A 72,089-nucleotide genomic window follows, 5' to 3' on the forward strand; every position below is an offset into this window, starting at 1 on the left:
TATATAAATATTTGTAATTGATATATATTTGTGAAATATGTGTGTGTACATATATGTGTATTAAAAAATTAAAAAAAAAAATAACCAGGGACGGGGCAGGGCAGGGATACCCGCCCCTTCCCTAACCAGGGACACCATTACAATCTCCAATTTGACCTCTATCTTTGGTCAAACCAGGGATTCCTCGCTCCGGTCAGGGCAGGGACCCGATTCCGCGAAGATTTTTGCCAACACTACCAAAATGTTGTCCATGTGTCTCAAAATTATGCATTATTAGTGTCCATGTAATCCACCTCCAACCTACCAAATTGTCTATAAATAATGGCATTTGATGAATTTTGGAATACAGGACAAATTTCATAAAAATTAGAGAAAGTGGAGAATTTAGATAAACTCGTTATTTATATTTTGTTAATTTATTTTATTTTGTTTATTTATATATTATGTTTTGTTTATTTTAATATTTATTTATTTTATTATTATATTATATTTATATTTATATTAATATTATATTTTATCAATATCCGTATTCCCGTTGTACTCCTCAAATTCACGATAAAATTTACTTTTTTGTTTCTATATTTCTTTTATATTTATTTCTTTTTTATTATAGAAAATATTGATTTTTCTATGTTTATATGTTGATTTAATTTTGAATTTTAAAGTTTTCCAATATTTAGATTTATATATTTTTAAATTTTTAATTTTCAAGTTCTCTATATGTATATTTAAATATTTGTTGAATTTTGAATTTTACATTTTGCAATTTTATATATTATTTTAGTTATAATATTTTATTTTTAATACATTTCAAATTAGTGAGAATTTTAACCTATATCAATTTTGTTCACTAAGACATTCATTTGACATCAATTTAATATTTTACAATCAAAACATTTACATAATAAAATAATTCGAGTTGAATTTGAGTCGACGTCATTTAAGACAAAGATTGAGTGAATTAATATTTTATATCAAATTTAAACAACATTTGAAAGATAGAAACAATAAATGTATTATTATCGTTAATTTTGCACTAAAATTTATTTGTATTCGATTATATAAATCTTTTATAATTATATTTTATTTTAATGCATGTTATGTTTTTTTATATAAAATAAGAAAAAAAATAAAGATAAAAAAAATAAAGAAACAAGATATAATTATCAAACAAGATTTTTCTTTTCTATTTCTATTTTCCAAAAGATACAAAAACATAAATATTTATCGAACACCTTTCTATTTTTAGCTTTTAGAAAACAAAATATAGAAACGTTAGGGCGTAATTTTCCCCCCCAAAAAAATATTTTTCTTCCTTCATGCACGCAACTGAATATAAATTTCATTTGTAAATAAAGCAGAGGAACGCCGTTGTATGATAACATCTGAGGGGAGTAAGGAATTTATTAGTCACATATCGTACAAAAAAATCTGGTGCATAAATTCTTAGTTACATCCCACTAGGTAAAAGGTTGAAGGAGATGAATGATGTGCAGCAGTAGAACAGACTTTTAAGCCAATTATATAAAAACCTCTAAATCCCTGAAACAATGAAGCTCATCGAATTCGACATTCCCGCCATGCTATGAGCTCGTGATCATCTGTTCTTAATGCCAATGCAAGCATGGCAATGATGAGAATGTCATTTTCTAAATTGGATTCACCAACAAAAACCATGTCTACTTATAAATAAGAATGAACCAGTGGCCCAAAAATCGAGAACGCAACACTGTTATGAATGTTCTGTTTTCATAATCAGATCAGTTGCTAAGTTTATGGAAATACCAGTAGGCGACGATGATGCAGGTCGGTCTATAACAATGCCCAACTTCTCCATTTTGGCATGTTCATGGAGAGATTGAATTCTGATCTTTTGCCTTTGCCAATTTTGCTTGTATGAGCTTGTCTAAGATGGGAGGTTCCAAAGGAATGGAGTCGAGACAACGCTCTGATGCTGCGACTATCACCTGCACAAGAACAGATTTGTAGGTGGTTATTTCTTGCTGCCACGTTTGGAAATGAAACTACTGAATCTCAAAAGTGACTGAAAATAGTAATGAAGTGCAAATCAAAGAAGTTAACTAAGGAAACAATTTCAAGAGTAGAATGTTGTCTAGGAAAGTTTTGAGTTACCTCATCAAGCAAAAAGTCGATAGCTGCTTCATCGTCTGCAATTTCCTTCAAAGGAGTCCTCAGAAACTGCATATCTAACTGAATTTGCTGGAACCCACTTCGGTTAAAAGTCTGGAATCTGACAAATTCTTGCAAAGTTTTAAGGGAAAGTTTCACTAAAGTTGTTACAACGGATCCCTGCAATTACATGAACACTCTAAGCTGTCTGATTTTGGATTCAGGTATTGCCAGAAAGGATTTAGTATGGTACCTGAGTAAACTCTACTCTAGTAAAAATCTCTATCTTTTGCTTAAATAACTTTGCTAGATGGGTTTCCAATAGCTGGCTCCGAGCCCTTTGCGTATTTGACCTATTCAACTTCTCCTCTCGGAGTGGATTACTCCGTGATGAAGTCGTGCTTCCATTGCTGTCAGTCCGACGATGCTTACGAGTCCCTTGTGGTAAAATCTGTTTAACTTCACTTCCAACGGCCTCCAACTGATCCGAAAGAGGCCAGAGAAACACACTCATAATTTCCCAAATAAACAAACTGATCGATAAATTGTAGGCTTCCAAAATCATTCATTCATTTATTCAAAATATAACAGCATCACAATAACGTGAATATTATACCATTGACAATCATCATGGTAAAGCAATAGCACTTACCTCTTGAAGGAATAAATCAACAAACATGTGAACTTCTCTGGGCTCCTTGTGCTGTGGAGAAGATAATAAAAAAGAGAGAGAATTGAATAATAATAGTAGTAGTACTGTAAAATATATCCTTGTCCCATGGACGGAATTACTAAAACTCACCTTAACCCAATTTGGCGTTCTAAACCTCTTAGTTGAAAGAATTGATATCCTCTGACTTCGCATGTTTATATACTGAGATGACAAAAATAAGTTATTGTGATCCACAAAGTGAATACATTTAACAGAATGTGGCAATTACAATTGTTTTACTAAATTGCAGCTAAACACATTCCAATAAGATTCTTTTAGACAAAAACTATATACGTTCAATATATGGAAAGTTTGTGGGAGGTTTTCATACGAATGGCCCAAATTTTGAGCCCATTGCTACAACAAAGTGCAAATAGTGCTATTAAGATATTCTCTCTGTTCGAAGAAAAAACAATTAGCAACACGCTTTAAGAAGATGAAAATGAAATAGTAACCTGGACATTATATAATAAGTTCTTCCAAATTGTTATTTTTTACTAATACTGTTACTACAATAATCATCCAAATTGCTACGTTATATAAATAACGCAATGCAAGCTTAAAATATTTCTGAACACCATAATAGGAATAAAAGAAATTTGAGCCATACAAGGTGTAGAAACTTTTCACCAGCAGCTCGAAACATTCGGCAAATTTCTGCAGGTACAAAGGCAGGACCGTATTCATAACCCCTAATACCACCACCAGAAAAAGAAGCTGCTATTTCCTGAAATGAAGACGATATGAATATGAAAATATTCATGTGAATCCAAGAAATGGACAGGTACAAAAACACCTCAATGAGATGCATAAAGTCTCATTCTTTAGTGAGGTTAAAGACCATATTGCCTAATTGGGAATAGAATTCGATCAGGCTACTTCAAATTGCTAGAGAATGAATTTAAAAAATTTCAATGATCCCTTGCCTCTGTGATTCTAGGGATGGCAGTTTGTTCAATAAAAACTGAAATTTGAGCAAGCACCAAGACAAGCCCAGCAATAACTTTTTCAGCTTGGGTTGCCTCAGTCAAAACTTGACTTTGACTGTAAGAATTATTTTTTCCTGAAAGCAACATGAACCGGTCAACAAGTGCCCTGAAGAAGTCCTGAAATCCTTCTTGAACCCAATCAACAATTGAGTCCCTCTGGTTAATGATTAACCCTGACTTATCTTCAAGAAGCTGGCGGAAGTCCTGCAAAAAAAATAAATAAATAAACCACGCGCTGGAGAGAGATGAATCAAGAGGATGGAAAAATAATCTTCACAATTTGCTTAGCTTAAAACGTTTCCAATTACTGACAAGAGGAGTCCCCCAAGGGAAAAATAAACAATTATACAAGTAAATGAATAATAAATAGTTCAGAACTGTCGATGCAATTACTAGCTCAATAAAAAGATACCAAATTAAATTCAATAAATTCAAAGGCCTTCACATTTAATAGGATGTAGTATGGTTTTCACATAATGCCAACAAAATTCATACTAGTACTTGAAAATTGATAAGTAAGATCATAGATAATTTCTTCAAGAAAAGAGAATAAATGTGACAGGACCCACCGACCCAAGGCTTTCACACAATGCCAACAAAATTCATATTAGTGTTTCAAAAGTGATAAATAAGATCATTGGTAGTTTCTACAAGAGAATCAAAGTTCAAAGATCATCAGGGACTCTTCAAGTAAAGAGAATCAGAATTCAAACAGTTTTCATATATTACTAGTAAAACATCCATGCTGCCCTGAAGCACTGCCTTCTTGGTGGCCTCCAGTGCAAGCTGCAAGGAATACTCTTGAGCGCCCTCTTTTTTCCTAGTATGAACCTGTGTGAGTGCATCTGTCAATCCAAATAGAATTTAATTCAAACTTTTAGAGCTCAAAGGACAGTTCTGCTTCCTGAAAAAATCTTGAAGATTGTATGTCATTTGCCTGCGCATGATCTCAAGTAAGTCAAACAACCAACAACCTTCAACCACTTCCACAACAATGTCCACATTTATACAAATTACAAGCACCAGACCTTAACTTCTCGCTTAACTTTTATGTTTTTTTTTTCTCATATGTTGCCTAATGGTTATGGGGGAGATAATAGTGGGAGTAGAAGACCTGAGATGTCTTGCAGGAGACGAGAGAATTTGCATTTGACGTACTGTTTGACAGCAACCTGGGCAGCCTGAATGTTACAAATGAAAAGTCGAAAGTTCAATCTCAAACACTCTTTCTTCCCTTATTCAGACATCTATCGTAGTGAAAAAGAAAAATGCAAACATATTTGACAGGGAAAGGCTAAGAAAATTAGAGGAGGGAAACCCGGATCAAAATAGTGCACAGATCAAAATTAGTGCAAATGCAAACATTATGCAAAATAAGACCTTCAAGGAATAATCAGGCAGACCAGCATCATTCAATACTTCTCCAAGTAAAAGCACATCTGTCCATATAATTCCTGCAATTAAAAACAATTTCAGAATTTCTGGCTAGAAACTTTCAACAAAATTTTCATATAATTTCTTCTCCAATGTGTAATCCCAGCTAAATACAACAAATGTCTGAAGTCGGTAGCTTTTCTGCAACACAAAGATGCAGGTGAAAACTTTTCTTCTGAAGACAGTCCCATTATACAATGCAAATTCTCTAAATGAGAAGATTGCCACGCAAAATGGACAGATATTTTGAAAACCAAATGAAACTAGCAACCTAAGATACTGTAATGAATATCAACAAAAGTAAAAAAAATAACAGAAAAAGGCTTGTGCAATAAATACACACGAATGCAATTTGTCAAAAACTTGAATAAAATTTCAGGAAAGAAAATAAATTCAATAAATATATACAAATGAAGAAGTTGGAAACTAACAATTTCAAAAGATATAGGATAGCTGTCTACCGCTAACTCATACAACTTACCAAAAACAAGGAGAAGATCTGCAGCACAAATCTGTTTCTTGATAAATTGTTCAGTGGCATCAAAATGCCTATAGACGAAAAAAATGAAAAATCCTTCATGACCAAAAGGATCCGTGAAGCCAAACTTCCAGCTGAGCTAAGTATCAACCAATAAAAATAGAACTTGTATGTAAACATCTAAAAGAACAAACAACATGGAAAGATCAAGTACTTGGTAACCAAATCCTGAGCAAGTTTTATCAGTTGCCTATCCGAATCTGCAAATATTACACGATAAGCTCGGACTGCCTCCGCAAACTCCCGAACAGATGCCTAATGAAGAAAAAGGAAGAGAAATGTCATAATTAGTATTAGTTGACTACATCCAAGAGAGATTGCACCTTTTTCAAGTTTTAGAAAGAAAGATTCCAACGCATGAAACTCATGTTGTTACTTGCCATAAATTTCAACTTTTCAAAAAATAATAATAATAATTTATAATATTTATTTATTATGATGCAGAAACATTCAATAATCAGAAATGAAAGCAAAAGAAGGGAGGACAAGATATTCTCCATGTCAACAAATTGGCCGAGCTACAAAATATAGATATTTATCGAGTTGAATAGAATATAAATTTCACTAATTTGGTTTCTGAAAGCTTCATTCAGCGGTTCTTCAATTCAGCCTGTCAAAGGATGGCTCCAAACAAAAAAAAATTAAATATACTACAGTTACCTGCCACAGCCAGAAGTTAGCTTACCTCGTGTGAAGCACCGTAAACCAACTCAGAAGTACTTCCATCTTTTGAAGAGCCATTTACTAATGCACTACTCAAATCTTCAGCATTAACCTGAAGATCCAATGTTGATTGTTCCAACTTTTCGAGCAACTTTGCCTTTAAGCTGTCCACCTGTCAATATATTGGCAAACTTTTATCTTATTGCATATTTAGAAAATTGTTGATTATACTTGAGCAATCAGAAGTAATAAATTTTCTACATCCTATACATGCTTCAGTCGCCACAAGTGCTACAGAATGCCCATTGGCCATAATAGGTGTTAAAGAACAAGATATCCGCTTTTGATATTTCAACATACATCCTTGCAAAAAATTTCATTCATTAATTATTGTATGTTGTGTACAATTTTGTTCTCTTATAAGGGTAATGATTCTGCAGCTAAATAAAAGTACAAACCGGGAAATCTAGCTGCTTAAGAAGGACTGCAGCCTCTGCTCTCGTCTGTATGGATTCAGAATCTGAGAATAGCTTTTCCTGACAACACATTAATGCATTAATGTAGACTATTATAACAGTTAAATAACACTTTCAAAACATTCAGCAAAATTATAATATCACCATACTACTTTTTTATGGAAAACAATAGAAGTATGGAATTAATCGCAAAATTGTAAGGAAAAAAAAACCAATGGGCCAGGGATGAGAAGGCCTTCTCCCAAAGAGGAAACTAGTGGAGCAGAACCTTACAATCTTGAAGGATTAAAGCTAGGCTACAGTAACAAACGAGTTTCTCATGTCTAAGGCACCCTCTAATGTAAGTTGTACATAATTACAGAAACTATCAAAAGAATTGGTTTTATTTATTTATTTTCTCTTTTGGGTAAGAAAAAAAAATCATTGAGAGAGAATAAAAGGAATATAAGGAAAAAAAAAACCCGACCAAACAGAAAGAGTAGGAAGGAGTCCAAAAATAACTACAAAAAGGGGTAAGGGCACCCATTACTGAACTTTTTTTTTTAGCTTTTTTCAAGGGTGTTAATGCTTCTAAAAGACAAGCTCCAAATAGACACTTTAACTTTCTTTGGAACACTAAACCTCCCGATCAAAATAATCATAGGGGTTTGTATTTGTGGGTCGTTTCAGACAACTTTAAGAAACCTGTTTTAGTGGAGAAAGTTCCCGATGAGTCAAGGACCCAAACATCCCTGTCCAACCCCACATTATGATAAAGTAAGAACATAATGATCGGCAAGAGTGATGCTCAAATTCTGGATATAATATATTGGATGTGATTCCTACCTTTTAAAAAAATAGTAACATCATAGGACAGGCCAACTAAAAAATGTGTCATTCCACACGTCAAGAGAATCCCAAGTCCAATTGCCTAGTTAGGTTTCATTTTGGGATGTCAAGGGGCAGCACTATATTTCATTTCTCATCAGGAACTTTCACCACTAAAACAGCTTCAATGGTTTGCAACCAAAACCAATCCAATCCGAAGCTCTAGGTTTATAACTATTTTAGAAATTGAGTTACTGTTTAAAAACTTTCATTGATACATTGTGAAATTATTTAAAAAAAAAAAAAAAAAACAACAAAACAAACAAGAACTGTCTTGCAAGACAGCAAGACTGTAAAAGAACCTTGTTTAACTTAACTACAAAGAGAGAATAATTACAAACACACGTAGAGAATGGACATCAAGAAGAGCCCACTACATTGCGATTTTGCCAAATGGGTTTAGCACATGATACACAGAGAATGAATTGCAAAGAACCTATTTTTGCTGTCCCTTCAAACAAATATTGGTCCTTAATTCTAGGAGTCTTCAACTGGAGCACACCATTTTTTTTTTTACTTTTTATTGAACAAATGAAAAGAGATGTTCAAGAATATAAACTCCACATGGGAGTGATAAGAGAACCAAGCGGCACAGGACAAGAAACCCAAAAGAAGAACAAAAATCTGAGGAAAGCCCAAGACGATCAATAAGAAAACAAAGAAGAACGCAAAAACAGAGCATAAGCACCAAAAAAACTAAACAATAGCCTGAGAAACCACTTGAAGAGAACACCACCAAACCACCTGAGCATTAAAGAGGCCGAGAAACCCCACACACACATGCACACACACAAAAAAAAAAACCCAAAATGGCCCACTGAAAACCACACTAAAGACCAAAAAAAACCGTAAGTGGACACCACCAAACCACCGCAGGAGCTCAGAAGACCAAAGGACAAAAAACCAAATTTCATGTATGTTAATATATACCTGCAAATTTTTCAAAACTACTGCTATCACTTCTTCTGATGCTCGCTTGCAATCTTGGAATGAGGAATCTCCATATGCCTACCAAACAGATAATAAAGATCATTTTAGACTTGCACCGAGATGATGGAAGAACTAAAATCCTACATTCAAAAAAATGGAATCCTGCTTTATGATTTATACATCTATTTTTTGCGGTGGGGCAAAGGCCAAATGGCACCTTAAATATTGGCATGGCTCCAGTGTAGAATCTGACTGCATCAGCATAGGCTTCTGTTTTGATGCACTTTCCAAGTCTAGCAGGTAGATCATATATGAACTGTTCATGAATCATTCCCATAGAAAAAGATGGTAATAAGATCCCATGTACAACCACATATCAGCCTCACAAAAAAGTATAAGAAAATAAATATTAAAAAGAATCTTGATTCCTGAAATATAAAAGAAGATACACAACCACATTTTATATCAATATTAACTTACATCTAGAGTAACTTCGAAAAGCACAACAATACCATCACAATGAACTAGAAAATAAAACAGGTTTTGCAACCCCCGTTTTTATATTTTCTTAGTTTCATAGTAAGCCCAGGAGAGACCCCAGCATTAGATGTCATCTATACTTTTTAAACTGCAACATTCTAAGTTATGCTCTAGCATATCAATGTGAAAATAGATAAAGAGAAGTTAAGGATTGAATGCATGAAAAGACCTGATGCACTAGAATTCACCATCACATGCCCTATACTTTTAGTACCTGAACTTTACGAAGAAGGTTTCGCGTTCGATGCAATTTCTCAATGTGCTCTCTTTTTTCAAAAAGAGAAGTATTGACTCCATCACTTCTAGACTGCACTGACAGTATCTGCAAGAATTTGCATACAAATGATAATCCAGATACAATGCTAAAGAAAAGTAAACATTCTGAATGTACCCATTTAGAAATGAATATCACGTACTTTCTCAAGGAGTTGTTCCATGTTTGTCTCCATCCCCACGATATTGTTGTTCATCCTAGGAAAACAGAACTTCATATGCGTATTAAGTACAGAATTTGAGTATACTTCATTAAATATGGAAAATAACAGAGATTGTGAGGGAAAAAGTAAAAAGAAAAGAAAACAGGATAAAATAAATTTGAGAGGGACTGATAGATTGCCAATCAAGAGGACGAAGTTTGTCATCCAGGGATGGCATCATACTAGGGGCATGTGTGGAATGACCTTCTAATCGCTTTAAAAAAATATTATAATTATATATATTGAAGAAACTCATTCCAAATAGACTATACATTGAAGAAAGTCATTCCAAATAAACTAAAAAAATGAGGGTAAGACAAAGGGGAGAATATGATCTCAAACTAGAGATCCAATTTTACTAGTTCCAGCTACATCAAATTGAGTAAAGATCTTTAGATCTAAATGGACCATATATATATATAGAAAAATGATTTCATGATAATGAAGAATGAAAGAAGCATCTTATTGGTGAGTTTCAAGAAAGAAGTCCAATCGGACATGAAGAAAGATAAGCTATAAGGGGCGAAAAATCAGTAAAAGATTTTAGATAAAGGTCTCATTTAAAGAAGCATTAATGATACCATAGGAGTAGAAGAACTCATGGATCATAGTCAGAACATCCTGTCCGGAAAAAATTTGAAAACTTCAGCCATAAAACCACCAAGATTGGGAGACTTACTTGTACGCAAAGAAGAGACTGCACAAAAAGACTCTGTTAGGTACTTAAGTACCTTAGAGAACCACACCCCAAAAGCTAGCTATTGGGGTGGGAGAGCCAAGCCACTTAAGTACCACATTGGTCATCCCATTCTAACCAATGTGGGACAAAGGTATTCCATATTACCTTGGTTCCTAACAGACTCTTCTTTAGGAATAGTAGCTTCAAGGCTATGAGCACGGTTACTACTAATAATTTCAAGAATCAAAAAATTCAGACTCAATAAAAGGGTACAATGTACCCAATAGAATTTAATAGAATAGCTTTCACCTTCCTTTTGAAGTAGAACCCACAAATATTAAGATGAGTAGAATCTTTAACAAAATATAAACCACATTTCACATTCATCTATTTTAATAATGAATGTTCCGTTTCTTACCAAATATATAAACGATATAAGGAAAGGCCAAGTTGACCAAAACTTCAAAAGTTTTCCTCCAAAGCTCAAGGGAAAAATGGACGGGTGAAAAGTTAACAGCACGGATACATGGTTCTTTGATAAAAGGAAATGGAAGTAGATTCTCAAATGGTTAGATTTGCAAGTCTTTTCAAACAAGCCCAAGAACAGCTTAGCAGCTATAATTATTGTACTTCCTAGGTGAAGCTGGTTAAATGATTGTCTTGAGTCAGCTGAAAAGTTGTGCATAGAGGGAAATACGGCTGGTTTCAAACAGCTTCACTCACAGAAACTTAAAAAGCAAAAGCTAAGAGAAAGTTAAGCCTGTACTGGGAAAATAACTGAATGGTACCTTGCAGAATCTCTGGGGAAAGCTATTGCAACTGCTCTCATACCAACGGAAGGCTTCAGGAGGTAGTAAGATCGCTATGGCCAATTCCTTTAACTTACGACAGGTTTGCATAGTTAAAGTCCACGTGGCCACTAAGGGGAATCATGAAAAATTACAATTCTAAGTTTGTTGCCCTGAGAACAACGTAATAATTGAGCAGCAGATAGTCAAGGAATCTATGTTAGCCTTGGTTAGAGTATAATGGATAATCAAGGAATCTACGTTAGCCCTTGGTTACCTTGACACCTAAATGTTGTCGGATCAAGCACGTTGTCCCATAAGATTAGTCGAGGTGCGCGTAAGCTGCTTCGGACACTCAAGGATATCAGAAAAAGGAACAAAAAAGTATAATGGATAATCAACTAGGAATCCAGGAGGGAGATGTTTATCGGTGATAGCACACATATGCTGTTATCCTTAGGACTTATTTTATGCTAGTTTTGAGGTTAAAATAGTGAATTCCACGAGATTATATGTTTGCTTGATGGATTTGGAGCAATTAGAGAAAATTAGAGTAATTGAAGAAAACAAGGAGCCAATTGGGCAAGATTTGAAGTTTTAGAGCCAAAGGCAAGTGGAAATTAGGCCTAAAAAACAGAGGGACAACCATGTGTCTCAATGGCACTAGTACATAAGCCGAAAGGCCCACAAGCACAATGTCACGACATTGGCATGTAGCACCACAATGCTACAAATTGGATGATTCACAATCATTCAATGCCACGGCTTGCACCTTGACCTTGCTCAACGCTCTAAACACGCCCTTGATATTTTTGTCCGTAGGGTCGAGATGCTAACAAATTTTTCCTAAATTATTACATGGCTAGGGTACAACACCGAGACGTTGTCCCTAGCATCTTCACATGTCACACTTTTCTATTTAAATATCTTTTTCCCAAACAAATGGAGTAGAGCCTTTTTAGAGAGGAAATATCCTGAAACCAATTTATAAAGTTCTAAGGAGTTGCCTCAATTAGTTGTTATTGATTAAAATACTAGTGTAATAGGTGAAATAAGTTCTCTACAATTTCTTCTCCATAAGTTTCTTGGTATTGTTATTCACCTAGTTAGGATTTGTCACATCACTCGTCTTTTCTCTAAATAAAATTTAGAGTTAGTTTTCGTAGTAATCATTCAAATTAGAACATCAGTCCTATGAACAATGTTTCTCACTCCTTATCACTAAATTTTTGTTATAGGAAAATAACTGCTTTCATTGAGAAAAAATAAAAGAATATAAGGGCATACAAAAAAAAGCCCACAAGGCCCTTAGAGAAAGGTCTTCCAACTAAGCAAGATATTACCTAGAGAATGATTACAAAAAAAAAAAAATTCAAGATCGAAGCCCAAAGAGAGGTGTGAACCTCACTAAAGACCACACATCACTAGGGTCTCTCTCCACACAACGAAACACTCTATTGTTTCTCTCCCCCCAAAGATCCCACAAAATAGCACACACCCCAGCATCCCAGAGAAAGCGGCCTTTCTCTTTGAAAGGCGGATGGAGGAGGAACTCCCTGATCGTCAAACAAATATCCCTCTGGCGAGTGAGCACAAAACCGAACTCCTGAAAAAAAATCATTCCACATAAATCTTGCAAACTGACACTCCCAGGTGATCAAGATCTTCCCCCGCCTTTCGACAAAGGATGCAACACCAAGGGTGCATAAACGAAAGGATCTTTCTCAAAAGCCTGTCCAACGTGTTCACACAACCAAGAAGAACTTGTCAAGAAAAGAACTTGATTTTCTTTAGAATCTTTATCCTCCATAACACATTGAAGACCGACTCAACAATGGGAGAGGGATCCAAGAAGAACCTAAAGAAGACCTACAAGAGAAGCCCTCCGAAGGGGAAGGACTCCACACTCGAACATCCTTCCTCCCAAGCCTAAAGTCAAAATTCTCAATTAAAGATAGAAGAGAAGCCACCTCCGTTATTTACCTATTGGACAAAGACCAACAAAACCCAAAGGAGAGAGAGACCGAACTCCCCAACCATACAAAGAAATCCGACACACGATAATTGTTTAAAGAGGACAAATGATATAAACAACGCCGAGAAAAAGGGTTTATCCCCCACCCAAAGAGCTTCCCAAAAGTACATTTCCTTACCCTCCCCCACCACACGAAAAACAAGATGAGGAAAAGAGGGGAGGTGCGAAGAAATATCTCTCCAAAGGTTGCGGTGTGCCTTTAACCCCATTTGCCACCCATTCAAAGGGATGGGGACCATATTTACTCGTAATAATTTTCCGCCATAAGGATTCATGATCAAAAGCAAATCGCCAAAACCATTTAACCAACAGAGCTTTGTTGTGAAGCCTTAAATTGGCAATCTACAGGTTTCCCCACATCATTCCAGCTAACCAAATGTGAACCTTTACCCTCCTCCATCCCTTCTAAGTCTCTCATAAGCTTCTCAATCACCAACACAGACGCACTAAAAAAAGAGAAATAATAGATAAGAATTCCATTCAGCACCGATCTAATGAGAGTCAATCTCCCAGCTTCAGAGACGAACTCCCTTTCCAAGAAGCCAATCTCTTTATGATCTTCTCCAAGGGCAGATCCCAAAATGAGATCGTCCTCGAATTCCTACCAAGGGGAAGGCCAAGGTAGGATGAAGAAGAACTAACATCACAACCCACCAAATGAGCCCATCAAGGAAGCTTATTTTGCGCACAATTTATCTCTAGAATCTTGACACTTGCTTATGTTAATTCTAAGCTCAGAAATTCCTTCAAAGAACCCCAAAATGTGATTAAGGATGGAAAAAGAATCCTTTTTGCCATAACAAAAAAAGATCGTGTCATCAGCAAACTGAATGTGAGAGAGAGCCACCTTCATAGATCCAACCTTAAAGGGCTCAATAATGCCTCCTTCCACATCACTGTAAATGAGACGACTTAAGTATCCATAACCAACAAGAAGAGGAGAGGAGATAAGGATCCCCCTATCTCAAACCTTTAGTGGCCACGATCAAGGATGGAATAACTCACATTCCTACCCACATCCACACTCTCCATTTATTACCAAAGCCTTTCTTTTCCACCACCCTGCCCAAGAAGTCTCAATCAACATGATTGTAAGCCTTTGTGTCAACCTAGTTGAGATGGCCCAATGCATCTATTGACCCATAGCTTTGTTTGAAGATCTCTTACTATTTCATTGTATTCAAAGCACTAGTCTTTTTTCATTATATCAATGAAAAGATTGTTTCTGTTTAAAAAAAAAAAAAAAAAAACATGATTGTAAGCCTTCTCAAGGTCAATTTTAAAACCACACCCTCCTTCTTCTTGGCTCTATAGTCCTCGATGGCCTCATTTGCAATGAGGGTTTGGTCAAGAATTCGTTTCCCCGCAACAAAGGCACCTTGAGCTTCAGAAATTGTCAAAGGGAGCACTTTCTGATGTAACAATTATAGAGTGTTCTTCAAATTAGTTTTTTTTTTTTAATTAGTTTGTTTTTTTAGGTGTTGCAATAAGCAGGCCTACCTATTAATAACTGGTAACCCTTGTATTACAATTAGTTATTAGCCCTTGCCTATAAATAAAAGGTTGGGTCAGTATTCTGAAGGCAATAAAATCATTTGAGTTTTTGACCTTTTGGTGTCCCACCAATTTTGGTATCAAAGTGAAATTCTGGGAGCTGATGGCAGGGAAGAAGCCTACCAATGGCAATGATTCTGAGGCCACAAACAATGAAGCGGGGAGTTTCATCGCCCAATCACCAAGATCTTTAACGAGACGCATGCAGTCTGTGGAAGAGTCCATTGGTGGTCTTCAGAGAATGATGGAGAGGCTGATGTCAAAAGTTGACGGGATTGTGGGGGAGTTGCAGACCATAAGACAGCAGCCACAGAATCAAGAAAATAACGCAAGAATCAACAACCCTCCTCAAGAAAGACAAAATCCCAATGTTCGACTAGGGAATCAACCAAGAAATGTCCAAGATTGGCCTACAATGATCCAAGAACGGCCAAGAATGCCAAATTTTCAGAGAAGACAGCGGCAGTATAGTGATTCTTCAAGTGAAGAAGAAGGAGAGAATGAAGAAGAACTAAGGCGATGTAGAGTTGGGGCACACCAACATCAAGAACCGAATGAATACAGGGTAAATAATTAGACATTCCCACATTCAATGGGAAAAGAGACAGAGAAGACTTCTTGGAGTGGATCAAGAATGTAGAAAGCTTCTTCAAATACGCAAAACACCCTATCGTAAGAAGGTACAGCTTGTGGCTTTGAAGTTTTGTGGAGGCGCTTCTGCTTGGTTGGAGCAACTAAAGGTAAATAGATATCGAAATGGGAAGAACCCTATCACAAGTTAGGAGAGATTGAAGCGGCTAATGAAAGACCAGTTCCTACCAACCAATTACAAGCAGATTTTGTACAATCAATATCAAAATTTACGTCAAGGAACGAAATCTGTGGCTGATTACACGGAATATTTTCATCGGTTGGGTGCACGAACCAACTTACCTGAAAATGAACGACACCTCATAGCAAGATTTATAGGAGGGCTGCACGCGGACATCAAAGAAAAGGTTTTTTTTTTTAAAGGAAACAATTCATTAATTTAAGAGAATATCGAGCAAAAGCCCAAAGTACAAGAGGATTATACAATGAGCTAAATAACACGGATCAGCTAGCGCACCTGGGCATCTCAACTAGGTTGACACCCCCTTAGCGCCTTTCTTCCAGAACCTTGATTACCCTAGTAAAGATATCCCACGCAAGGAAGAAATCCCCTTAAGAGAAATGGGAAAAACCGATGTTATTTCATCTGGCTTGATAACAGCCAATTCCACTCAAAAAAAGGAAGGGGATTAGATTGTTCTAACCGCCTGTGTTACGCGAATATCTATAAGGATGTGCATGTTTGGCTAAATGGTTAATGAATCTTTAATAGTCAAAAGGCCTAGAAAGGACGGACCGGACACCGCAAACCGGTCGTTATTGGAGTCACCATTTCCGTAATTTCAAGTAATTGATCCGGGTCTCTTTTGAATCCATCTTTTCAGACTATAACTTGTTCAGTGCTATTTCCCGGTCGTCCAATGGTCTTTAGTCGTTATTAAGCCTGGTATGCCTCCGCCCTGTGTCCACAATTCCAGACCTTCAATCCTCGATCATCCCCTGGGCTTAGTTCACATGTTCTAGCTTAGTTCGTATTCCAGGTGATTTGTGGCAAGCAAGAAAAACGTATTCGCCATAATTACAATATCCTTTACTGATGCTGATAGTACTACTAGCTCTTGACTTAAAGGGCAGTAAGTGGCTCACCAATTTCGGGTGTACGCGTCCCGTAGTCTAACTGGTATTCATGTCTTCTATAGCAGTATGGTATATGTAACGTTGTTTGTTCCAGGTTGCTTAGGACTATCAGGTTGCTAGTCTTTCGATGGTTCCCAACCTCTTTTCTCAAAAATCCCATTTCCTTCCATGAGAAACTATGGGAAATTTTGGAGTAGTATCCCGTTGAGTCACCTATCATATCAGCAGGGGAAGCAGCTCTTTCAAATGCACTCAATCCCTCATCATATCCAAAAATTAACTTAGACTAGCTTAAAGGAGAAGCATAGCCTCATTACACTCCCCAAAAGGTACAAACAACGGGCTAATAATTAAATAAACAGACTGAAAAATTCAATGAAAATCTAAGAAAACCACTGGATGCTGAAGAGACTAAAACCCATCACTTGGGAGGGAGGCAAACACCCTCCAATTGAGATTGAATTCTGACAAACTGTAGGCATTAAAGTGCTTGGATAGGATACACCAAGAAGAAGCTAGCCGACGGGCTGATTCGAACTGCTCTTGACATCCAAGTGCCTTATCATGGAAGGCCCTCTGATTTCTTTCAAACCAAAGTATGCCAATAGAGCCTTGACTGCATTCAACCACAATAAATTGTTGGGTTTGTGAAGGTTTATACCAACTAAAAGCTGCTGCAAGTTGCCCTTAAAGTCATAACCCATGAAATGTTGAAGAAGGACAGCAACTTATTCCAACACCAGGCTGAATAGGAACAAACAAAGAAAAGGTGGATGGAGTCTTCTGACCAATTTAGACACAAAGGGCATATTGAAGGAGAGATATAGCTGGCGGCCAGCTTGCTTTGCAACACCGAGGCTACATTCAATTGACCACACAACACATTATCCAGACAAGAATGTTAATTCTTCTTGGGCTGCAAGTCTCTTCCACAGGGCCGAGAAGAGAGTTTTATCTATTGGTGAGGAGTGGGAAAGGTGTGTTCTAAGTGAGTTGACCGTAAAGAGACCCGAGGCTGAAATAGACCATACCTTGCTATCAACAAATTCTGAAACTTTCCTTGTTGCAATGACCCCAAGCAAATCTTGAAAAGAGATGATTTCCTCATCTTTAAGCAATCGACAAAAGGTGATTGACCAAGCAGCCAAACTAATGTCCCAATGGTCAGCAACCGATCCATTTGGAAACAAGGAGATTCGAAAGAGATTTGGAAATAAGGAACTGAAAGGAGTCACTCCCACCCAAGGGTCCAACCAAAAAGCAATTCTACTACCATTTCCAAGCTTGAAAGTGGCTAACGATTCAACTTTTAGCCAAGACTTAGAAATATTAATCCAAAGGCTTCTCAAACTTCTACCCCCTTTACCTGCCGTGTGCCAATTGAAAGGTTCCGTGCCATGGATGCTTCTGATAACTTGCCCCCAAAATAAGCCTTCCTCTTTGAAAAATCTCCAGCCCCATTTAGCAAGTAGTGCTTGATTCATAGATTTGAATCCACCAAGGCCGAGGCCTCCATCTATCAGTGGTTTTTGAACCAAAGCCCACTTCACCAAATGATTTAGCTTGCTGTCATTGTGCCCTTCCCAAAAGAAGTTCCTTGTGATTCTCTCCAATTTTGAAGCAACTCCATCCTGCAATATAAATATGGACATGAAGTGCGTTGGGAGGTTGGACAGAACTGACTTGCATAATGTGACTCTACCACCTCTAGAAAGATTGAAACGCTTCCATTTGTCCAATTTGGCTTGAAACCTGTCCAAAACTGGTCGCCAAAAAGACAAAGTTTTTTCGAGTATCCTCCTAGAGGCAGCCCAAGGTAAAGGATTGGAAGCTGATTTGCCTTACAATTTAATGCAGCAACCGTGGATAACAACTCATTTTCATCCACATTTATACCGTAAAGGGCTGATTTATCCCAGTTTACTTTCTGCCCTGAGCACCATTTGAAAAACTCCACCGTTTGCTTTAGTTTTGCAAGCATGTTGCTGTCATACTTACAAAATAAGAGTGTATCATCCGCAAATTGAAGGATGGAGATCTGGATTTTATCTTTACCAACCACAAAACCTTCGTATAGACCGGCTTGAATGATCTTAGTCACCAAAGCACTTAAAACTTCACTTACAAGAAGGAAAAGGAAAGGTGAGAGGGGATCACCTTGCCTAATACCTCTTGTGGCAGCCACTCTTCCCCTTGGTTTTCCATTGATGAACACTGAACACATTGGATTTTTAACACAGCCCAGAATCCAATCTATCCATTTCTGACCAAAGTTTTTGCTTCTCAACACCTTTTCTAGGAAATCCCAATCCACACGGTCAAAGGCCTTTTCCAAATCAAGTTTGAGAATCCACCCTTTCTTCTTTTTCACTCTATACTCTTCTACGGCTTCGTTAGCAATGAGGATGGGGTCTAAAAATTTTGCCTTCCTTCAATAAAGGCACTTTGGAAAGAAGCTATAATGCTAGGCATTACCAAATTTAATCTTTCAGCCAGCACCTTTGCAACAACCTTATATATCACTGATGTTAAGCTAATTGGCCTGAAATCACTTACTTTGACTGCTATTTTCTTCTTTTGAATAAGACAAATGAAGTTTTCCTTCATGCACGAATTTAGCTTACCATTCTTATAAAAATCTTCAAAGGTGGATTGCAGATTAGCCTTGATCAAGTGCCAAAATTTCAGCAGAAACTCCACTGTGAAACCATCGGGTCCAGGTGCTTTACATTTTCCAAGTTTCCTTACAACAGCCTTGATTTCTTCAGGTGAAAACTTGACTTGTAAGCTTGCGTTCTGAGTTGAGTTGATACGAGACCAATCAAGGTTCAAAGGAAGATGCCTTAAACCCGGGGACTTCAGGAAGATGTTGCTGTAAAAATTCAGGATTAGATGTTCAATCTCTTGAAAAGAAGTTGTTGGCACCCCTTGATCATCTACTAATTCAGCAATGAAATTTCTTCTCTTCTTTGCAGCTAAGTACTTATGGAAAAAACTTGTGTTTTCATCTCCCAACTTTAACCAATTCAACTTACTTTTCTGAATTAGATTAATTTCCTCCAATTTGTAAAGAGACATTAAATCTGACTTCAAAGTGGATCTTAGTGCCAATTCACTACTAGCAACGGTAGAGCAATCGGCAAGAGCATCCCATTTTTCAATTTCTTTTAATAACTCCTCTTCTTTGCTTCTTTGATCTTCCTGGAATTTAGAGTGTCATTCCTTTACTGCTGCCTTTATACATTTCAGTTTCTGATTAAGGGCAAAAAACCAGCCCACCCTTGAATGTTGTTGTTTCACCAAACTGATTCAATGATTTTGACACACTCCTTATTAAACAACCAGCTGTTACAAAATCTAAAAGGGGAAGGACCCCAACTGAACGACCCAGCTTCTAGCAAAATTGGAAAGTGATCTGAGAAGGATCTGACTTGTCTATTAGCTCTAGAGTTTTCAAACAACTCATCCCAAGTTTTGGAGATGAGAAATCAATCTAAAAGAGATCTTGAAACTGAAACACCTTCCCTAGACCAAGTGAAGCTGCCATTTCCCAACCGTATCTCCAAAAGATTGGCTTGGTCTATGAAGTTGTTAAACTTCCTCATTCCTTTAGTGCTTCTGCCCAACGGATTTCTTTCATGTGCCCACCTTGTGATATTAAAACCTCCCCCGATACACCATGCTTCTACACAATAATATGAAAGAGATAGAAGTTCTGGCCACATGAAATTTCTCTCTTTGTAATCATTTGGTCCATAGACATTAGTGATCCAGCAAGTCTTATTGCAAACAGTAATGCATTTTACTGATAACGAATACCCCCCTTCAAAGTTTCAACAACCGAGATCAAATTCTTATCCCATAGAGTCAATAATCCACCTAAATAACCATAAGATTCTACGAATTCCCATCCTATATCTTTAGAACTCCACAAAGTTTTGATGAAGCTCAATTCAAAGCTATCTTTCTTTGATTCTTGAATTAGAACTACTGCTGGATTAATTTTCTTTAGAAAACGCTTGAGAGCTAACCTTTTATTAACATCTTTCAGGCCTCTAGTATTCCACGACACAATTCTCATGATTCAGGCTTAAAGGAAGGGTTGTAGCCTCAACTATTAACCATTAATCAAGGATGAGATGACAATCCGTGACAATTGAGGTTAGATGAGCTGGAAGATCACAAGGAATGGCTAGAAAAACTGATCCAACTGCCTCTGAAAAATTGTCATCCTCTGTCTGAAACAAGGGATTCAGTCTGGTACTATAGGGTCTTCTTTTCTTTTTTCTTCTGAAAAGCCATCTGATCTTGCCCAAACCTCTTCTTCACTACTCACGCTGAAGGGAGAATCAATGAGGACCTCCCCTTTGTCTGCTGGGAACTCCCCCGGATGAGTTGTGGAACCTCTCAAAAAGATATGCTCTGAATTAGGTATAGAAAAAACAAAGTGTTCAAAGAGAGTAAGGAGAGGAGAAGGGGAGGCTGACTTGGAGCACTGAGACTGTCCTTGAATTAAAGTGCACTGGGCTTCTAATAAATCCGGATTGTGAATTGCCACTGACTTGGTTTTAATGCTTGATTTCTTGATTGAGTCCTTTGCTAACTTTCTTCTGATAAAATGATTAGGGAAAGATTTAAAACGGTAGGGGGGGTGCTTGGTTTTGTGCTGACGTTTAGCCCCTAATTTGCCTAGCCTTGGCGCTTGTTTACTGCAGGGGGGGAGGAGAAGTGCCGAGGAGGGGGCTGAGATTTTTTGGGCTAGCTCGGAGGCCGGCTGAGGCAGGGGAGCCGGATTTTAGTGAAAACAGGGGAGGGAGGCTTAACTCGACTGGAACAGGGCGAGCAGAGCAGCAGCCCTTGGAAGACGAAAGGGCAAATTTTGTTTACTGAGAAAAGCAATGTTGATTGCTTTGAATAAAAATTATCATTAATTCCCAGTGACTTTTCATTTTTTTGAATAAGTGACTGTTCAGATTCCACAGCCAAGGGCCAGATACCCATTAAAAGTTCCTTCTCTCTCTTCTTAAAGGCCGAGCACCTTTTCGACTTTATCATTAAATGCAGTGACTCTACAGCTTCTTTCACACAAAACTCTTCAACTTGCAGGGGGCTGAACGACTACCTCAGCTGAGAAGGAGGCAAGGGTGGTTGGATTCTTCTGTAAATAAACTCCTTGAAAGAGGAGAATGAGTCTTTTCGACTTCCTCTGTGTCACTTGCAGCTCTTTGCAGGGGGGTCGTGGACCGGATTCGGGTTTCTTGAAAAAGAGGGTTTGGAATGTGAGGAGACAAGGAAATTCCATTCCGAAATATCCAATTTAAAATTTACTCCTTCATCTTTAATAACATCATTCAACCTAACAAGGTAAATAGGATTAGAGACATCCTTAAATAATAAATTCCCCACTAGATGGAGCTTCTAAACAATCGATATCTCCAAAATTTAGATAAAAGTACCCACGAATTGCATCCTTTATTTCAATTGTGGCTGGCATAAATCTACATAGGTTTCTTCTAACTTGAATTTTGGCTTCCACACAATTAGTTAGGTTAAAAGTTTCTGAGGCAATTGATTCCAAATCCCCAAAGAAAGCACCTATGGATTCAAAAGTCTTTTTTCCCCAATAATCCAGTGGAAGGTTCTTGATTGAAATCCAACCTCTAAAACCTTTCATCACAGAGGCTCTTCCATGCATTTTGAAATTCCATTTTTCGAACAACAAATGAAAAGGACCAAACAACTGCCATTTGCCCGGATTTGATATCAAAGTGTCCAAATCACCATTGTTGACTTTGATTAAAGCTTTATCTGCAAACAGAGGATTGATAGTGACATTGGTTTTGAAGGCCTCACTCAATACCTTCGAAATTTCCTTCCAATCATTAAAGACTAAAAGCCTTGAAATGAGCCACAAACTACTAAAATCTTCTTTGAGAACTTCATGATCTTTTTGAATCCAATAAGAACCCCCTCCTTGTTTTAATTGACTTCAAATAAAGGATTTATGAACTACAACTGACTTAAACTTTGAAGGCTTTGAATATGGTTGAGAGAACCTACCTTTCAGCACTTCTGAGAAGCTCTTCACATGAGGGGCTTGCTGAACTGAAGGATCTTTGAAGATATGAATGCTGGCTTCAACCATTTCCTTGAACTCTTGCTAGCCTGAACATCCAACCCCATAAGGAACGTGAATGTTCTTTCTTCCCCTTGTGGTAGGCCACACTGCACATTCTACAAACCATTTGTCTTTAACTCTGAATTTGGCTAGACGTATGAAACTCTTATCTACTCTTTCCTTTAACAAAAAGAACTCGACCGTTGAGGCAAACAAAAGTCTTCTAAAGCTCTCTTTAAACCAATTGGCTGCTGCTAAAGAGAGGAACAAGGACTGTCCTCTTTTCAGATCTTCCACTATGAATCCCGAACCCTCTTGTCACATACAAAAGAAATGACCCAGAATGTTACAGCTTTTAATCTCCATGACCGAAAAACGCCCCTTTCAAGGAGTCGAGAAGCCTTCACTCAAAGTGCTCCCCTTCACTCGAAGCAGCAAGAGTTAAAAGCCAAGGCTGGAAACAGGGCAAAAACGGGGTAAGAAAGGAGATCAGGGGAAGGGAAGGAGTCGGAAGGAGCCAGAAGGAGGCCAGAAGGAAAGGGGTGGGAGAGGCGGTTAGAGGGAAGGAAAGCTAAGGAGGGCATGGTGAGCTCCGGTGGGGTGGTCGGAAGGGGGGACGCGGGGGAAGGGAGAAAAGGAGGAGAGAGGGGAGAGCATTCTTTCAAACTACCAGTTCCTAGAGCAGTAGCATCTGATATTGACATCAAAGAAAAGGTCATGTCAAGATACAATCTTTGGGATTCCTCTCTTTGGCCGAGACAATGGAAGAAATGAATGGATCTCAAAGTAGGAGAGTTAACAGAAGAAACCAATGGGATTCAACAGCCATTAATTCTTGAAAAAACAATTCACCAATAGCAAGGACTCAAGCCAACACATCTCAAGGCAGTACATCAAAAATGAAGGAGGTAGAGACATCCACAAGTAAAGAACAAGTCCAAGGTGAAACTACAAAGAAGCAAGTTAATCCTTACGGTGGACCAACACTTGGGAAGTGCTTCAAATGCGGAAAAACAGGTCATTTGTCTAATAATTGCCCAGACCATCGGACCATGGCTGTGGTGGATGAAGAAGACCCCTCAGAGCACGTATTGGATGAAGAGGAAGTGGAAGAAACTGACTTTTTGAAACCATATGAGGCTGACAACATTTCTTGTGTCATTCAAAGAATTTTGTTAGCCCCAAAGAGTGAACCTAACTCTCAACGACACTCCTTATTCAAAACAAGATGCACTGTAAAAGGAAAAGTGTGTAATGTCATCATTGACAGTGGTAGCTCCGAGAATGTGGTATCCAAGAAGCTAGTTCAAGCTCTAAATCTCCCATTGGAACCACACCCGAGTCCATACGAAATTAGCTGGATAAAGAAAGGAGAAGCACCGGTTTCTCACACCTGCACCATTCAATTATCCATCAGCAACAACTATAAAGATCAAATAGTATGCGATGTTTTGGATATGGATGTCTGCCATATCCTCCTCGGACGGCCTTGGCAATATGACCTACAAGTAACCTGCGAAGGTCGTGAAAACACATATGAATTCTCTTGACATGGGAGGAAAATAGTTCCCCTTCCACTTCAAAAACCAACCACATCAAATACTACAAAGGAGCCCAAAGGTCGGTTGTTTTGTGTCCTAAATGGCAAACAATTTATGCGACAAAAGGAAGACGTGGTCTGAGGTGTGATAGTGAAAGTAAAGATTAAATCTCTACAACAGCATTGCCTAACAAAATCCAACAACTATTTGAGGAATTTCCAAATATTAGTAACACTCCAGCTCAATTACCTCCCTGGGACATCCAACAGATTTCATACCAGGAGCCTCACTACCTTAACTACCACATTTTAAATGAGCCCGACAGAATATAAGATTTTGCATGACCATATTCAAGATTTACTACACAAAGGCTTTATCCAACCAAGTATTAGCCCTTGTGCAGTCCCAACTTTGCTTATGCCAGAGAAAGATGGTAGTTGGCAGATGTGTGTAGATAGCAGCGCAATCAACAAGATAACCATAAAATATAGATTCCCAATCCTTCAGATTGGAGACCTACTCGATCAACTCGGAGGTGCTAACATTTTTTCTAAATTGGATCTTCACAGTGGTTCTCACCAAATTCGGATCAATCCCAGAAATTTCAGAACAAATGAAGGTTTATTTTGGCCTCTCAAACATCCCAAGCATATTTATGTGTTTAATGAATAAGGTTTTTCTTCCTTTCCTTAATAAATTTGTTGTTCTTTGCTTTGATGACATAATTGTTTTTAGTAAGACTTTAGAGGAGCACATGAACCATTTACACTGTTTTTTCCACCTTATCAAAAAATCAATTATTCTTAAACACCAAAAAAATGTCTTTTCAGTTCATGAAATTTCCATTCTGGGATTTATAATAGGACAAAATGGAATCAAAATTGACCCTAAAAAGGTTGAAGCTGTTTCCAATTGGCCAACCCCATCAACAATCATACAAATCCAATCTTTCTTAGGTCTAGCATCCTTTTATAGGAAATTCATAAAAAACTTCAGCACTTTGACGGCTCCCCTAACACATTGCTTATGAAAAAACAATTTCAAATGGGACACAGAACAAGAACATAGTTTTAAGGAAATAAAACATCATTTAAGCCATAGTCCTGTGTTAAAACTCCCAGATTTTACCATCCCTTTTCAAGTAGACGCTTGTGGAATGGGTATTGGAGCAGTTATATCCCAAAATGGTCACCCTATTGAATATTTTAGTGAAAAAGTAAGTCCACCAAAACAAAATTGGAACACGTATGAGCAAGAATTTTATGCCCTTCTTAGAGCCCTTAAGCAATGGAAGCACTATTTACTTTATAAAGAATTTATTTTGCTCACTGATCATTTTTCTTTGAAGTATCTACAATCTCAAAAGCAAATCAGCAGAATGCATGCTAGAAGGCTATCATTTCTCCAAAGGTTTGACTTTGTTATTCGCCACCAAGCTGGAAAAGATAATAAAGTGGCAAATGCATTAAGTAGAAAGGGAGAACTATTAATATCCTAGCTGGGGAGGTCACTGCCTTCCAACATATTCCAAATCTCTATCCAAATGATCAAGCTTTTGAAGAGATTTGGTACAAATGCTCTAACAATATTAACTCCGCTGACTTTCACATATTTGATAATTTTTTGTTCAAAGGTGATTGCCTATGCAATAGGGGTGTTCGTGGGTTGGATTGAAGTACTTTTCAAATCCAACCCAATTGTTCGAGTTGTAAATTTCTACAAACCAAATAACTCTTATTAAAAAATGAACCCAACCTAACCCAACCATAAAATATTTGGGTTGGGTTGGTTCGGGTTACTCGCGTCATTTATTTAAATTTTTGTTCTAAAAATAAGTAAAATGTTAATATGTAGAAATTTGACTTAATTATTTTTATATATTGAATTAAGATTAACAACTCAATTTCAATTTGTATAATGCAAATTTCTTTCCAAAGTGCTAAAAAAAAATTTTTTAGGAGTTATTAGAGAATAAATTATCTAAAAAGTAATGAAATTAAATAAAACAAAGATAAATATATGTACATATAATTGAGTCCTAAGTAAAAAAAAATACATTCTAAAGTAAATAATAAGTTCGGGTTGGTTTGGGTTACTTTAGGTGAATCTTTGAACCAACCCAACCCAAAAAAAATTCATTTATTTGAATCCAACCCAACCCAAACCGCACGGGTTGGGTTGGGTTGATTGATTTTTTTTAGGTCATTGGGATTTTTGAACACCCCTATTATGCATCCCAAGTACTTCACTTCGGGAATGTTTAATAAAAGACCTTCATTCCAAAGGTTTAGCTGACCACTAATGTCAGTCTCTACACACCTTTACCAACTCCAACTTCTATATGGGAGGATTTAACTATGGACTTTGTCCTTGGACTACCAAAAACCCAAAGAGGACATGATTCGATAATGGTAGTTGTAGACCGGTTTAGTAAAATGAGCCATTTCATGGCTTGTAAAAAATCTCATGATGCTGTATATATAGCTAACCTATTTTTCAGGGACATAGTTCGATTTCATCGCATTCCTAAAACAATCATTTCAGATAGGGATGTCAAATTTCTTAGTCACTTTTGGAAAACACTATAGTGCAAATTCCATACTTCCCTTAAATACAGCACAACCAGTCACCCTCAAACCGACGAACAAACCGAGGTTACCAACCGGTCATTGGGCAATTTAATCCACTGCCTATGTGGAGAACACCCAAAACAGTGGGACTTAGTACTTGCACAAGCTGAATTTGCCTTCAATTTTATGAAGAACGGATCTACAGGGAAATGTCCATTTGAAATTGTATATACTAAACTCCCATCTTCAACTGTTGATCTCGCCAACTCCCTTCCTCTGTTGATCTTAACAGCGATGCTGAAGAGATGACTGAAAAGATTGTTCAACTTCATCAAGACAAGCAAACATCGAACGAGCAAACACTTCATACAAAAAGGCAACTGACACATATCGATGTCTCCTACAATTCCAAGAAGGGGATTTGGTTATGGTTCATCTTCGCAAAAACAGATTCCCCGCTGGCACATACAACAAACTCAAAAATAGAAAACTCGATCCTTTCAAAATTCTTTGAGCATATGGTTCTAATGCCCATTGTCTAGACCTACCACCAGATTTACACAACAACCCAGTGTTCAACGTAGCAAACTTGCATCCTTATCATGCTCCAGATGAATTTCACTTGGCAACTTGAACGATGTCGGATATAATGATGGTGCTAAGGGGGTGTCAACCTAGTTGAGATGCCCAGGTGCACCTACTGATCCTTTACCTGTTAATAATCGATAACCCTTGTATTACAGTTAGTTGTTAGCCCTTGCCTATAGTTGTTAACCAACCTTAATTGGTTATAAGACTTATAGGCCTGAACTCCTTGGCACCTTCCTTCTTTGGAATAATCCACGAATGTTTACGCAAGTGATCGTTTCAGAATGCCTCTTTCCAAAGAATTCTTCGAAAACATTTTCCAAGTCCTCCTTTTATTCCAGTTATCTTGGAAAAAAGCCATGGAAAAGTTGTCTGAACCAGGAGACTTATTTCTATCACTCCCAAAACCATCTTTCTAATTTCCTCCGGAGTAAAGGGAACCTCTAACTCCTTACCCTCTCTGGACGAAATGGGACACCACTCAATGCCTTAAACAAACGGCCTTGGCCTAACCATAGGGCTTAGTAGGTCCGAGAAGACCGACACAACCTCCTCCACCACCTCCTTATCACTACAAGTTCGCTCCCCACTGTCCTTGATCAAAGGACCTATAGAATTCATGTTTCTTCTACCACTAGCTGCTCGAGGGAAAAAAGTAGAATTGCAATCCCCTTCTTTTGCCCACTTCAATTTCATTTTCTAACCCCAACTAGTATTCTCCTTTCTAATCAAATCAACAAACTCCCCTCTTTCCACACAAGATCCATAAGCCCCTCAATCTCCTTTACATCACAAGCTCCTCAATCCTATTGAGAATTTCCTGTTTTTAATTTTTATCACCAAAGACCTCTCTATTCCAAGATTTGAGAGTACCTTTTAAAACTTTTAGTTTCCCCATAAAACCATACCCTTTCCACCTCCCCTGAATAGGAAGATTCCATAAAGAAATGTTTGCTTTGAAGGACGGGTGATCGAGCCACATATTCTCAAACCTAAAGGGATCGGGACCCCACCGTTGGGTACTTTTATCGTAAATTAAAATCTCGCCACAATTGGTTGGTCAATTAGAGTGTCATAAATACAAAAGCGTGCTAAGGAAGTGGGAGCTTATTATTGAGGAGTGAAGGCTCAAACAAAGATTCTAATTTCTATGTTTTCCATATCACCCAGGACTTATCCAACCTACAGTACACAACTTTATTCATATTATATTTCACATATGGCTCCTCGTTTCATAAGCCTAATTTTGATCATATACTAACATAAGCTAGAGAAATGGTTGACATTGACAAACTTATAAACAGCATTCACAAATCACACACAAATATCAGCTTGATAATTTTTGGAAAGAAAGAAAAGAAAACAATTCACCTTTTAATTGTATCAGTTGCACTGATGAATTTATTGTAATTTTCATAAACCAACATTTGAAGATCTGTGTCAAGATTCTTAATCTCGGCAGCCATTTCAACGTGTCTTTGAAGGAGTCCCTCCAAATTCGACTTTTGCACCTACATAGCATGCCACACTAAAAATTATTAAAAAAAAAAAAATCTATATTTTACATTACAACTAATAATGAAGTTCAGACTCAGATACATCAACCAAGAATTAGGGATGGGACTCAAATCCCTTTCAATATCTTTATTAGGGATGGGACTCAAACGAGTAGGTAAACTAATTGATAAAGGAAGAATTATACATGAAGAATAGACTATTGGGAGCCTATTTTTCTGATAACTGCAACAATTTCACGTTGGAACGCAGTAATAAATTAGACATTTGTTCTCAAATTGAAAGATAATTTTATTAATATTAAAAATAAAAATAAATTAATTTAAAAAAACCCAGTTAAAACATAAAAGCAACAACCAGAATCTTTCATCAACATACAAGAAAGAACAACAATAAAAGACCTCCCATCTAAATTAATCAGTTAACGTTGTGTACATTTTCACCCAAAAAAATCAATTGAAGAGGCCCTCCTTATATGAAGTTCGAGAACATATTCATATTGTATGTAACTATGTATATTTATGTTTTAATACGAAACAATTTTATTATATGTATTGGTATAGAGTCCATCAAGTGGATCCTTTAGTTAATTTTAAGCTTGGAAGTGGGATCATAATAGATTTTTGTCATGACCATTCCATCACATCTTTTGATGTAGCCTAAGTATTCTCAAGGAATAAGCCTCTAAGAATCAATCATATGAATCTTTTATTAAAGTGATAAAATTGTTTCATACAAGAGGGGAAGACTCCTATTTATGGAGTTTTATTACAAGTGGGAACAAAAGGAGAATTAACCTAGAATATTACTGATGTAGCCCAAGTACCTCAAGGAGTAATGCTCTAAGAACCAAGATTGTAAATCTTTTATTAGATTGTAAATTTTTTATTAAATTATAAATCTTTTATTAAAATGATAATGTGTTTCATACGAGAGGGGAAGACTCCTATTTCTAGAGTTTGTTTTTGCAATGAAGCATTGACGGTTTCTATTCATATACTAACCCTATTTCTAGAGTTTGTTACAAATGGGGGTTGGGAATTAACCTAGAATATTGTCCAATCAACCCATTCTTCCTACATCATTTACCCAATTACCTAATTAACTCATATTCTTCTTACATCATTCTACACCCCTCCAAAAAGAAAACTCGTCCTCGAGTTCTAAAAAGAAAAAATGGAACAATCGAGAAATAAAATAAGCTCGTTCAACAAAGTATAGCCAAACTAACCTCCTACATCTTGAACAAAAATATTTTGATTAAAGAAATAAATCCAAGACAGAAAACCAATATTGCCATCAAAAGATGAACTTCTCCATCAGCCATAAATCCAAAAAAGACATTTCCATCAAGCTCATAACTGTAATCATAGGACCAATCACAAAAGAATTGCTTCCAAAGAGAACCCCCTTTAAGAATCACATCTTCTTCATTATTTGCTTCAAGTTCTTTGACGTTGTGATAATTGATTTCCAACACAATAGGTGTGTCATTCTTGCTCGATTTTTTTATTTCCGCTTTGACATTTAAAGTTTCGATGTTTGGTACCTGGATTTCTCTTTTTCACTCGAGACTACGTCCGAATCGACATCTTCAAATTCTTCTTTTTCTTCTACTTCGTTCACATGATTTTTTATCCAATCACCTCGGTTAACTATACGGATCTCAACAAGATTTTCTCCAATTTTATCTTCAAGATAATCTATCTGAAAAGTTTCCAACTGTGATTCCTTTGTTTTTTCTTCCGTATATGGAAACAATCCATTCTTGAACTCTTACAAATGAATTGATAATTGATCTATACTTTGAGACATTTTTCCCAATGAATATTGGAGTTCTTTTGCTATTTCCTTTATATTCTCCACTACTATAGGATTAAGGTAGTCATTTTTGGGATCTTGAGTATGTTTCCATCTTATAATAGGTATAGGACTAATTCTTTGATTTTCTTGAATAGATATCAATATTACTTGGTCGTGTTTCATAACTAAACGAGTAATTACGAGCCTTGAACGTTTTTCTTGGGTTGTAAAAATCAATTTTGGATGATTCTGGATGATTCTTTATTTTTCTTCTTCCTTGATTTGAATTTTAAAGGGTTCTCTCTGAATATATGTGGGTTGTTTAGCAACGAGCATAACACTCAAAGCTCCCTCTTGTGATCAATGTCGCCAAGAGTTTCCCAGTCTTCCATCGACGGCAGTCAAAGTTGGTCCAGACGATTGCTCTAATACCAAATTGATGTAGCTTAAGTATTCTCAAATGATAAGCCTCCAAGAATCAATCATATAAATCTTATATTCAAGTGATAAAACTGTTCCATACAAGAGGGGAAGAAGAATTTATAGAGTTTTATTACAAGTGGGGGTAAAAGGGAAATTAACCTAGAATATTACCCAATTACCTAATTAACCCCTATTCTTCTTACATATCTTTCCTTCCTTCCATCTGCTACCTTTGTTTATCCGATCAGTGGGTTGTTTCCAACATTTTCAAGGAAAATATTTTCCAGTTTCATTGGATTTCTGTTGGAATCAAATATTTTGTGGCCTACTGTAGTGAAAACTACTTTAACAAGTATATGGTTTGAAAGTATTCAGAGGAGCTTCAAAATACTTTGTTTCCATGGAATGACTGTTTCAGTTCTGCTTGTCTTAAAACTTCTTACCAGTGGTCCCAAAGCAAGCACTTTGTTGATTACTTTATTAAGGATCTTTATCTTAATTGAAATGTTTTTATCTTTTCAATGTAACTCAGTATCGTTTTTCTATATTTTTACTTATTTTGGTATTTCTCCTTCCACATATTATTGTAACTTCAATCCTAGATGGTGTGTTCTATGTTACCATTTCTCAGGAAGACAAGCATCTATTCTTTCCGCCTACGTTAGTGTGCTGTAATGTAATAAGAGAATATAGAATTTTGTGGGGTATTTCACAGTAAAGCTCAAAATAACATAAATCAAATACTTCCTTGTAGAGAAATCAACATTTCATTAGAGGGTATTTTTGAAACTTCAAATCAACATTTCATTAATGTAATGAAATATTCAAAAGGGAGGAAACCTCCAGGGGTAATCTGCACCGACTGTACTTTTAATGGATTAGTTTCTTTTTAAGCTCCTCCACATGGGAACTTTGGTTCCCTTTTGTACTTTTTCACCTTATGAATGGAAATTACTCTTACTAGTAATAAAAAGTATTTTAATAGAAACAGCAAGAAACTCCACCCCCCCTCCCAAAAAAAAAAAAAATTGTAAAAAACGCATATATCAAAATATACTTAACATAATAAATTAAAAAGAGAAATATAAGAAATGAAGTAAAAATAATAAATAAATGAGAAAGAGATAGAGTTTAAGACGTACTAGAATGCTCATATACTGATCAGGATTAAATGAGGTGGTGTTAATGGCTTCTAAAGGAGAAGTGTATCTATTAGATGAACCCATGGATGAGCTAGACATTGAAGCATCAGGGGCGTAGAAGCTAGATAGCAGATCCCTCATCCTTTTAGCTTTTTCATCCATTGGAACATCATCGATCTCCATTTCTGCTCCTGCTTCCTCCTTGTAAGCTCTTCTGACTATATTCTGGATCTTTCGTTTTTACTTTAAGCTAATCCTACTTTCTGCTGCCTCCACAAAATAACATTGAGCTAGTTATTTGGTTTCATGATACAGTTATCCAGAAGCACATATCAAGTATTCATCTTCTGCCCTCTCGAAACGCAAGCAATAGTGATTCTTACATATTGTTAATAGAATAAAAGACTTTTGATACGCTTTCGTAACTTAATGTCATGAACCATACCTTTTTTAATTTGCCAGATGTAATATGACACAAATAATTAAGGATGCATTATTAAAAAAAGGGATCAAAATATTAAATATAACAAACACTTGTAGCATTCATGAAAAATACAAATGAACCCTTCCACTTTGTCAACAAATGATAAACATTTTCATTTGATATTAAAACATATATCTTGCGCTCCACATACATTATCCGTACATCTTGATCAGCTCTTTTTATTGCTTGGTTCTTCAATAAAGTATTGCCCTGATGAAAGCAGCTCAAATTCTTTCTTGATAAAGCCTTTTTTTTTTTTTTTTTTAAGGAAACAGAACTTTTCATTGTTGAAATTAAAAGAATCTAAGGCTCCAAATACAAAGATATCAAAAACAAGTATACAAATGAAAGACAAGGAGAACTTTAAATATATCAAATCAAAACTAAACAACGCTGCTTAAAAACAGGGGAATGAAGCAACTGTTTAACCAACTGACCAACAAAAGAATGCCAAAAGGCTTGCAACGATATAGGAAGTTCTAAAAAGCCTGCAGCTTCGATGATAATAATAAGTTTACGTATTCCTATTGTTGATCTGCCAAGAGTGACGTTCATAGGCCCACCGAGAAATACTAATGTCCCCACCAATACACCAAAGTTCAAAACAATAAGTTGAATTCCGGTCAAAGAAATCTTCTCTCTTTATAATTAATAGCTCCATATACATTAGACACCCAACAAAAGATCTTACATTGAGTCATAATTTTGTCTGATAAAGTGTAACCACCTTCAAGAATTCCAAGGGAATCACCAATTTTTCAACCCACATAATAAGAATGCCAACCGATTTTCCGAAAGCTTCTACAAAAATACAACCGATTTCCCGAGAATAATGGAAAGAAAGATGCGAAATGGATGAATTTCTGGGCTCAAAAGACAGATCTGAATCACTAGTGATTTGCTTTTGAAACTTAAAAACTCTTCCAATCCCAAATGAGAAGACAAAACCTCAATACTAGATTGTGCTAAGTGGTTAACCCAAGAAGAAGAAAGGTTATTTTCGGGTGTCAAATTAATTTCACCACATTATTGAAGGGTTGAAACCAATTGAAGAGCCAGTAAACATTTGTGGCCACTGGCTTTTTTCTAAGTAGTAAGGATCCAACAAAACCTTATAAGGTATTGTGTATAAAATCATAGGGTAAAAGCCCTTTATGTCAAAACCCGTTGTGTCCAAGAAGATTACGATTCATAATCTTTTCGTTTCTTGTAAATCTCTCCCTTTCCCTGAACCAATTAGATAATAATGAATGGCTAAAACTTACTAGTTAAAATAAAACTAAATGGGCCAAATACCAAAATACGCATACAATTTAGCTTATTCATCTCTCCCTTACCCTGATCCAATTAGATAATAGTGAATAGCTAAAAACAGAATGTATACCTATTATATCATTCAAATCCACAAGTTTGTATCGTTTTTCCTTAGTTTCGATTTGAATTGTACAATACACAATTTTTTTTATAAGAACAACTACTTTCATTGAGAAAAAATGAAAGAATAAACGAGCATATAAAAAACCAAGCCCACAAAAAGGGGGAGTCCCTTCTTGAGGGGGAGTCCCACTACAAGAAGGGACTCCAACTATACAGAAACATGTCAATAGAATAATCACAAGAAAACCTTCGAAATCGAAGCCCAGTACGAAACATAAAAACGAACAAGAGACCAGATTTCTCTAGCTTCCCTCTCAACCCCCTTAAACACCCTACTATTCCTCACACCCCATAAAACACAAACAATAGCACAAATACTAGCAAGCCAAAGGAAACGGCCTCTCTCCTCGAACGGCGAGATTGAGGAGGAACTCCTCGATCATATCTCTAACATCTCTTGACGCACACACGTCAAGAAAAAATGGTCCCAAACGAAGCTCGCAATATCACAATGCCAAAGAATATGGTCCAAGTCTTCCTCCGCCTTCCTGCACAAGATACAACAAAAAGGCCCGACCAACAAAGGCAACTTCTTAGCAAGCCTATCCAACGTACTAATACGGCCATAGAGAACCTACCAAGTGAAGAATCTCACCTTTCTAGGAATCTTAATCCTCCACATCGGCGAAAAGACAGACTCACCCACAGGGGAAGGATCAACCAAATACTGGAAGAAAGACTTGCACGAGAACCCTTCCAAAGGATTAGGGCTCCAAACTCTCACTTCTCTCCTTCCAAGCCGAAAGGGGTGACTCTCAAGAATAGAAAGGAGGGCAATTACATCCATTGTTTTCCTATCAAAAAGAGCACGATGAAACCTAAAGGAAAATGAACAAGAGCTTCCGCTGCACATGAGAAAATCAATCACAAAAAGATTTGTAGGAAAAGATAAATGATACAGCCGAAGAAATAACCCACAAAGAGGTCTTTCCCTCATCCAGCGGTCTTCCCAAAAATACTTCTCTCTGCCTTCACCCACCACACACTGAACCCAAAGAACAAAAGCAAGAAGCTCTTTTGAAATATTTTTCCAAAGATTCCAATAAGTAACTTTAATCCCTTTAGTCAGCCACTCAAAATGATGGGGACCATGTTTACTAGCAAGACTCAGAGGAAAAGCGCCATAGCCATTTGGCTAAAAGGGCTTAGTTACGAGTCCTAAGGTTCCTAATTTCTAACCCCCCCCCCAAAAAAAACCAGTTTAACAATGACCTCCCAACTAAGCCTAGGGATGGCAACGGGGCCGAGCCGGGAATGCACTCCCCATCACAAAATGATTTGTAGGAAAAGATAAATGATGCAGCTGGAGAAATAACCCATAAAGAGGTCTTTCCCTCATCCAGCGGTCTTCCCAAAAATACGTCTCTCTCCCTTCATCCACCACACACTGAACCCAAAGAATAAAAGCAAGAAGCTCTTTTGAAATATTTTTCCAAAGATTCCAATAAGTACCTTTAATCCCTTTAGTCATCCACTCAAAATGATGGGGACCATGTTTACTAGCAAGGCTCAGAGGAAAAGCGCCATAGCCATTTGGCTAAAAGGGCTTTGTTACGAGTCCTAAGGTTCCTAATTTCTAACCCCCCCACAAGAGAACCAGTTTAATGATGACCTCCCAACTAATAAGCCTAGGGGATGGCAACCGGGTCGGGGATGCACTCCCCATCCCCATTCCCCGTTTTGGGGGTCAGGATCGGGGAATCCCTGTTCGGGGATTCGGGTCCCTACAGGGAAAAATCCCCACTTTTTATTTTATTATTATTTAAAATTAACTAAATTTAATATTTACATTGATATTGTAAATTTTATGTAAGACTGGTCAAACCGCCCCACCCCGATCGGGTCGGAGACCTGCCCCTGCGGGAAATTTTGCCAACCTATAATAAGGTGCAAGCCTTTTCCTTTTCCTTCGTCAATCCCTTCCCAAAGAAAGTCTCGCATCATTCTCTCCAAATGCTTGCACACCTCACCCAAAGCTTTAAAGAAAGAGAAGAAATAAATCGACATGCCACTCAAGATTGATTTAATCAAAGTAAGACAACCCACTTCGGAAAATAAACTCTTTTTCCAAGAAGCCAACCTACTGCGGACTTTGTCCATCATAGGGTCCTAAAAAGAAACATGATTCGGATTAGTCCTAAGAGGAAGGCCCAGATACGAAGAAGGAAGGCTTTCGATCTCAGAGTCAATCCATTGCACCCACCTGTTAATCTTATCCCCCTCGCTATTAATGCCCAAAATGCAACACTTTCCCTTGTTTATCTTCAAACCTGACATCTCCTCAAAGAAGGCAAGAACGTGATTGAGCATCAAGAAAGAATTTGCATTTCCAAAGTGGAAGAAGAGGGTATCGTCTGAAAATGGGAAAGGGACACCTTGTCCTTACCCATCCCAAAGGGCTCGATTAACTTAGCATCAATACACTTACTCACCATTTTGCTGAGCACATCCACAACCAGGAGAAAAAAGGAAAGGAGAAAGAGGATCTCTGCTTCCAACCTCTCAACATCGTCACTTTACCTCTAAAGCTCCCATTGATGAAAAAGGAGTAGCTTACATTCCTCAAGCAACCCCACATCCACATTCGCCACCTACAACCAAATCCTTTCATTTCTAAAACCTTGTCCGAGAAATTCCAACCCACATGATCATATACCTTTTCAAAATCAATCTTAAACAGCTCCCCTTCTTTGTTTCTAGCTCTATAGTCCTCTATCGCCTCGTTGGCTATAAAGGCTTGGTCCAAAATTTGCCTCCCTGCCACGAAAGCCCCTTGCGCTTCCAAAATAGTCAACGGAAGCACCCTCTTAATCCGATTCGCCAACACTTTTGCCAAAATTTTATACACACTTATGATGAGGCTAGTTGATCTAAAGTCCTTAACTAGTCACCGACTCCTTCTTCGGGATTAAACAAACATAGGTTTCTAACATGGAGTTATTTAAGATCCCCCTTTTGTAAAATTCCTAGAAAACTTTGACAACATCCTCCTTCACCAGAGACCAATTCTCTTGATAAAAGGCCATAGAAAACCCATCCGGCCCAGGAGATTTCGAACTATCGCTTCCAAAAAATGGCCGTTTTAATCTCCTCAACTGTAAAAGGCTCAAACAATATGTCCTTATCCTCCTCATAAATGGAGTTCCAATCAATCCCTTGGACAAAGGGTTTAGGCGAAACCTCTAGACCATACAGATCGAAGAAAAAATTAATAACTTCTTTTTCAATCTTCTTCTCCTCCTTTATCACCTCCCCAGAAACGATAACCAAGGGGCCAATTCTATTTCTACTCTTCCGACCACTCGCCTCCCAGTGGAAAAGCAAGGAGTAGCAATTCCCTTCCTTAGCCCATGCTGACTTCACTTTTTGCCTCCAACTGCATGTTTCCTTCCTAACCACTTCCGCAAAAAGGACCTTAAGGGATTTCCCTTTCGGCTTTCATGGACTCCTCCACTTTCATGAATCGTAGAATACACATTGTATCTTACGATTTCACAACACTGCTACTGATACCAAAATAAAGGGCTGAGGTATTCAAAAAGTATTTAGGGATCCAAAATTCAGTGGAAGTTGAGCTTTAAATAGGCCGTAATTAAACAGATTCAGAACTTTGCTAGTCACTAACCATTAAAAAACAATCTCTGGAAATAAGGATTGGATAGGCTTAGGACTTTAAATTATAGAGAGACTATTTTAATGCCAAAATCACTCTCAAACATATATTTACTTTTGTTTGGAACCCCTGATTTTGGAAGAATTCTAAATCAAGGTGCTTCGATACAAGGAAAGAAAAAGGGTAGGCAATTTGAAATCAGAGTATAAAATTTTCATTTCACGATTTTCAACTTTAAAAAAATGTTTCCAATTCTATCCCATAGAAATTTGGTTTTTTAATTTAAGCCTACGGTAGTTGAACATTGATTGTAGAAGAAATCAACAAAAAGAAAATTCTTCTTGATTATTTTCATCGTCAGTGAAGAGAATATAACCCAACGAAACAAAATAAAGAGCAAACAAAACCTTGGAGATCTGAAAAATGGGCGGGAGCGGGAGCGCGATCTCACCAACGGCGCGGGTTAGAGGCTTAATCACTGTGTTTCTGAGGGAGAAAAAGGAGATAAAAACTCTGATTGCTCGGAGGGGCGATAGTATGAGAGGGAGAGGGCGGCGGCGGCGATTTCGTCAGAATGCTGCAGCGTGTGGTGGCAGCCGCTGAGACGGCGTCGGGCAAGGAACAGCGGGGCGGAGCGGGATGCAGTTGGCCGGTATTGGGAGGGAGGGGTGGCTAAACGGGAGGGTTAATGAGACAGAAATTGCAATTTTAAAAAGGAAATTAGAAAAACCATTGTGTTCTGAAACTAATTAAGAAGAAGTTGTCACTTTTGTATAACTCAGGCAAAGATAAACGTAATAAACTAATTAGCATATATATGTGATGTTATTTTTATAGTTAATTTGTACTTCTTTTTTACTATTAATAGTATATCTTTATAATATAGTCAGCAAAAATTCCACTTACATACTTCTCCGTAGTGCAATAACATTATCAATTATGTCGTGCGATACAAATTTAGATAGATGAAACCAATTCCTATTTCATAGGATACAACTATAAACTAAACTCACATGATTTTCGAGAAAGACATAATAAGATTGGATTAGTTATTTGGCTCAAATAGGGTTAGCAAAATTCTCCGTGGGACCCGCCCCGATCGGAGCGGAAAATCTCTGATTTGATCGGGGATTGGGGTCAAATTGGGAAAAAATTTGGGGCCCTATCCAAGGATGGGGGCGGGGCGATTTGATATATTTATATTTTTACAAATATATATTTATAATATATAAAATAATTTATTTATATATGTGTTTATAATGTATAGTGTTAGATTGGAGTTCAATATTTAATATCAAAATCTAACTCTAAGCCTAAGAAGTCAAGCTAAACTCAAAAAACTTAAATAAAAACAAATTTTAATTAAATAAATAAGGGAATCCCTACAGGAAACGAGGAATGGGGCCCTGCGGGGACCCCGTTTTCCGAAGAATCCCCACCCCCGTCCCCGCTTTCAAATGGGCCCCGCAGGGACCTCGTTTCCTCGACGGAGAAACAACTCTTATGACTCATGGGTCAAACCAAGGTCTGTAGACAAAAACATATCACCGCGACCAATACGCCAAATATGTACTTATGTAAGAGTAGACATGTTCTGTAAGCCATTTCATTTGCTATCAAAATCCATTTACTCTGTTAGCTTCTCATTAGTTTTTCGAAAAATATGCAGTACCCCCTGAATACATCTCTTAAAAAGACGAATTCCTTTATCTAAATACTTTCCAGACTACTTATTTTGTCTAATATTTTTTTAAAGTACAATATCCCTCCTATTAATCCCTGAACGTGAAGTAGGATTTAGTAGAATTTCTCAAACAAAAATAAATAAATAAATAAATAAGATTTAGTAGAAAAAATGTGTCATACGGGATGGATAGAATTGAGAAATATTAAGCAAACTGGTAGATTGGAAATGTACCTATATGTACTATATTAAAATCTATACTAGGCAAAAATGGGGAGAATCATTTTTATGTTTATTCCCATTTTACCCCCAACTCCTATTTAAGAGGAATTCTTAAATTGATGGATCAAAAAACATCTTCTCACTCAAAGCACCTCTTATAACTAACTGTTTGTGCATTTAAAACGTATCAATTATTCCGATAGAAATCTACACTAAAACACATGGAAATCTACAACACATTTGACGGAGAAAAATATTATTATCAAATTAGACATCTTTTTTCAATCATTCCAAAGGAACTCTATGGTAGAATACCTTTTAATGAGAGAAACGTATCATTGAATAAGTTATGTCATCTATATTTGTTTAGTTAGCACGATTTGTTTTATTTCTTTAAGTATATTATGATGTGTAGATTTATTTTTCTTAGGATATTTTACCATCAACAAATTTTTAATTTTATTTTATTTTAACATACATCTGTTTGCATTGTGATGCTCCCATATTTTTGTATTTTTTGTATATTATGTATGTACTCAATCACTAGGGATTTTTTTAAAGACTGGATTGTGATTAACTTATTATCAAATAAGATATGTTATCTCTATTTTTTGTTTCTCTATCTTTTTTTGGTATCCGTTCTCATTTATTAAGTATGATGATGGTCTAAATTTGAAATACAATCTATTTATTTTGATTTAAACGTTTGTTTGTGTTGGAAGTTGGAATAATCTTGAAAACAATATTTTATACCTAAATATTTATGTAACATCCCGAATTTCAGGAAAATTTAAGTTAGTTATCTAAATTATTGAGTTTTGATTTCCCTTTCAAATTGAATTAAATTAAAATAATCGAAAAGATTTTATTGGTTAAATTGAATTTAATATATTCGAACTAATTATCTTGAAAATATTGAATTTTGTTTGATTTTGGATTTTAGACCCAACTTAAAACAATTTATGAGATAATTAATTTTATGTGGTTTTGAGTTGATTTAAATATTTGAAATGATTTAATTTATATTAAATTGATGGATTTTATGTCATTTAATTTTGGTTTTTGAAGCCTAAATTAAGATAATTTGAAAACTTAATTGATTTATTAATTTAATATAATATTTGGAGATTTTGAAGATATTGTAATAAAATATTTTATTTATCTTTTCAAAATTTGAAAAAAAAAATGAAAGAATTCATATTTTTCGACATTAAATGTGAGTGAGAAGAGGCTGAAAATCGAGGAGAAAGCAATTCGGTTTTTTAGCGACAGCTTCCACAAAATTATCGATAGTCAGAGTTTGAATCATTGGATCGTACTCAAATTTGGTCCGTCTATTCGAGACATATAGGGTTTCATTTTGAACAATAAAATATATAAAACTGGAAATTATTCTCTCTCACTCTCGAAAACCCTCCTCATGCAAGACCCCCACTACCCCGCTAGCCTAAACAATTTACGTCGTCCGACAAAAACACCCACTGCCTATTTATAGTTACCACCGCTGCTGATGTCATTGTCACCGGAACGACAACAACACCCACTGCCTATTTATGGTTACCGCCACCGCTGATGTCATTATCACCGGAATTGATATCTTGGGTAAGTTATTTGATGTTTTATGGGCTCTCTTGGAAGATCTTAAATACCCATCAAATTTTGGTTTAAGTTTTAGCTCACCCATATTGTTTCGATGTTAAAATTGGATTTTGTTTTTCGATAAGATTAAAATTGTTAGGCGTATGAGTATTTGTTGAGAATTTTTGGATACTCACTAAATGTCGGGTTAATTTTTTTTTTAATTATGATTTATGGAGATTGGATTAAAAGGTCTAAAGTTGTTGTCCATTAAAGTTAAAGGTGGATTTTGGTGATATAGTTGTTGGATTGTGTTAATTTTGAAGCTTCAAATTGGTTTTGACATCAAACCGCATGTTGGGGAAGTTGTTTGGAGACATTTGGGTTAAATTATGATTGGAATTATGTCTTAAATGATGGAATTAATTTTGATTGTTGGTATAGGGTTTGATTCAAGAATCAAAGGATTTTGATGTGTTGTTCACCAAAATTTGAAATCAATTTCGAGACAATCTGGGTAAGTAATTGGACCTTGGGACTGTAAATATTTGGCCTTAATGGATTATGTAAATTGGTTGATTGAAAATTTTGGCTTTATTTTGGAAATCTTAATTTTTAATTTATCACTAAGACTTGGTTCGTGATCTTTTGAGCAAATAAAAGTTAAGGTTGTTTGAACTCGTATAAACTAAAACTTGAGGTAAGTGTCTTTCTATTGGTTCGTCTTCGAACCAGTCGTCCCTACCACTTTGGACTGCTTATGTAAGATTACTTGAACTGTTTACTTAAGAATACATGGACTGATTACTTAAGATTACATAGACTGTTTCTTGAGACTGCTAAGACGGATTTGAATAGTTATTCTAGACTGTTGGGACAGATAATTTATGATTGATTGAACTGCATGACTTAATGACATTGACTGACTAGATTGGACTGTTTTGTTTATGATGATTGTACTATTGACTGAAGATATATATAAAATTTTACCCCTAAGATAAACAACAGTAAAACATAACATGGGAGTTATATGAAAACTAATGCATGCTAAGTTATAAGGTTATTGTTAGTTTTTCTTATCTGGGCAGGTATACACGCTATGATTCATGTTCCTTCGGGTTCATGTCTATGACTGATTCATGTATATTCGGATTCATGTCTATGACTGATTCATGCACCTTCGGGTTCATGTCTATGACTGATTCATGTACATTTGGATTCATGTCTATGATTGATTCATGTACCTTCGGGTTCATGTCTATGACTGATTGGTGGACCTTCGGTTACATACATGTTCCTTTGGGATCACTACGACTGATATGATAGGTGTATACTGATGCCTATATAAACTAGCTAATAGGTAGAAATGTACACAGGGCAGGGCGGGACCAGGGATGTCATTCTCCATCCTCGTCCCCGCTCCCCATTTTATTCCCCATACCCGTGAAATTTTCACGGGGATTGGGGCAGAGATTCCTCACGGGGATCGGATTCCCCGCGGGGAATTTTTCCCTGTTATCTTTTTTTGTTTTTTTTGTTAAAAACCAATTAATTTAAATCGTTAATATTAGCAAATTTTAATTAAATGATTAAATTTATCACTAAATTGTTTATTATGGTTAGTTTTATATGACAATTTGAATTTAAAGATAAATTACTCAAATTTTGGTCTAAAAAAGCTAATTAATTTTTTAGTAAAAATAAATAAATATAAATCAAATTATTCAACTATATAATCTAAATTTAAATATATTCATCATCTTTCCCAATTACATTTGTATAATAATAATAATAACATGCCATTAGATAATTATACTAAATAAATATGTAGAAGCTAATCGGGACGAGTACGGGGAATAGGGCGGGGTCGGGGCCGAGGAATGCATTCCCCGTTCCCGTTTAGCTCACGGGAAATTTTTTTCCCACTCCCTCCCCCGTTCCCCGCCTAATCGGGGAATCCTCACCCCGTCCAGGACGGAGCCCTGTCCCCGTGGGGAAATTGGACATCTCTATTAATAGGCCCAGTAGCGGGTCACTTACTGGGTATTGTTATACTCATCCTTTCTTCATTCCTGGAACAGATTGACGAGTGACAGACGGGACCCGTGACAGAGAACCACATGGGGACAAGAGAAATCGCTTCCGCTCAGTCTATGTTTTTGTGATTTGAATGTTTTGACACTATAATTTAATGTGAGACAACAAATTTTAATGTTTTGAATGTTTTATTCATAAATATTATTTTTAGGGAACCCAGAATAAAAGTTTTATTTATTTATTTATTTCTAGTTAATTTTTTTAAAAAAAATTGTCCTTATTGTTTTAATGAATTTTTATGGTCAAAATATCTGAGTTTTAAATGTGTATTTAGTTGTAACGACCCTTGTCAAAGTATGTCGTTACAATTTCTACACTTTTAAAGATCAATTTATTTTGATATACATTGTTTTAATCACTGATTTTCTTTTCAAGATTTGACGGTGACAAATATATTATCAAATAAGGTATAATCCATTTTTTCTCTTTCTCTTTCTTTTCATTTTTCTTTATTGAGTCTTGTTTCTCATATCTTTAAAGTATTATAAGGTGTCTATATTTCAAATATAATCAATAATTTTACAAATCTAGTTTATTGTTTTATTTTTGACATTTTTATGAGAGATTTAGTTGAGTTTGTTTGTTGTTCAAAACTTGAAAACAATATTTTATATCTAAACAATTCTATTTGTTTTTAAAAATCATTTTATTTAATATACATTTGGTTTTAATCATTGAATTCTTTTTCAAGATTTGACCGTGACAAATACATTATCAAATGAGGTATAATTCATTTTTCTCTTTCTCTTTCTTTTCATTTCTTTTTAGTCTTGTTTCTAATCTCTTTAAAGTATTATGATGTGTCTATATTTTAAATATAATTAATAATTTTACAAATCCGATTAATTGTTTTATTTTGACGTTTTGTGTTTTTGTTGTATTATTTTATGTATTTTTTTAATCACTAGTTATATTTTTGAAGATTGGAGTGTAACTAAAATCAAGTTTCATTTTTAGTATTATTCAATTCAAATTTGGAGAGATTTAGTTGATTATTTTTTTTTTTACATTTTATCAACCTTCAAATCTTGAATATAAAATTTTATATCTAAACAAATATTTGATAGAACCTTGATTTTTATTTCTCTAATAGAGTATTTAAACAAATCTTTTATTTTTTTTTTAGATTTGACAAATAAACTTAAAAAAAAAAAATGTTGGTACTGAATCTAAATTAAGATTTTTTTAAAAAAAGTTTAATGTTGAATACAAATAGGTGTATTTAAACCATTTTTTTTTTAAGAATATAAAATTATTCATGAATAACTAATTTGAAAATACTCGTCAATACAAATAAAAAAACTATCATAAGCTTCTTCAAAGACGGGGGTTAGTAGAGATATACACGTTAAATTTTTTTTTTTCCCCAACCTTTTGTATCTAAACCATTCTTCATTTTTTTTTTTTTTGTTATGTATTTCTTTCTTTCTTTTTTGTATTTTAAGAATATTCTTTAAGAAAGTAAGACTATACTTGCATAAAATAAAATAACAATAAATAGTTTTTCTAAACAAGTAAAATCGTGTACCATTTTATTTTGTTAGACATTAATTTTTAAATTATTTGAGTTTTTTCAATACAAATTAGGGGAAGGGGATTTAAACCTAGAATCTCGTCCTTAGTTGAACTCAACTAAACTGTTATTGACTTAAATTATTTAAGTTTGTAATACTAAAAAATACATATCTAACTAATACAAACTTAAATAATTTTAAAAGTTAATGTCTACTTAAGTTACTTTTTATTTTAAAAATCTCTAATTCAACCTTCCATCATTTTTTTTCCCTTTAAAAATCAATTAGATAAAAAACCCAAAAACAAACCAAAAACAAAACAAAGTTAACAAACAAATTGGATAATATTTATTATGCCACTCCTCTATAAATTTATAACTTTTATTTCAACTACATATATTCTAGTTTTATTCATCATTTTCTTTTTCATTTATATCTCTTTCACTATTTTAAAATTTAGGGTTAAGTATATTAATAATTTAACTTAAAGAAAATTATCCTTTTTCAACAATGTCTAATTTACTTGGTTTTTCTTGGTAAATTAACTTAAAGCTAATACATATAATTTTAGCGATTATTTTTTTCATTGCTAAATTTATGTCAAAAACTTATTATTCAAACTAAATGAAATATATTCATTCAATATTTCTGTGAGTGTTGGAGTACACCCCGACTAATAACCTGTTTGGCTCTATAACATTTGGGTGTCAAGAAAACTTGTATGATATTAAATTCTAAATAAGCGGTCACTGTAGATTGAACTCATGATCTCTTAGTCATTTATCAAGATCATGCTCATTATTTATCTTTAGCCTCTAGGTCAATCCTTGATGATTCAAAGTTTTGAAATATTTCAAAAATAATCATTGTGTGTTTTTTCTTAACATTTTTATCCACCAACACATTTCAAGTTGATAGTGATACATTCCTTTTATAATAGAGAATGTTTGGGGAATTGAGTTGAATTTCACATGTGCGTGGAGTTCGAAATTAGAGGTATCTGGACAATTTTTTCGAACCTGAATAATCTACTTCTTTGCTGACTACTTTTTCTTTTTGAAATATTTTTATTCAATAATTCTGCATATTTTTTAAAAATATATATGGGTTGCTTTTTATTATTATTATTTTTTATTTTTAGAAGTACACATGTATTGTTGGGTGTTTTGAAAAATAGAGTTGGTTTACTTTTGGGTCATTTCAATTTCCCAAATTTTTAACTTTTAATTAAGATGTCAACTTAAAACTTTCACATGTATTTTACAATTTTTTACATGTGACCATTGTATTTTAGGTACACAAAATACTTTTGTTCATACGAACAACAAAACTACAATATACTTTCACATTAGTAGATTGTATGGGTGTAATATGCATAAAAAAAGGTCATCAAGGAGTTTAAGACTTTGTATGGCCTTTGTGTCAAATTATAGGTTAAAGTTTATCATGCATGCATGTTGGTGTTGGAAATAGGATCAAAGTTTCACATTGGTAAGATAAGGAGATAATCATGGGTATATAAGAAAGGATAACTATCATCAATGGTATGAGACTTTTTGGGTGAAAGTAAAAGTAATAAAGTCATGATGGTTTATGGCTGAAGTGGACAATATCATACAATTGTGAAGATATATGGAGGTTTTTTGTCCTTAACAAGTGAATAAGAGCGACACCAAACTCTGACTTAACCATGTTGGTAGAATCCTCAAGTGTCGAACAAAGTAGTGGAAAGCCTTAAAAGATGCAATCGTGGTGGTATCCATACGTGGATGGCACCGAAAGTGGTAGTTCAGTGAGGTGGTCTTTGCACGAAGGTGGTTGTCGTCGAAGCATGTCGCTGGAGTGAGTCGGCAATAGTCATTAATGGTGGCTTATAATCGGATGTAGGCGTCAGAGATAGTTGCCGAAAGTGTTCGATGATTGTCATAGGAGTTAGTCATTTGCAATGGTTGGTGAGTGGAGTTATTGGAAACATTGGAGAGAGGGAAAAAGAAAGAGGTCAAGATGGAGTTTCTCGATAAATATACAAACTTCAATAGTGCACTTTAAAAATTAGTGGAGTTGAGTTATTTTACACCAACTTCACAAGTTTGTGGTCTAAATATTGAGTTGAGTATTTAACTCAATTCAACTCAACCTATATCGTCAATGCCCCAAACACCTCCCGTATCTTATCTCGGTCAAAAAAATCATATTTTAGGGACAAATATTTTTATTATTAGTGTTTCTCACACTTTTTAGAATATCCCTCTTGAGTCCTACATTTCGACCATCTAACACATTTGAATTTCAACGTTCTCCATTTCGACACAATCAACATTTGTATCTCCATTTTTTACACTAACATTTCATTATATTGTTTCTTCTACAACGTTCAACGTTCTCCATTTTTGCAAACAACTTTTTGTACCTCTACAACTTTGGAATCCCACATCTTGGCAGCATTTCGCATAACATTTTGCTATTAAATATGTAAGATATGTTTTGTATTTCATGATGTCCTAAGTCTATTTTTTGTTTTTAGATCATATACGACATGATAAATGACGTATAGATATACATGTTTGGCTAAATTATAAATCTAGTCATATGGGTTTGAAGAATGTCAAAATTTTTATAAGTTAAAATTTAATTTTTATGGTTTTATCATCATAAATAGTCTCTATGATTCGATAAAATTCTCATCAATAAACCCTAACACAAGGATTATTTATAAGGGTCATCTTATCAAGTCACAGGGACTAAATTCTAGTTATAAATCATGGAGTCTACATTTTAACTTTCTTTAAACTATAAGACCAATCTTGCAAATCTAACCTCAAGGATTAAAATATCGATGAGATATCGATATCGAGACTTCAACTTTGTAGATATATCGATCAAATATTGATGTTGATGTATTTTTGTAAATCGTGAAATTTATAAAACTTATTTAGATTAATAATTAAGTTGTTTTTCCACCAAAACTAAGTTATGGATATTGTTGCTAGTAGTCATATTCATATTGAACTAAATAGATGACATTTTTTATTTTCTACAAGCATTTATAAAAGATACTGAAGATATCTATAAATTTAACATCGATATCGAACCCTTTGCTTTACAAATTTATCGACATATCCACGGATGCTTTCATCCTCGTTTAACCTACATGTTTTATGTTTGGAATAGGTTAGTTGGTCTGCTATCAAGTTATCAAAAACATACCACGTATTTGTTCACTGTATTTTATAAGATGATATGTATAATATGATTTTGCAATATACCGTTGTTATGTATATTATATATTATCATGTGTATCACATACATACTTTTTTTTTTAGAGAAAATCACGTATATACTGTTTTATTCATACCAATGATTATAAAATATATATGTATAACAATAGTATTGTTCTATATATATACCATATAGTTTAATTTTAAATTATAAAACCTTCTAATATTTAGATTCATATATTATTTTAACTTTCCATTTTCAAATTTTCAATATATATCTAAATATTTAGTGAAATTTGAGTTTTAAATTTGGCAATTTGCATGTTTATATATTATTTTAGTTTTATTTTTTTTTTAATTTTTATTACATTTGAAATTGTTAGAATTTTAAAATATAAGTTTTGCTCATTAAGGCAATCATTTAGCATATTTTAGTTTTATTTTTTTTTTAATTTTTATTACATTTGAAACCGGTTAGAATTTTAAAATATAAGTTTTGCTCATTAAGACAATCATTTAGCTTCACTTTAATATTTTACAACCACGACATTTACATAATAATATAATTTAGTTGAGTTCGAGTCAACATCATTTAAGACGAATGACTCGGTGAAAAATAATATTATATATCAAATGTAAGCAACATTTGAAAAATAGAAACAATAAAGTATTGTTGTTGTTAATTTTGCATCAAAACTCATTTATATTTGATAATGAAATTTCTTTAATGCATTATATATATATTTTATTTCACATGATTATATTATTTTAAAAATATAAAATAAGAAAAAAAAAATTACAATAAACGAGAAACAAGAAATAGTTATCAAACATATTTTGTTAAGAAAAAAATACAATAAACAATAAACAAGAAATAGTTATCAAATATATTTTGTTTCTGTTTATTTTTTTGAAGAAACATAAATAGTTATCAAATACATTCCTACTCTCAGTTTTTAGAAAGTAGAAAACGAGAAATAAAAAATGGGAGGCGAGAAACAAGAAACAAAAACATTATCAAAGAGTTAATGTCTTTGTTTTTTCTCCTTCTTCCTTTTCTCTCTCTTTATTTCATTGTTTTCGATTGTGATTTTGACGAAACATTACATTTAAAGGGTGTTTGGTTCACCAACATGAGTTGGATTGAGTTGGTAAAATATACACCTTAATGTTTGACCCACTATCTTTGAATTGGTATATTTTACCAACTCATTCCAACTCACCTCAACTCTCCATTCTTTCATGTTTTCTATGGCTCCACCCAACGACCACGGTTGACGACTACCACTACCACACTCTTGAAACCAACTCCGGGCTCTGGCAACCACCTCTGATGACAACTTCAGCAACTAACTTCGATGACCAACTCTGAAGATTGATTCTGGGCTCCGACAACCACATTCGACAACAAAATCCGATGACCAACTCCGACAAACACCTTTGTGTGACCAACTCTAGGCTCCAACAATCACCTTCGACTACAAACTCCGGCGAAAATTACCTTCAATGACCAACTTCGATGACCATCTTCACACAACTAACTCCGATAATCAACTCTGGGCTATGACAACCACCTCGACGATAAACTCTGGCGACCAACTCCAATACCAACTTCACGCGACCAACTTTGAACTTCGACCAACCATCTCCGACTACAAACTCCGGCAAAAGTTATCTTTGATAATTAACTTCGACAAGCACCACCAACTATTATAAGACTAATGATTGTTAAAGTATATTGTAGAGTTGTTGATTATATAAATAATAATATTTTATCTACGTTAAGTGTAATATTTATATGTAAATAATTGTAAAATGTATTTTTATTTAATTGAATTCATATATCAAATGAATGTTAAGAATATTTGGAAAAGTATATATGTAGTTGAAAAATATGTAACAAATAAAAAAAAAACATAAATGGAGAATTTTCTTCATAGAAAATTTCTGGTAAGGATAAGTGAAAAATATATATTTGTTCTTTGATAATTCTCCAAATTTGGTGGAACTGAAAGTGAAATTGTTGAATAAATGTGGTGGCATTCTATTAGCTGTTAAGATGATGGATTAGATTCAATTAAAAAAATTCATGACTAAGGAAAAATAAAGAGTAATAACAAGAAGAATAAGAAAAAAAAATGATGATGATGATGAAATTCATGGAGAAAAATTAGGAATTGGTTTCTCATCTTATTTAACCATATTATCACAAGAAATGTAGTGTATTAGTTGTTATTCGTTACCAAAAAATAATACTAAAGAAAGAAAGAAAGAAAGACTTTAAAAAATAAAGAAAAAAATTGCAATGCATATTTTATTCAAACAAATATGGGTAGAATTATTGAATAAAAAAGTTTCAAAACAAAAATAGTAATTATAAAAACAGATTATTTAAAGTTCAAAAAATTGAACTAAATATCTTGGGTATATAAACTCAACTCTACACCATAAACACAAACATATGAACTCAAATAAGATAACTCTGCATCTCAAATATAGATATATGAACTTCATATACATATAAACTTCACATACATATGAATTCTAGACATCATATCTCAATTTAGGACCCCAAACAACCCCTTAATATACTAATTCAAATATTAACTTAATTTTGTTCTATAGCATTCCCATTGTCTAATAACTGTGTAAGGACTTACAATAGAGATGCAAATAAAAATTTCAAAAGATGGCATGTGCATGGATCAAATTAGGGGTTTTTATGTTGATGACATAATTTTGAAGACCCAAATGAGATTTGGCCCGACTTTTAAAAATGCAAGTTTTTACATTCTACTTATATCATCACATGGTCAAATTACTGTAACAACCTTGGTCTAGTTACTCAATATTGGTTCCAATCATTCTCCTTGATACTAGCTCTAGCTATTCGATACTGGCTCTAGCTACTTAATATTGGCCTAGCTACTCGGTCTTCACTCTATCTACTCGATAATTGCCTAATTTCTCGTGTACGATACTTGTTTTTTTTTTATTCGTTTTTCCTTTTTTCTCCATTATATACATCTTCTGAATGATTTTCTTCATCCATGTGGTTCATGGTACACCCTCTGATTCTTTGATTTAGAGATTGATAATGGTTTGGGATCACAAACTGTTGATGACACTAAAATTGATTTGTAATTTGCAAGGAGTTCGTGGTATTGAAAAGTTCAACAAAGGATACTAGACAACAATGCTCTGGTTTCACAAGCTTTATCCCAAAACCCTAGGAAGACCGTGAGAAGAGAACAAGAGCAAAATAAGGGCATATGGAGTAACAGAATTGAGAAAACAATTCCTTGAAAAAAAAGTTGACTTAAGGGAACATTTGTGAAAATAAGAGTTTATGAAGAAGATGAAAAAAATAAACCAAATGGAGAGTGAAAAATAAAAATAAAAAACGAACACGAAAAAAATAACTTTGAAAGAGTAAATAAATAAGATAATTAAGAAAAAATGAAAAAAAAAAAGTAAAAGAAAGTATAGTACAGCTAGAGCGAGTATCAAGTAACTAGTATCAAGCGTCAAGGCCATTTAGAAGATGACAAAGAAAAAATCAGAAACGAGAGTACGCATCAAGTAGTGAGAAAAAAAATTAAAAAGAAAATTTTGAGAGAGTAAAGAAATAAGATAATTGAGAAAAAATAGGAAGCATTGTACAAGAGAAGCTAGAGCAAGGATCCATTAACTAGAGCGAAGATCGAGTAGCTAGAGTGAGTATCGAATGTCAAGGGCCAGGGCCACAATGTGTCGTTGTTATGGAAATTTAATCACGTGATGACACATAAGGTAAAAAAAAACTTAAATTATCAAAAGTTGGGCAAACTCTCATATGGGCCTCAAAAAATAGACTATCCGTATAAAAACTTATTTATTATCAGGCTATCAAGGTTAATTAACTACGATATTTATTATTATAATTACTATTATCACTAGTATTAAAAAAAAAAGAAAAGAAAAAACTAACACTATCCAAATAAATAATGAGTATAATTCAAATTTATAGCCCATAAAAGTGGATATTAATATCTAATTAGTTAAGCCACATACTCAAGTTAATTAGGGCCAAATCAAGCATAGGTTAACTATAAAGAGATATTGGTTCGAATCTTCATACTCCCCATCGTATTAAAGAAAACTCAAGTCAACTAGGTTAGTAGTTACCAACTAGCAAGAGAAAAATTATTTATTATTAATATACTTTTTTGTATTGTTTATTTTTTCAAGAGATATTACCCAACAAAACTTAATTTTGTTACAAACTTATCATTTATATTTGTGTGTGGACGCGTCCATCTTTTTTTTTAAGTACAATAAAATATAGAAATTTGAATCTCCAATCTAAAAAAAGAATCAACTATTTTTGACATTTTTGAAAGAAAGGTTAAAATTGTCAAGAAAAAGTCATTCATGCAAGCAAATATTTTGATTTTGATTGGTTGAGATCCTTCTTTTTATAATTCACGAGCATCAGCCAGAGTGAAAAGAATGCTATGCTGAAGAATAATTTATTTTGAAAGGCAAACCTCAAGAACATGGATGTGTGTGTGTGTAGGTACAAGAATCATGAGCTCCTTGGCAAGTAAAATTCACTAACCCTCACAAAAATGAAAAGCTCAAAAGTTGGAACACTCAACTTCCATGGTAATTTGATGGTACAAATTTGTACAAAATACCAATTTTCAACTACTCTGAACCTTCTCTGCAATGGCCATTCAGCTCATGCATTGCAGCCCAACAAAAAGGGATGAACCATGACTTTTCTCATTTGACTTTGCACTTTGAATGTTTTAATGATGATGGTCCAGAATGATTGCTGATTCCCATTTTAAAATATCTGCAGAAACAAGACCAAGAAATGGTTTAGGAACAATATAGGATATCATGGTATTAACTACGTTTTAATATTGACAACATCATTAGAAATGAGTTTTGAAGTTTCAATGATTCGAAAAGCTTTATCAATACTTCAAAAAATCAAGTTTCCCTCATAAAGATAATGATCTACTGCTCAGTTTCTCCTAATTCTGCTAAACAAGATAAAGATTGGCAACGACTAATTCAACGTTGGTATGATCCTCATTGCTAAAATCTCTTAAATTGCCACTATACCGAAACATTTAAGTCATTGGATTAGGATAAATTTAATAATGTATTATATTTACCACTTCACTTCATGGTATACTTAGTTTCCCAGCACATGGAAAATGAAAATTAATGTGGCAATATCCAGCAAAGAAGAAACATAGATTATTCATCGATGAACGAAATTCTGGTAATAGATGGAGCCCAAATAACAAATCATGATACCTCAGCTTTAGAGAAGTTAGTTGATACAAATTGTGGGCAGTGCAATGTCGGATTTTAAAAGCTTGCATAAACAAGGAATTCCGAATTTGAACATAAAAAACTTTTTTCTTTGTTAGTAATGCTTACCATATCATGCTGCATGAAGAACTTAGGAGCCAGGTTGACGATCTAGTATAATCCCCAGTTTACACAATTCTTGTAGCCGATGAACGATATTTTGAGCAAATTGCAAACCATCCTCACCATAGCGAAGAGAGTTAAGAGAGTGCTCGAGAAAATCATAACCAGCTTGTAGTGCTTCCAACTTGCCAGTAAGGTCTGAAATTTTATGTTCAAGAGCAAGGAAATCAACCTCGTCTCTTTTGTTTGCATAACTTATTTGACATTTCACGTCATAAAAGTTTTCACCGCTGCTAAAATGACCATTTTTGTCTGGATCGACCAACTCTTCTTCTGGTGTAACTGTTCCATTACAGTTGTTTTGGTCTATGTGCTTGGATGGACCATTGTCTTTATTATTTCTTTGAGACCTCTCAGCATCAATACTCTCTTTCCCTTTTTGTTCAGGATTCACCTCTTCTCCATTGTCAATGCTATTAGGAACCCGAGCCAGAAGTCCATTAGTAAATATTTTGTTGATCTTATCCTCCAAGCTCTTCAAACATAGCTGAATGTAGATTTTTTCATCTTCGAATTCTATAGATGAATTTTGATTATTGAAAGATCTGTAGCTTCCTTTTGATGACTCCGCCATTGTTGATTTAAAGGAATAATTGCCATTATATTCATGATGTTCTACGCTCTCATTCTCTGCAGTCATATTTTCTTCATTTGCACCATCACTTTTTTCATTTTCAGTCTCAGCTATTGTGCTGACCATGTAATTAGATCTGTAGTATTCAAGCTCTGCTTCTAAATCTTGGATGTCTCTCTCCTTTTCGTTCAGGAGTTCATTTGCTTTCTCTAGAGCTTCTACATCATACTCTGCTTGCTCTTCCATCATTCTCAAGTAATGAAGAGCCTCCATATGCATTGCTGCCTTCTCTTCTTGCAACCTTGTAATCATGGCCATGGCTTGACTTGCAGCGACCTCAGAAGCACTTCGTTCTTCTTCCAACTCTTTATACAAAGAATTTATGCATTTCTTATCATATTCAATTTGTCGCTTTAACCTATCGACAATATCTTCACCTTCAATTTCACTTACATTGCTTCCATCTTGTGATTCAACTGATTCCATTGAAACTGACCGATGAAATGTAGGAATTATGTGGAATCTCGAGCCAAATTCTTCTTGTAAATCATCATAAGAAATGCTAAAATTGCGGCCTTCATCATCTGAGAATGGTTGATTAACAAGTTCAGTAGGATTCTCTGGCAATGAAAATTGCTCCATATCATTAGTAACTATAGTAGGTTCCATCTTCGAAGGCTTTTCTGTAGCAGAATTGAAGACTTCTTGTTGCTTATCACTCATGGAAGACTCGCTAACACTTCTATGATCCATATCATCATTAATGTTCATATTTGTAGAGTCATAGACCACCTCATCAATGTCCCTATGAGCCATATCATCATCAGCGTTCATAATAGTAGAGTCATAGACCACCTCATCAATTGTGGGAGACTTTTCAATTATTGTATCGATCAATAGAGACTGCTTTACATCATTAGTAACTAGATTAGTTTCCTTCTCCGAAGTTTGTCCTACAGAAAAATTGAAGATATCATGCCCCTTATCACTCTCGGTAGACTCGGTAACATTGTCCATATCATCATTAATATTCTTATCAGCTGATTCATAGACCACCTCATCAATTTTAGAACACTCTTCGATTGTTGTGCTGATCAATGGAGTATGCTTCAAATCATTAGCAACTACATCTATTTCCTTCTCTGAAGACTGTCCTATAGAAAAATTGGAGATTTCATGTTCTTTATCACTCTCACTGGACTCGCTAACGTTGTCCATATCATCATTAATGTTCCTAATAGCAGATTCATAGGCAATCTCATCAGTTTTATGACACTCTTCAGCGGTCGTGCTAATCAATGGAGACTGCTTCAAATCAGTAGTAGCTAGAACTATTTCCTTCTCTGAAGATTGCCCTATAGGAAAATTGAGGACTACATGTTCCTTATCTCTCTCGGTGGACTCACTAACGCTATCCAAATCATCATTAATGTTTTTAATAGCAGATTCATAGGCAACCACATCAGTTTTAGAACACTCTTCAACTATTGTGTTGATCAATGGAGTCTGCTTCAAATCATCAATAACTATGTCAATCTCCTTCTCCGAAGATTGTCTTATAGCAAAATTGGAGACTTCTCGTTCCTTATCACTCTCAAATGGCTCACTGACACTCCTGTGACCCATTTCATTAACAGTGTTCCTATTAGCAGATACATGAAGCACCTCATCAATTTTAGGACACTCTTCAATTGTTGTGCTAGTCATAGGAGATTGCTTTGAATCATTAGTAACGGCATCAATTTCCTTCCCCAAAGGTTGACCTGCAGTAAAATTGAAGACTTCCTGTTTTTTATCATTCTCGGAAGACTCGCTAGCACTGCTATTGTGCATATCATCATTAGTGTTCTCAATGGCAGATTCATAGACCATCTCATCAGTTTTCAAACACTCTTTGACTGTAGTACTAATCAATGGAGGTTGGTTTGAATCATTAAAAACTATATCAACTTCCTTCTCCAAATGTTGTCTTGTAGCACAATTGACTTCATGTTCCTTACCATTATCAGAGGACTCACTACTACTATTATGATTTGAATCATCATTAGTGTTCTCAGAAGAAGACTCCAAAGGCTGTCTAGTGGCAAAATTGACTTTATCTTCCTTATCACTCTCAGAGGACTCACTATCACTGTTATGATCTGAATCATCATTAGTGTTCCCAGAAGAAGACTCCAAGGGTTGTCTTGGAGCAAAATTAACTTTGTGTTCCTTATCACTTTCAGAAGATTCACTATCACTGCTATGATCTGTACCATCATTAGTTTTTCCAGAAGAAGATTCATTAACCATCTCATCAATTTTAGGACACTCTTCAACTTTTGTGCTTATCGATGTTGAATGATCCTCATGCTCACTGGGAGATGCAACTCCCATGTTATCTGTTCCTGTCTCCTCAACTGCCATATATAAACAGGGTAAAAGAAATTAAGCAAGAATGTGAGAAATCCTAGAGGCATTAAATCATAAAAGAAATGAGAAAGCAAAGCCAACAGAATACCACATGAGTAGATACAAGAATAGAGACAAATACAACTCACATGTCATTGACTTTCCCTCAACTTGTGGGTCGTGATGTAACGTGATGAACTCAGGACAGCAGGAGAGAGTGGACTCCTGGTTGAGAGAATCTGTAAGCTTGCTTTTCTCCATTGAATTTGCACAAGAAAGTCCCAAGACATTGGATGCAACGGATGATGCATCATCCAGGGAAATAAGTTCAGCCCATGTGGAAGGGTTGGCAGTCGGATTGGCTGGCCAGGGCAGCCAATTCAACTCATTCAGTCCATGAAAAGTAGCATCACCAGGAAGAGATTTCACGTCATGAGGCTTTTGCACATCAACCTGCACATATGATTCTAAAGGTGAAGGCCTTGGATCAACAAAATTAATGGATCGCTTAACCTGATCACAATTATTGCAATGAGGCTTGAGTGGAATTTGGGTTATAGATCGAAGAACAGAATCTTCTTTAAGTGCACTTTTTTCACATATTAAACTTTTATCATCATCTTCTTCTGAAAGCAGAACCTCTAACTCAGAATCAGAGGTGATCCTCAGCTCACTGAATCCTACATGAGACAACAGACTGAAACCAGTTTTTCCAGGGTGTTGTAAGGTTACTGAACCAAAAATTTTCTCTCTCCTTTTTTTCAAGTTATCTCGACTATTTAAGCGGAGTGAATAAGGAATATTTGGTTTAGTGGCCACATTCAAAGAAGATTTCAGTGGCAGTAATCCTAGAGCATTTGGCCTTGTCTTCCAAAGCTTGCTGCAACAAGAACAAGGCCTTGTCTTAATACGATAAGGAATCGAATCCCTATTTAGTAAGTTTCCATGAGCTCCATTCCCACAAGTTTCTGACCTCAACTTTCCCACTATCAACCTTTGCATTTTGGAGTTGGACTTAGGTTTGTTGTTTGTTGTAGCGAATGAACAAAGACATGCATCACACATCTCATTGCCATCAACAAGCTTATTATGTTTGTGGCAAGAAACTAAAGATGATATCTCCAATCTATGATTGGTACAGAGAAGATTCCTATAATTATTAGATTTTTCTTTGCCCAAGAGATGATCAAGCCTGGAGCACAAAATGCAAGGCGTTTGCAAGTTGCAAATATGTGCAAATTTAGTCAAAGCATATGACAACAAAGCATCAATAAGCATTAGAAAAATGAGAAACCATTCACAAGCTGCAGACTTTAGAATGGCTGAAAACCCCTGTACACTCCTCTGAGCTTTACAAAATGGTTTTCCTTTTGCTGCCATTGCTCTAGACTTTCATAAGGCTACCATCTCTCTGCCAACCAGAAAATCTTTAGACGACGAAGATTATCGATCCTCCCATGTTTTCGATTGTATTTTTAAGCATCCTGTCCTGAATTGGATCACCTAATGTGAATACTGAATCGCAACATAAAAAGGAAAATAAGATATACAATCGACCCCGGAAAAAAGCCATCCAAAGTTGGCCATTAAAGTGGTATTATCTAGAATGAAAACGAAAAATCGAGAATGAAAACAATGGTGTTTGGAATCTTTAGCAAGGGAGACAAAATCCACCTACTGAGGAATGCTTTACAAGAAAACGATAAAAGGGATAGAAACTAAGATGAATACAAGCAAAACAACTAAGAAAATAGAGATTTTTGTGAAAACTGCATATATTCTTTACTCTCTAAAAACAATGATAAAAAAGAAGAGCGAGTGCTCATAGAGGATTTCCTTTTCTTTATGGAAGAGAGAGAGAGAGAGAAAGAGAGGAAGTTGATTCAAAGTTGTTCTAAAGGTAACACTCCAAAATCTTCAATAATGCTAATCTCAAAATAAAAAATGAGAAGACAAAAGCCAATCCCAATCTCAAAATCTTCAATAATAGGCCCTGAATCAACCCATGATTATATATTAAGAAGAAAGAAAAAGAAGCACCCAAATGAGGCATAAACGTGATATAGAAAAATCAAATTGAATACGACAATGCACAAGATTTTCTGATCCCACAAAAACCCGAATTCCAATTTGTTTGGACATTGAGAAAAACCAAAGAAGATGGGCAGTTTAATCAGAAGAATCTAAACCCACCAAACAAAAACAAAGAAGCAATACAACCCAGAAGAATGTGCATAAGAAACCCTCAAATCCTATATGAAACAAACAAGAAATGGCCTTAAAACAAGTTTTGATAATGAAATCAAATGCTATGAATATATTTTTACCTTGTTTGAAGTTGGATGATCATCAACAAGAAAAAGGGAAAGGAGAAGGAACGAAAAGGACAGAAAAGAAGAAGAAAAAAAGAAAGAGAATGTAAGTTTGATTTGGGAGGAGAGATTCAAATGGAATTAGAAACCAAGTAAATGTCAGAAAAATATGATTAAGAGAGAATTGGGTGGAACAGAACAAACCGTATTTCCTTGGTATTTGAGTTGCCAAATCAGGTAAAATTGGAAACTAATAAATGATTAAATAATTAAGGTTAAAAAACACTTGTGATTCCTATACAAGAACTGGATTCGTTTTGTAATGATTTAGTTTATGAACTTTCAATTTTGTAATAACTTAATCCCTAAATTTTACTACATAAAAATTTAGTCATTGTAATTTAAAAATCGTAACAATTTAGGTCATATTATAGAAATTAGTGTTAAGATTTAATGGAATTTTTACATATATAAACCGATAAATTAATAAAAGACTCAATATGTTAATAAAATATAAAGTTTATATCATAAAATAACAAAAATTAATTTTGATAATTTTTTTAAGTTGGAGACTAGATTGTTACAAATGTGAAAGTACAAAGGCTAATTAAGTTTATGGACTAAATTTAACAATTGAAAGTACATGGACTGAATCTTTATAAGCCAAAATTTATAGGTTAAATTGTTACTTTCATAAAAGCCTAGAGACCAAAAGTACTTTTTAACCGATAATTAAAATGTTTTTGAAAACTTTAAAGAAAAATGGTACATTATTGTAGCAGTCTGTCCAACCATGCCAATAATGATGCATAGGCATATGGGTGGGGGTAGCAGCAGCAGTGTCACACCAACTTTATAAATATCATATCCTATATATTATTGTAGGGTTAAAGATATCATTTTTGTTTATATACTTTCGAAGTTGTTTAATTTTAGTTAGTGTACTTTCAAATGTCAAATTTTAGTATTTGTATTTTTAATAAATCTTGTTTAATATGTGTTTGGTTTAGCTTTTTAAGTGTTTAATCTTGAAAAAAAATTGGAGTGCTAGGCAACTACTTAAAATAGCTTTTGAAGAAAAATAGTTAATAAAATAAGTTGGTTTGAGAGAAACACTTGAAATAAAGTTTTAAAAAAATAAAATTTAAGGGTTTAATGGTTAATCTCTCCATAATTTGTAAAGTTCATAAAATGATCAAAGCGTTCTCACTAACCCTCTACCTCAATTCATCTATATTGCCATTAGCTATCACCACTCTCCGCCAACCACTTCTAGCAACCATTACTAGTGACCAACTCTGATGACCACCTCTAACGGCAATCTCCGATGACCACCATCAGTGGCGACATTCGATAACCACCAGTGTCAGCCAACTTTAGCCACCACCTCCGACTGCTACCACTAGCAACCACATTCAGCCAATGGTGACCTCTTGACCTACTTCGACGATGACCACCTACGGCCAATTCCAGCCACCACCATCGGCACCCCCCTCAGACGACTACCACCACCGTGTGCCTACTTCTGACGACCAACTTCGGTGGCCACCAGGTAGCCACGTTCGACCACCAATATCGACGACCAATTATGACGATTTAAATTATTAGTTCATAGTGTTTTATAGTTGCCCTCTACATTATTTGACATTAATAAAAACACTTTTAGTACATAAAAAAAAAAAAACCAAATAAACTTGTATATGAAAATACAAGTGTTGACAAACACATAAATGTTTTATTTTAAGGAGCTTTAATCAAAAGTATTTAAATGAAAATCACTTTTTTTTAGTCAATTCAAACAGGCTTAATTTCTCATAGTTAATTTTTATCAAATTTGGTTAAATATTAATAATTCTAATAACTTCTATTTAAAGAAATACAAGATGTGAATATGTTTTCAAAATTTATAGTGATAATGCTACAAGATAACAATAAGTTTTTGAAAAAATTGACATTAAACAAACAGTGGGTGAAGGAAATAAGTTTTTGAAAGTACAAAGAATAAAATTGAACAAATTTTAAAGTAGGAACTAAAATGATATATTAATGATATTAATGTTTTTTTTTTTTGGGTGCCTTTTTATTATTTATTTTTATTTTTAAATCATAACTCTCTTTCCCACGTTTTTGAACGTGTAGAAATCTTATCCAATACTTTGGCTCATTATTGTACATTGTGGAATTCCAAATTGAAAAGGGTCAATTGCAGCCGTGAAAAAAAAAAAAAAAAAAAAAATTATTAACATTAGGCCTTTAATCTAAATTATATGGATTTCTCAAAAATGATAAAATACACAAAACCATCTCAATTTTGAAGGATACCTGCGAAGGATCTCGTTGCGGATCGTCCCAATTCCTAAAATTTCACAGAATATTATTTTTACAGTGACATATAGAATTATTATGCATTTAATTCAGAATACAACATGCTAAATAGATAAGAAGAGAAAAAAACAAAAAAGGAAAGAGGAGACTTACACTTGAAGAACGAATTCTTCAAATTTCCTCTTCTCTGTGAAAATCACAAATACAAAAAAAGGACACTCCCACAAAATCAACCTCCATATTCCCTAGATGAGAATCCAAGAGTGGTGCTATGGCTATTTTAGATTTTGAAAGGGGGAAGGGAGTTCCATTAATTATTTCAAAAAAATTATTAAAACAATAAAATCAAATAAACTTAATTTATTTTAATATATATATGTATATTTGATAAACACTTTATCATATAATATATGTATTAAACTATATGTTATATCAAATATAACATATAACCTATAGTTTATATATTGTATCAAATATAATATAATTTATAGTTTCTTTTCTCTCACCAATGACATTTACTATAAATCACATTTAAATTAAATTTAACAATATAAATCTAATTCATATAATTAATATTTGAATCGTATTCAAATATTTATTTCCTCTCATTAATATTATAATGTATCAAATACATTATAGTAATTATATCATATATAATTAAAATTTAATGAATTATATTATATATAATTAATTTGAACAATTCAAATTAATCCAAAAACCGATTCACATTAAATCCCGTTGAGCTACCGAGGAGACCTCATAGACATGTAGCTTGAAGTTCCATCGATACATATATAATTAATTAAACTTTTTAATTAAATTATTCACCATCTATTGACTCGCAGACACTCCACTAAAGATCAACAACTGTACTCTTCGCACTACAGATATATTTTTGTGTCCATTAGATATAACCAATCAACAGATAATGACCTTTCATAAATTGCTCATAAGTACAGCTGGACCAAAATTACCGTTTTACCTCTGTAGTTACATTTAACTCCTTAAGTACCATTGATCCCTCTAATGAACAATAAATCATAGTCCAACCATGACCAAACTCCTCTCAAGCCAGGAGAGAGTGTGGCGCCACATTGTTCAAGCCCCGAAATCAGCCTTTAAGGAAGCAATTTATCTACTTGCCCCGACATTGAGGAAGGAGTGAATTTCTTCTTGTGTAGTTGTGTTCCCAACTCCCCAATTAGACAAATCCCCAAAATGGTAGGCTTATTGAGTTGGCGATCTGACCACTCTCATCCATACAAATCAAAGGACCACCCTCATGGGCAGGAGTTCACAACTCACTCAGGTAGGTCATGTAACCTATGGTCGTCCTGGTGAAACGTAAGTCTATATTATGAACGGTGTTATATAATGAGACTAAACATTTCGTGGTCTGGTCTCATACAAACTCCTTTGTATTAAATATCCCTGCTCACATGTCTCCACATGAATGACCAGGATCAGATCATTTGTAACACTTTACAACAATTTTAACATCTACAAAGTGGATCATACTTGTATTGTTATCAGGATAAGGTATCCAACCATATCCATCTACTACATATCATTTTGGTTATCACTTAAACATGATCCACCCATATGTCTCTACATAGATGTTTAAGCTACAAGATAACCTTAGATGTTAGTTTATTGGTTTGTGGTTAATACAACTAATTTTGAAATAGAACATCACATATTTTATTACATAAATAAAATGTTTGTACAATACAATTACAAACTATAGAACCCTACGAGGTTTAGAGCATCAACCCCAACAAATTCACTAATGGACTAATAAACAAAAGTCCAAAATGATGGAGTAAACTAACATGCAGTGAAGAAAAACATAATCAATAAGCACTCTAATTACACTTAGTTTGACTTTAAAACATGCTTTAGAAAAACTATTTCATAAGAGGGTTTGTTGAACACAATACCTTTGATGAAACTTCTTCACAACCAACTGAGCTCCACGAAAAGATGCTTCAATCTACAAATAGACCACCACGAAGATCTTCTCTACTATTTTCTTACAAGGGTTGTTTGGTGGAAACACTAAATTAAGCTGGTTTTGATAAAACTGAAGAGGGTTCAGAGAGGATTTCAAATTCTGCAGATTTCTTGTAGAATTCTAAATGCTTGCCGAATGATTCAACCCAACACTCTAATTTATAAAGTTTTCATCATGCAATCTCAAAGCTTGCGTGAAGGCCGACTCCTTCTTCATGAATTGAGTGGAATTGGATGAATAAGGTGCTTGCACCCATAGTGGAGATTTCCAACTTTTGGAAAATTTCCTTTTGTTTTCAAATTGTATTTTAAAAAATGATTTCTAAAATCAATTTTAAAATAAACGAATTTATATGTTTATTAGTTTTATAAAAAGTAATTCAATTAATTAATTTGAGATAAAACTAATCAATTAAAATTTTTTTAATTAATTTTGTTAATTTAATATCTAATATTAAATTAATAAAAAATCAATTTCACTACAATGAATTTAATTTCATAAATACTTAAATCATAATTTAAACATTAATTGGTTCTCCAATTTTATTTAATTTTGATAAGATTAAACATTTCAATTGTATAGTATACAATTAATAGAAACCCTAATTGAATTTGAACATTTCAAATTCTAAACCCTAATTTCAAACCTCATCAAGATTACTCAATTTACTAATCCAAATTACGAGCTAGTAGATGGACCTTATGAACCTACAGATCATGAGCTCCAACGATTTGCAATTAATTGGTTAAACTCTTTAAACCAAATCAATCATTATTCGTTAACTACCAAGACATTTCACTATAGCTCGATAGTTGCACTCTCCTCATTGTAGATATATTTCTGTCCATTTTAACAATAATCAGTAAGCCAATCATTGATAGGTCATTCGTATTTACAATCGGGTTAAAGATTACCATTTTACCCTTGTAAATATATCTTGCTCCTTAAGCTCCCACTAATCATCCATTGAACAATTGATTTATAGCCCAACTTATACACCATAACCCTCTCTTTCATGAGAGGGCGGGGCCCCGTTGTTCAAGACAAGGCATCACGACTTTAGAGAATAAACTATCTGCTAACTCTAAATCGGGTAGGAGTGAATTCCATAAAAGCTATGTCCCCAGCTATCTATCTGACCTTATCCCCAAAATGGGAGACTTATTGAGCAGTGCTGTTGGACTACTCTCATTTATGCAAATCAAAGGATAATTCCAAATAGAAGTTCATAGTTAGCTCAGGATTAAGATCGAATTATCCTAGGTCATTGAGTTTGAGATAGTCAGTTTTAAGAGTAAACAGTTGTTATAAAGAAAAGTGACTATTTCGAGGTCCAGTCTTATACAAACTCATTGCATAGGGTGCCCCTACTCAGATGTCTCCACATGAATGATTTTCGAATCACATCATTTGTATTAGTATACAAAATGGGTCGCATCCAACTATGTCACTAGAATGAGGTACCCGATCTCATTTATATACTTATAGACCATTTTGACATACTAAAACTTGAACCTCTTTTATGTCGTCACATAAAATTAAAGTATTCATGTTATAGCTATGAATTTGTTTATTGGGTTTTTATAAAAGAATGCAATATCAATAATAATTTTCAATAAGATTTTTATTGATAAATAAAATATGTTAACAACATTTACGAACTGCGAGTTTAGGACATTCCCAACAATCTCCCATTTGGACTAATACTCTATTAAGATAAACATATAAATATATAATGTTTACAATGTTGAGAAACGAAGAGAGAAAAATACAATAGGGCATCTAAAATACCCTTTGACATTCTCCCACTTGCCTTAGATTATGATGCTCGTAGTCTTAGTCCAACCAAGTGGCCCTCGAACACTTTAGCCGAGTGGGCCTTCGTAAAAGGATCGACAAGTTTGTCTGATGAGGCTATCTGCGTGATTATCACGTCTCCTCGGTGTACGATCTCTCTGATGAGATTGTACATTCTTTCGTTGTGTTTTCCACGTTTGTGACTCCTTGGTTCCTTAGAATTAGCAATTGCACCACTGTTGTCACAATACAGAGTAGTCAGCATGTGCATATTTGGAACCACTTCTAAATCTGTTAGGAACTTGCATAGCCACACTACTTCTTTACCTACTTCGTATGCAATGACATATTCTGCTTCCATCATGGAGTCAGCTATATAACTTTGTTTAATGCTTCTCCATACTATAGCTCCTCCGTTAAAAGTGAAAACTGATCCTGAAGTAGATTTCTTAGAATCTACGTCAGTCTGAAAATCATAATCGTGTATCCTGTAAGGATCAAATCCTTAGGTTCATACACAAGCATATAGTTCCTCGTTCTCCTGAGATACTTGAAGATGTTTTTAACAGCTGTCCAATGACTGTGTCTTGGGTTAGATGGAACTTGCTAACGATTCTAACTGTAAAGCATATGTCAGGACGTGTGTACAACATAGCGTATATCAGACTCCCAATTACTGATGCCTATGAAATTCTTTTCATTTCCTCAATTTCTTGAGGTGTCTTAGGACGTTGTTCCTTTGACAGATGAATTCCATGTTTAAAAGGTAATATACCCTTTTGGAATTTTGCATATTATATATGGACAACATTTTGTCAATATAAGATGCCTAAGATAGTGTTAGGGTTATGTTCTTTCGATTTTGAAAAATATGAATCCCAATAACATATTGAGCATTTCCTAAATCTTTCATTTGGAACTATGATGCTAACCATCTCTTTACATCAACAAGAAAACTTGTCTCATTTCCAATGAGCAAGATATCATCAACATAAAGTATCAAGAAAGCTACAGTTTTGTTGACTATTTTCTTGTATACACAAGATTCGTCAATATTCTGAAAGCCATAAGATTTGATTCCAATGTCAAATCTTATATTCCAGGATCTAGAAGCTTGCTTAAATCTATAAATGGATCTCTTAAGCTTACAAACCTTTTGTTCTTGACCCTATTCAATGAACCCTTCTGGTTGAGACATAAAAACACTTTCATTAAGATGACCATTCAAGAAAGCTGTCTTGACATCCATTTTTCATATTTCATAGTCATAATATGCGACAATGGATAAGAATATTCTTATTGATTTTATCATGACAACAGGAGATAAGGTTTCTTCATAGTCAACCCCCCCTCTTTGGATAAAACCTTTTGCCACGAGTCTAACTTTATAAGTTTGCACCTTACCAGTTTGGTCTCTTTTTCTCTTATAGATCCATTTACAACCTATAGGTATAACCCCATGTGGTTGATCTACAAGTTCTCAAACAGAATTGAAGTACATTGACTCCATTTCTACGTCCATGGCTTTTATCCATTGTTCCCTATCAACATCTTCCATTGCCTGTTTAAAAGTCAATGGATTCTCTAGACCATCATCAAGTATGATGTTTTGAGTTTCTGTAAAACCCATGTAGCGTTTAGGTTGACTAATAACTCTCCCACTACGTGGAGGCATTCTCAACTCTTGAGAAGAATGTGATGGGGCAACAATTGTTGTTGATGGACCAGCTTGGTTAACAACTTTTGTTGTTTTATATGTAGTATCTTTGGTCATTTCTTTCAATATTAGTTTACTGTAAGGTTGATGATTTTTAATATGATCTTCTTCTAAGAATGTAGCATTTGTCAAAATAAATATTTTATCTTCTTGGGGATTATAGAATAATCCACCTTTTATTTCTTTAGGGTATCCCACAAAGAGGCATAATTTTGAACGTCGTTCAAGTTTCTAGGGTTTTGTACCAACACGTGTGTCGGACATCCCCAGACTCAGAAGTAATGTAAACTACCTTTACGTCCTTTCCACAACTCATACGGTATTTTAAAAAAACTTTTTGAGGGAATCATATTCATAATATATACCGCAGTCTGTACTGTATATCCCAAAAGGATTGAGGTAACTGAGCAAAACTCATAATTGATCAAACCATGTCTAACAAGGTTCGGTTTCTCCTTTCTACAACATCGTTTTGTTGTGGTGTTTTAGGTGCAGTGAGTTGGGATTGAATTCCATGATCTACCAAATAGTTTTGGAATTGTAAATCCATATACTCACCACCTCGATCTGATCGAAATGTTTTAATTCTTTTACCTAATAAGTTTTCTGTTTCGGTCTTGAATTCCCTGAACTTTTCGAGAGTTTCAGACTTGTGACTTATTAAGTAAATATGGTCATATCTAGAATAATCATCAATAAAACCGACAAAATATTCATATCCACTTTGTGATCTTACATTCAACGAATCATAAAGGTTTGAATGTATAATTCGAGGGGTTCTTTGGCATGAAGACCTTTTCCATAAAAAGATCCTTTGGTCATTTTTTCTTCAAGACATGACTCACAAGGAGGTAAAAAACTGTCTCCTAGCTGATTTAGATGGCCGTTTTTAACTAATCTCTCAATCTTGTTGAGATTTATGTGACCAAGTCTGAGATGCCAAAGATAGACGTTAGGAGAAAGTTTCCATTTTTTATTTTGAGTTTTTGCCATTTTAAACATTTCTATATTTAAAATGGCTTTTGCTTCAGTTGGTTTTAATACATACAAGTTATTCTCAAGTCTATTAGAACAAATATGAACACCTCTTAAAAAAATGAACACTTCATTAACTTTAAAAGATACTTTATACATATTTTACAATAGACATGATATGGAGATCAAATTTCCTTTCATCTTTGCTATAATATACATTTTTTAACAAGATAAAAGATTCTCCAAAAAATAACTTGACATCTCCCACTGCTTCAGCTGAAATGACTTCTTCTATTCCCACCTTGAAAGTCATTTCGTACTCTGAGAGTTGATTCCAAGAACTAGTTTTCTGTAGAAATGTGTAAACATGGTTAGTGGCTCCTGAATCTAATATCCAGGTCAAGTGAGAATTTTCCACTAAACATGTTTCAATTACAAGTAAATATGATTTACCTTGATTTTCCTTTTCCACTTTCTTCTCAGCCAAATACTTCAGGCAGTTTCGTTTCCAGTGCCCGTCTTCTCCATAATGGAAACATTTTCCTTTGGGAGCTTTGTTTTTCTTTGTAGTAGGTTGTTTATTCCCTTTTTCCTTTTCTTCATCTGTACACTTTTTTCTTTAGATGATGAAGGGAAAAACTTCTTTTTGTTAGAGGGTTTCATTCCTGGCGATGAACTCTTAAAAAATTTCTTTTGTCAAGAAATAACATTTGCTTCACTTTCTTTCAGTTTCATCATTGACTGATAAGTCTATAAATCGTTTAATAAAGTAGTCAAATTGTAATTAATTTTATTCATTATGACATTAGTACGGAAGGTTAGGTAGCTCTTCGAAAGAGACTCTAATATCATACTAACTTGACTAGTTTCGTCTATGGTAGCCCCGTGAGCTTCTGCAACATTAAAATGAACCATCATGTCTAGGACATGTTCCCTAACATTGATTTTATCTTTCATGCGTGAGTTATAAACATACTTTATAGCCTCGTGTCGTACAGAAGATGACGATTGCCCGAACATTTCCTGTAATGATGCCATAATGTCATGGGTTGTGGGCATGACTTCATGTTTCTTGTTAAGCACGTCGGATATGCTCGCTAAGATATAGACCCTTGCCTTTTCATTTTCCTTTACCCACCTATCATAAGCATCCCGTACACTTTGGTTTTCAATCAAACTGAGAATAGGAGGACATTCCTCCATTAACACAAACCTCAGATCATCAACTACTAATATTGTGTTTAAATTTGACTTCCGGTTGGAATAACCCTCTCCATTAAATTTGTTAGAAGCAAGAAGTTGTATTATTAAGTTTGAGATTACTGAAAAATTTAAACAAATTCTATTAATCTTATGCATTTTAATCCATTTTTAGTAAAAAAAAACCTAATAAAGTACTTATATATCTTTATTTATTTGCAACGATACTATAGTGAGTTAGAATAAGTGCTGCCTGAGGCAGTCAAATACTCCTTCACTAAAGCAAGACATTCTTGACTAAATACTATCTCCAAAATAACTCATATTCTGATAGTCATTTAGCTACCGTGTTCAGTCAAGAACTTACTAACATTTAGTAATTCTGTAAGTGTGACCCGTAATTTTCAGATTTTATAGAACGGTATGAACATGCCCCCGAAATGGAAGACAATGTACAAGACGGAACTATAAGACCCTATTCATTTCTGAAGCTTGGGTTGTTCCGAATCCTATGTTACAACCCTCCGAAGGGATCGTCGCTGTTAACGACTAGCTAGTGCCACCTAAAAATGACAACAGGCGCAACATAGGAATCTCACAGTTCAAAATAATGGAGAAGACGGTAGGATGTGTTGACACATTTCCTTCACCCACTTACTATGAACTACTTCCCTCATTCACCTTGTAATTGATCCATGCAAACACTTTCCAAATGGAGCAGTCGAGGTAAAATCGACACGAAGTCGAGCATGAATCTCACAGTGTGAACTCTTGAGAACGTGAGAGTTAAAAACAATATATCAAATATATTGTTATCTCCCACTGAAGTGTTCTTAATTATAGGTATTCTTTAACTTAGGTTTATTACGGCTAATTTTAAACAACATAAGTCTATGTGATTATTATCCAAGTATAACGTTTATATTTGGACTTTAACCTACGATTTCTAGGTGATAAAACTAATTTTAAACCTCACACCACTCATGCAAGCTCATAAAACCGGTTAACAATTCTCATCATTTCAGTCATAATCCCCATGTAGAAGGTGTTACTTAAACCGTCAACTTAAATACCCCCAGCCTTAGACAAGATTGTGAACCGATTGAGTTTATAACCAAATTTTATAAGATAACGACCTATTTTAACTATTAAAATAAGTTGTTAACCTAAGTGAGCATGTTGTTTATCTTTGTTATGGATTTTAATGTCTAATTTAATTTTATAACAACTTAAAAAAACTAGACATACTAAGCATCCATAACTTACATAAAAGGCACTCAACATTTAACTTAACCTTTATATTAAAATATTTGAAACCTTATACATGCATACTATATATTATAACACTTTATAACATACTTTCAATGCAAGTAACATACTTTCTATGGTGGGACTTTAATTCTACATGGCAGACTTTATAAACATACAAGATTTATATAATTATAACATACATCAAATGCATAAATAATTAAATACAAACTGATATGGTTTTAGTTTTGATATTTTCAAGCAATCAAAGGCCTAGCTATTGCAAAAATCAGCAAAAAATCGGCTTCAAAGACCTTCCAAACCGCTCGAACCGCCTTGAACTAGACCTCCAATGTGAAGAATGGGCTGAACCGGGCAAAACCCATCAAGTACCATCAAGCAATGAATGCCATCGAGCATACCATCCAACATCGAGTATGCTAATGTGCATCGAGTATGACATCAAGCATCATCAAACATCGAGTATTTCACAAAATACCATCGAGTAGACACCATCAACCATCGAGTAAGGCATCATGCATCGAGTACCATCAAGTATGGCATCGTGCATCGAGTATAAGCATCGAGCATCAATTATTTCATGAAATATCATCGAGTAAACGCATCGAGTATCATTGAGTATGGCATTGTGCATCGAGTATTTCATGAAATACCATCGAGTATGCCATCGAGTATCCTTCGAGCATCGAGTATGTGGCAGTGGTTTGAATTTTCAATTCCTGCTGCTCGACCTTCTTCACTTCTTTCTTCAATTACATCCTAATGCAACTCTAATGACTCCAAACGAATTACAAACACTTAAACACACAAGAGCCAATTACAAGAGTTACAATATAATTGAAAAGATTTAAATGCCAAAACTCAGAAAAACCATATCAGTTCACCATTTTCATACAGTTTATGAAAAACACCCACCAAACTCAAATTAACGATAATTGAGTGCTTAAATAATGCTCTGATACCAATTGATGGAGTAAACTATCATGCAGCAGAAAAAAACAAAATTATTAAGTACTCTAATTACACTTAATTTGAGTTTAAAACATGATTTAGAAAATTTATTTCATAAGAGGGTTTGCTGAACACAATACCTTTGGTGAAACTTCTTCACAACCAGTTGAGCTCCACGAAAAGATGCTTCAATCTACAAGTAGACCACCACGAAGATCTTCTCTACTATTCTCTTGCAAGGACTGTGTGGTGGAAACACTAAATTGAGCTAGTTTTGATAAGACTAAAGAGGGTTTGGAGAAGGTTTCAAATTCTGTAGAACTCTTGTAGAAATTCTAAATGTTTGCCTAATGATTCAACCCAACACTCTAATTTAAAGTTTTCATCATACAATCTCAAAGCTTACATGAACGCTAGCTTCTTCTTCATGAATTGAGTGGAATTAAATGAATAAGGTGCTTGCATCTATAGTGGAGATTTCCAACTTTTGGAAATTTCCCTTTTGTTTTCAAATTGTGTTTTCAAAAATGATTTCTAAAATCAATTTTAAAATAAACCAATTTATATGTTTATAGTTTTATAAAAATTAATTCAATCAACTAATTTTAGATAAAACTAATTAATTAAATCTTTTTAATTAATTTTTTAATTTAATATCTAATATTAAATTAATAAAAAACCAATTTCACTACAATGAATTTAATTTCATAAATATTTAAATCATAATTTAAACATTAATCGATTCTCCAATTTTGTTTAATTTTGATAAGATTAAACATTTCAATTATATCGTATACAACTAATGGAAACCCTAATTGAATTTGAACATTTCAAATTCTAAACCCTAATTTCAAACCTCATCAAGATTATTCAATTTATTAATCAAATTACGAGCTAGTAGAGAGACTTTATGGACCTACAGATTATGAGTTTCAACGATTTGCAATTAATTGGTTAAACTCTTTAAACCGAATTAATCACCATG

At 34.7% G+C, this 72,089-nt stretch overlaps 2 protein-coding genes across 11 annotated transcripts; both read right to left on the reverse strand.

Moving 5' to 3' along the window:
• Positions 1–1,374: 1,374 nt before the first annotated feature.
• On the reverse strand, positions 1,375–38,534 carry LOC120077810 (vacuolar protein sorting-associated protein 51 homolog). Of its 9 annotated transcripts, XR_005481841.1 has the most exons (22): positions 38,181–38,534; positions 32,240–32,505; positions 28,728–28,867; positions 9,696–9,750; positions 9,494–9,601; positions 8,957–9,055; positions 8,740–8,817; positions 6,925–7,002; positions 6,489–6,638; positions 5,958–6,058; positions 5,747–5,814; positions 5,212–5,285; positions 4,946–5,012; positions 4,561–4,676; positions 3,769–4,035; positions 3,453–3,569; positions 2,933–3,004; positions 2,783–2,833; positions 2,384–2,611; positions 2,134–2,310; positions 1,786–1,967; positions 1,375–1,601 (listed from the first exon to the last, which is right to left on the reverse strand). XR_005481841.1 is itself a non-coding variant. In XM_039031868.1 (21 exons), the coding sequence occupies exons 2-21, from the start codon at positions 32,420–32,422 to the stop codon at positions 1,848–1,850; spliced, it is 2,349 nt and encodes a 782-aa protein (XP_038887796.1). In that variant the 5' UTR covers positions 32,423–32,502; positions 38,225–38,534; the 3' UTR covers positions 1,375–1,847. The 9 variants fall into 9 exon arrangements, 8 of the variants coding, with proteins under 8 accessions (XP_038887796.1, XP_038887795.1, XP_038887793.1 ...); XM_039031868.1 differs by having other exon boundaries at positions 1,375–1,967; positions 32,240–32,502; positions 38,225–38,534; XM_039031867.1 differs by having other exon boundaries at positions 1,375–1,967; positions 38,225–38,534.
• A 14,029-nt stretch (positions 38,535–52,563) lies between these two features.
• Positions 52,564–59,022, reverse strand: LOC120078471 (probable myosin-binding protein 4). Of its 2 annotated transcripts, none has more exons than XM_039032738.1 (4): positions 58,872–59,022; positions 56,694–58,059; positions 53,526–56,552; positions 52,564–52,926 (listed from the first exon to the last, which is right to left on the reverse strand). In XM_039032738.1, the coding sequence occupies exons 2-3, from the start codon at positions 57,922–57,924 to the stop codon at positions 53,548–53,550; spliced, it is 4,236 nt and encodes a 1,411-aa protein (XP_038888666.1). In that variant the 5' UTR covers positions 57,925–58,059; positions 58,872–59,022; the 3' UTR covers positions 52,564–52,926; positions 53,526–53,547. The 2 variants fall into 2 exon arrangements, with proteins under 2 accessions (XP_038888666.1, XP_038888667.1); XM_039032739.1 differs by having other exon boundaries at positions 52,565–52,926; positions 56,694–56,997; positions 58,872–59,020.
• Positions 59,023–72,089: the final 13,067 nt, after the last annotated feature.

The sequence above is a fragment of the Benincasa hispida genome, chromosome 5 (genome assembly GCF_009727055.1).
Source record: "Benincasa hispida cultivar B227 chromosome 5, ASM972705v1, whole genome shotgun sequence".
NCBI classification, from domain to species: Eukaryota; Viridiplantae; Streptophyta; class Magnoliopsida; order Cucurbitales; family Cucurbitaceae; genus Benincasa; species Benincasa hispida.

Bases quoted from the DNA above. Each gene is read 5' to 3' on its own strand.
- LOC120077810 (XM_039031868.1), bottom strand. From the start codon at position 32,422: ATGGAGATCGATGATGTTCCAATGGATGAAAAAGCTAAAAGGATGAGG. The intron at 9,056-9,493 runs GTACTAAAAGTA...ATTCATGAACAG, and splicing joins ACCTTCTTCGTAAAGTTCAG to TTCATATATGATCTACCTGC. The intron at 3,570-3,768 runs GCAAGGGATCAT...TCTTCATTTCAG, and splicing joins CCATCCCTAGAATCACAGAG to GAAATAGCAGCTTCTTTTTC.
- LOC120078471 (XM_039032738.1), bottom strand. From the start codon at position 57,924: ATGGCAGCAAAAGGAAAACCATTTTGTAAAGCTCAGAGGAGTGTACAG. The intron at 56,553-56,693 runs GTGAGTTGTATT...TATATATGGCAG, and splicing joins TGAGGGAAAGTCAATGACAT to TTGAGGAGACAGGAACAGAT.